At 51.5% G+C, this 71,520-nt stretch overlaps 1 protein-coding gene across 3 annotated transcripts; it reads right to left on the reverse strand.

The window, feature by feature from the left end:
• Positions 1 to 15,708: 15,708 nt before the first annotated feature.
• Positions 15,709 to 56,982, reverse strand: LOC140406207 (cytochrome c oxidase subunit 6B1-like). 3 transcript variants are annotated; one of them, XM_072494348.1, is made up of 4 exons: positions 56,754 to 56,982; positions 38,990 to 39,100; positions 16,083 to 16,183; positions 15,709 to 15,847 (listed from the first exon to the last, which is right to left on the reverse strand). In XM_072494348.1, the coding sequence occupies exons 2-4, from the start codon at positions 39,093 to 39,095 to the stop codon at positions 15,794 to 15,796; spliced, it is 261 nt and encodes an 86-aa protein (XP_072350449.1). In that variant the 5' UTR covers positions 39,096 to 39,100; positions 56,754 to 56,982; the 3' UTR covers positions 15,709 to 15,793. The 3 variants fall into 3 exon arrangements, with proteins under 3 accessions (XP_072350449.1, XP_072350451.1, XP_072350450.1); XM_072494350.1 differs by lacking the exon at positions 56,754 to 56,982 and adding an exon at positions 56,282 to 56,300; XM_072494349.1 differs by lacking the exon at positions 56,754 to 56,982 and adding an exon at positions 56,109 to 56,206.
• Between the last annotated feature and the right edge of the window lie 14,538 nt (positions 56,983 to 71,520).

Below are 71,520 nucleotides of genomic sequence, written 5' to 3' on the forward strand. Positions count from 1 at the left end.
GAACTCCACCGGGAACCCATCCGGTCCCGGTGCCTTCCCTGCCTGCATGCTCCCCAGTCCTGTAACCAGCTCCTCGACCCCAATTGGCACCCCCAAGCCAGCCACCTCCTGCTCCTCCACCCTCGGGAACCTCAGTTGGTCCAAGAATCGTCGCATCCCCTCTTTTCCCCCGGGGGGCTGGGACCAACACAGCTCCTCGTAGAAGGCCTTGAATGCCTCATTCACTTTCACCGCACTCCGCACCGTAGTTCCCCTTCCATCCTTGACTCCACCTATTTCCCTCTCTGCCATCCTCTTACGGAGCTGATGTGCCAGCATCCGGCTCAACTTCTCCCCATATTCGTATATCGCCCCCTGTGCCTTTCTCCACTGTGTCTCTGCCTTCCCTGTGGTCAACAGGTCGAACTCCGTCTGGAGACTTCGCCTCTCCCTGAGTAGTGCCTCATCAGGGGCCTCTGCATATCTCATGTCCACTCTTAAAATCTCCCCCTCTAACCTCTCCCTTTCCCTACCCTCTCTCTTCTCCCTATGAGCCCTGATGGAGATGAACTCTCCCCTGACCACCGCCTTCAGCGCCTCCTATACTACTCCCACCTGCACCTCCCCATTGTCGTTGGCCTCCAGATACCTTTCGATGCACCCCCGCACCCTCCCGCACACTTCCTCGTCTGCCAACAGTCCCACATCCAACCGCCACAGTGGCGTTGGTCCCTCTCCTCCCCCAGCTCTAGCTCCACCCAATGCGGGGCGTGGTCTGAAATGGCTATGGCCGAATACTCCGTTCCCTCTACTTTCGAGAGCAATGCCCTGCCCAGAACAAAAACATCTATCCGGGAGTAGGCCTTGTGTACATGGGAGAAAAAAGAGAATTCTCTGGCCAAAGGCCTGGCAAATCTCCACAGATCTACTCCCCCATCTGGTCCATAAACCCCCTGAGCACCTTGGCCGCAGCCGGCCTCTTTCCGGTCCTGGATCTGGAGCAGTCCAGCGCTGGGTCCAGCACCGTGTGGAAGTCCCCCCCCCCCATTATCAAGCTTCCTACCTCCAAGTCCAGGATGCGCCCCAACATACGTTTCATGAATCCAGCGTCGTCCCAATTCGGGGCGTATACATTCACCAATACCACCCCCGTCCCCTGCAACCTACCACTCACCATCACGTACCGGCCTCCGTTATCCACCACTAAGTTCTTGGCTTCAAACGACACCCGCTTCCCCACCAGTATTGCCACCCCACTATTCTTTGCATCCAGCCCCGAATGGAACACCTGTCCTACCCATCCCTTTCTTAACCTGACCTGATCTGCCACCTTCAGATGTGTCTCCTGAAGCATGACCACGTCTGCCTTCAGTCCCTTTTCATGCGCGAACACTCGGGCCCTCTTAATCGGCCCATTTAGGCCTCTCACATTCCACGTGATCAGCCGGTTTTGGGGGCTACCCCCCCCCCCCCCCCCCCCCCGCCGACTAGCCATCTCCTATTTTAGGCCAGTTCCGTGCCCGCGTCTCCCGCACCAGTCCCTCAGACAGGGAACCCCCGCCCCGACCACCTCTTCCTTTTTCAGTTCCCCCCCGGCCATTGCAGCAGCAACCCAATTGTTTCCCCCCCCCCCCCCCCCCCCGCTAGATCCAAATCTAGCTCTTTTGCTCCCCCCATAATACTTCCGTTAGTCAGCTGACTCCTGCTGACCCCGGCCCCCCCCACCTACCCGTTGACCCCCCCCCCCCCCCGTGTGGAAAACCCTCCTCATCCTTGCGCCCCTCCCTCTCCCCCCCTCCCTAGCGCGGGAAAAAGCCCGCGCTTTCCCAAGCCAGCCCCGCCCCCTGTGGCGCAGCTCCTGTTGCGGCCTTATCCTAATTTCCCCCATCCCCGAGTCTCACCTCCCTCCAGTACCGATGCCCACATTCCCCACTGTCCCCCCCATTCAAAACTCTTCCCCCATCCCCATTCATCGTCCCACCCGTGAAACATTCTTTACCCATATTTACAACTCTGTATACAATCAACATCTCCCCCACTACCACAGCCCCTCAGTTCGAGTCCAATTTTTCCGTTTGGATAAAGGTCCAAGCCTCTCCTAGCGTTTCGAAATAGTGGTGTCGGTCCTGGTACGTGACCCACAGTCGTGCTGGCTGCAGCATTCCGAATCTCACCCTTTTTTTATGCAGCACCGCCTTGGCCCGATTGAAGCCAGCTGTCCTTTTTGCCACCTCCGCGCTCCAGTCCTGATATACTCGGATCACCGCATTCTCCCATCTACTGCTCCGCTCTTTCTTGGCCCATCTCAGGACACTCTCTCTGTCCGCGAAACAATGGAACCTCGCCACTATCGCCCTTGGCGGCTCACCAGCCTTGGGTCTCCTCGCCAGGATCTGGTGAGCCCCTTCTAGCTCCAGGGGTCTAGGAGAGGCCTCCGCACCCATCAGCGAATACACATACGCCCCAGCACCAGCCCCCTCCACTCCTTCGTGGAGACCCAGAATCCGGCGATTCTTCCTCCGCGACCTGTTCTCCAGGACTTCGAATCTCTCGGCCCATCGCTTGTGCAGCGCCTCGTGCGCCTCCATCTTCACTGCCAGGCCCAAGATCTTGTCCTCGTTCTCATTGGTTTTTTCCTTCACCTCTCGGAGCTCTACCGCCTGGGCCTTCTGGGTCGCCTTCAGCCCCTCGATCGCCAACAGCATTGGCGCCAGCACCTCTTTTTTAAGCTCCTCCACGCAGCGCCTGAGAAACTCCTGCTGGTCCGGCCCCCATGCTGCTCGATCTCCCCCCTCCGCCATCTTGTTTTCTCCCCCTCGTTTCTGCCGCTGCTCCAAAGCTTCTTTTTTTGTCCCTCCACTTCTAGTCCTCTCCACACACGATGGAAGGGGGACCTTACTTCACCTTCCCACACGGGATTCGATCAAAAAAGTTCCGTTGGGGCTCCTCCAGAGAGCCCAAAAGTCCGTCCGAGCGGGAGCTGCCAAAATGCACGGCTTAGCTCCGCATCGCCGCAACCGTAAGTCCTCACCAATTGCATTGTTGAGTTAATGCTTCAAATTTGGTCAAGACGATGGTGTAGTGGTATTGTCACTAGATTAGTAATCCAAAGGCCGAGGCTAATGCTGTGGGGAGATGAGTTTAAATTCCACTATGGCAGCTAGTGGAATTTAAATTCAATCAATAAATCTGGAATATAAAGCTAGTCTCAGTAATGTGTAACCATGAAACTATCATTGCTATTAATTGAATTGTTATAAAAACCCATCTTGTTCACTAATGTCCTTTAGGGAGGGAAATTTGCCGTCTTTACCTGGTCTGGCCTACATGTGACTCCAGACCCACAGCAATCTGGTTGACTCTTAACTGCCCCCTGAAATGGCCTAGCAGGTGTAAGGGTAATTACAGATGGGCAACAAATGCTGGCTTGTCAGTGAAGCCCACATCCCATGAATGAATGAAGAAAAATAGTGTTTGTACCATTTTGTGTTCGTTCACCTGTTTGTATTATTCAGCTAAATCTTATCCAGATTTGTTTTGAAAAATCAACTGACAATTAACTTGTTTCCAGGATGCTCGATCACTGTGGTATATAATCTATCACTGGATTTTCTCAGTTCAGCTGAGAGGAAAGACAGGGCCTCCCTGTAACGTCTCAGCCAAAAAACAGTACCTCCAAGAAAGATACACTCCCTCATAACGGCACTGAAGTGTCAGCATGGATTGTGTGTTAACGATTTTTACTCAGGTTTGAATTCCTGACCTTCTTTGTCTCACAGACAAAAGTCAAAACAAGATTGGGAAGGGGATTAAAAGAGTCTGCACTGCGAGGTTGTGTCCTCTGGCTGGAAAATCTAAAGCAATGGGGCAGAGCCTCAGGATAAGGACTGTGATGGGAAGCAATCTCTTCTCTCAAAGGCTTCTCTGTTTATTTCACATTCGAGGAGTTGTGGACCCTCTCTCGTTGAATATATTTAACACTTGGACCGACACACCTTTGGTCTCTCGGAATCAAATAATATAGGGAGTGAGCGGGAAAGTAAAGTTCAGGTCAATGATCAACCATAGTCGTATTTGGGCCAGCACGGTGATGTAGTGGTTAGCACTGCTGCCTCTCGGTGCCGAGGACTCGGGTTCGATCCCGGCCCCGGGTCACTGTCCATGTGGAGTTTGCACATTCTCCCTGTGTCTGCATGGGTCTCATCCCCACAACCCAAAGGTGTGCAGGGTAGGTGGATAGGGCACGCTAAATTGTGCCTTAATTGGAAAACAATAATTGGGTACTCTTAATTTTTTTTTTTTAAACATAGTTGTATTGAACAGCAAAACAGACAGGAGGAGCAGTATGATCTGATGTGTTAGGCAGGTCGGTTCGGTGTGGACTGCACTTTATGCAGCGATTCGAGTAACAGACCTCTAACACCGTAGAAGATCCAACACGGTTTTATTTTTTTATTTTAAAAAAAATCTTTTTATTGGCATTTCTCATTTATAAACACATCACATTTTTCTCGCCTGCGCTCCCCCGGGTTGCGCAGTCTTTTGGTAACTCATCTATCTTGGTGTTTTATAAAAATAAAAAATAAATTCTTATTAGCTTGCTCCTCGTTGCTGGCCTCGAACACGTTTTGGAACAGCCCGACTAACTGCCCCCAAGTATCCAGGAAGCCTTCCTCTGACCCTCGGATGGTGTACTTAATCTTCTCCAGGTGGAGAAATTCCGAGAGGTCAGCGAGCCAGTCTGCAGCTGTGGGTGGTGCTGCCGATCGCCAGCCGAGCAGGATTCTCTGGCGTGCGATTAGGGAAGCGAAAGCGAGGGCATTGGCCCCCTTCCCCATGTGTAACTCTGGCTGATCTGATACCCCAAAGATTGCCACTGTTGGGCATGGCTTCACCCTCACCCCCACAACCTTGGACATTGCCTCGGAGAAGGCTGTCCAGAACCCAGCAAGATTGGGACAAGTCCAGAACATGTGGGTGTGGTTGGCCGGGCCCCTCTGCCACCGCTCACATTTGTCCTCCCCCTCCGGGAAGAACCTGCTCATTCGGGTTCTGGTCAGGTGTGCCATATGCACCACTTTGAGCTGCATTAGGCTTAGCCTTGCGCAGGAGGAGGTGGAGTTCACCCTGCTCAGTGCTTCGCTCCAGAGTCCCCATCCTACCTCTGTCCCCAGTTCGTCCTCCCATTTTTGTCTGATCTCGTCCAGTGGAGTCCGGGCTCTGTCCAGTAGCTGTCTGTATATTTTCCCACATAGCCCCCCCTTCTCATTGCTTGTGCCTATCAGGCCCTCTAGTAGTGTGCTTTCTGGGGCCCCAAGGTACCCCACTGTCTCTTTGCGGAGGAAGTGTTTTATTTGGAGGTGTCTCATTTCCTGTCCTTTTGCTAGCCTCCACTTCATCGTAAATTCGTCTAGTGTTGCCAGTCTGTGCCCTATGTAGAAGTCCCCGACCGTCAATGTGCCCCCGTCCCGCCTCCATCTTTTCAAGATGGTATCTAGCATGGCTGGGGGGAATCTGTGATTGCCGCAGATGGGGGCCATGGGGGACATTTTAGTTATCCCAAAGTGTTGTCTGAGCTGGGTCCATGTTCTCAGAGTGGCCGCTACCACTGGGCTTATTGTGTATCTTGTTGAGGGGGATGGGAGTGCTGCTGTAGCCAGGGCCCAGTGGGTCGTTCCTTTACAGGATGCCTCCTCCATTTGTACCCAATCTGTGTCAGGTTCTTGTACCCATCCCCTCACTCTTTCTGCCGTTGCTGCCCAGTGGTAGTATTGTAGGTTTGGTAAGGCCAAGCCCACAGTGATTTTCCTTCTTTGCAGTGTCAGTTTTGGGATTCTCAGGTTCTTACCCCCCCCCCCCCCCCCCCCCCCCCCCCCACACACACACAATCGCTATGATTAGACTGTCTACGTTTTGGAAAAAGGCCTTGGGGATGAAGATCGGAATGGATCTAAACAGGAAGAGGAACCTCGGCAGTACATTCATCTTGATCGTCTGTACTCTCCCCACCAGGGAGAGTGGGAGTGAGCCCCACCTTTGAAGGTCTCTTCTTACTTCCTCCACCAGGCTGGTCAGGTTCCACCTGTGGATCTGTGTCCAGTTTCTGGCTATCTGGATCCCCAGGTAGCGAAATCTGTTCTGGGCTGTTTTGAACAGGAGCCCCTCCAGCTCTCTCCCTCCCCCGTTTGGGCTCACTGGGAATGCCTCGCTTTTGCCCAGGTTACGTTTGTAGCCCGAGAAGGTTCCAAACTCTTTCAGCATTTGCAGTATTGCCTTCAGTCCCTCCTATGGCTTTGAGACATAGAGGAGCAAGTCATCTGCATAGAGTGAGACTCTGTGCTCTCTGTCTCCTCTCCGGATTCCCTTCCAGCTTTTCGCGGCCCACAGGGCTATCGCCAGGGTTTCGATGGCGAGCACGAACAAGAGTGGGGACAGGGGGCAGGTGTTCCTCTCTGCAGTTGGAAGTATTTAGAGATGGTGGTGTTAGTTCGGGAGCGTTGTACAGGAGCCTCACCCAGGCAGTGAACCCCGCTCCTAGCCCAAACCGTTCCAGTACCTCGAGGAGGTATTTCCATTCGACTCTGTCGAATGCCTTTTCTGCGTCCAGGGAGACGATCACCTCTGATGTTCCCTCCCGGGGGGGGCGGGGGGGGGGGGGCTCCTTATCACGTTCAGCGGCCGCCTGATGTTCACTGTGAGCTGCCTACCCTTGACAAAGCCCGTTTGGTCCTCTGCGACCACCTCTGGTACGCAGCCCTCCAGCCTTTTGGCCAGGACCTTTGCGAGTATTTTCGCATCCACGTTCAGCAGTGAAATGGGTCTGTATGATCCGCATTCCGTCAGGTCTTTTATCTTTTTTAGGTATCAGTGAAATTGTGGCCTGCGCTCGCGTTGGAGGCAGGATGCCCCTTGCCAGTGAGTCCGCGCGAGCATGTCCCTTAGGTGTGGGGCCAGGACTGGTGCAAATTTTTTGTAGACGTCCGCTGGAAACCCATCGGGTCCCGGTGCCTTCCCCGCCTGCATGGAGCTGATGCTGTCCATTATTTCTCCCAGGTCTATTGGTGCTTCCAGCTCCTCCCGTCTGTCTTCCCCCACAACTGGTAGTTCCAGTCCATCTAGGAACAGTTTCATCCCCGCGCCCCCGTTGTGGGGCTCGGAGGCGTACAGTCCCCGGTAGAAGGTCTCAAATGCCCGATTGACCTCCTTTAGTTCTGTTACCAGTCTGCCTCTGCTATCCTTTACCTGCGCTATTTCCCTCGTGGCTGCCTGCTTTCTCAGCTGGTGAGCCAATAGGCGGCCAGCCTTGTCTCCGTGTTCGTAGATGGTCCCCTGTGTCTGGCGGAGTTGGTACAGTGCTTTCCTGGTGGATAGCAAGTTAAAGTCCATTTTCAGCTTTTTCCTCTCCGCCAGCAGCCCTACGGTCGGGGCCTCAGAGTATTTTCTGTCGCCTTCCAGGATGGAGTCCATCAGTTGTTGCCTGGCCACCCTCTCTCCCCTATCTCTGCTTGCCTTGTAGGCTATGATCTCTCCTCTAATCATGGCCTTCAGTGCCTCCCAGACCGTGGAGGTTGAGACCTCCCCGTTTTGGTTGTTACTCACGTAGTCGTCTATGGCCCGCGATGTTTTCTGACAGAAGGCCTTGTCGGCCAGAAGGTCCATGTCCAGCCCCCATGTGGGGCGCTGGGCACGGCCTGTCTCCAACCTCACATCCATATAGTGTGGAGCGTGGTCAGAGATAATGATCGCGGAGTACTCCGTTCCCGTGATCCCTGGAAGCACCGATTTCCCCACTGCAAAGAAGTCGATATGGGTGTATAGCTTGTGTACTTGTGAGAAATATGAAAATTCCTTCTCTCCCGGGTGCAGGAACCTCCATGGGTCCACCTGGAACATCTGCTCCATAAATGATCCTAGTTCCCTAGCCATGCCAGTCTTTTTCCCTGCTCTGGGGTTTGATCGGTCGGTCAGTGGGTCCTGTATACAGTTGAAGTCGCCCCCCATGATCAGTCGGTGTGTGACAAGGTCAGGGATTTCTGCCATGGTCTTCTTTATGAATTCTGTGTCGTCCCAGTTGGGAGCGTACACATTTACTAGTACGGCTGGTGCCCCTTCCAGGACACCGCTGACCATGACGTACTGTCCCCCTGGGTCCGTAACTGTCTTGGTTTCCGTAAACATCGTCCTCTTAATAATTAATATTGCTACTCCCCTAGCCCTCGTCCCGTAGCATGAGTGGTATGTCTGTCCCACCCAGCCCTTCCTTACCCGCCGTTGGTCCTTCTCCCTCAGGTGCGCCTCTTGCAGGTAGATTATGTCTGCTTTCAGGCTTCTTCGGTGGGTGAAGACTCTGGATCTTTTGACCGGGCCGTTGAGTCCCCTTACGTTCCAGGTAACAATCCTGGTGAGGGTTTTTTGACCCCCCGGTCCTGCGGGGTCACCCATACTTACCTGGTGGATGCGCCCCTGCCCTCCAGGGTTTCTCTTCGTTAGGGGGCCGTACAAAATGGCCGCGGTCACCGCTCTCACCATGAGGTCGGGCCCCAGGGCTCCGGGGTTTCCTTTTGTCCAGGGGGCACCCACCATGGCCACCAGCTGTGTGTACGCCACGTGGCTGCGCCCCTGCACTCCAGGATCTCCCGTCGTCCTGAAGCCCTCCCGAGTGGCATTTGTGGCTGTGGTGGTATGTATTAGGGGTAATACGGTACACCATGATGCCGAGGAGCTATTGGAGGACAGATGCTGGGTCCTGATTGGATCTGCCGCCTACTGGGCTCCACACAGATAGGCGGGGTATAAGAACCCGGTTTCTCCCAGCAGCTGCATTCTGTAACTGAGCTGCTGGGGAACAAGTCTGCTCAATAAAGCCTCGATTGAAGTTCTCTACGTCTCACCTCGTGTGTGATCGATGGTGCTACAGTGGCACCATCTTGGTTCCTCGCCCTGTTCCATGCCTGCTGAGGCCTGTGTTCGTACTGCTTATCTACCTCACCCTTCCCTTTGCTTTTCTTTTGTTCTGCGCTCTCCCCCCCCGACTCCTCTCCCCCCCCCTTAGTTCCTGTTCCTCTGTCTCCCCCCCCTGTGTTCTTCCCTCCCTTCTGCCCTGCCCCCCCCCCTTTCTCTTTGTGCCAGGCGCTCCCTCTCCCCTGAGAAGCGCGCTGCGGCCCTCCTTTCTTCCTGCCCTCCATGTTAGCCCTCCTCGCTAGCATGGTGGCCCCCCTCCCACCACTTGCCCTGCTCTGGTCCGGTTTTACCTTCCTTTTGCTAGCCCTTGTCTCGCCCTCCTGTCCGCCTTTTTCACCCTCATTCACCTTGCTTCGCTCCCCCCATTGCATTGAGAGGTGGAACGAGCCCAGGAATCAGTCAGCACCGTCCCGCACAGTGCACCAAACACGTGTGTACAGTCCGTGATGGTATTGTCTCTGTTTGCGGTCTGCCCGCTGCTCTTTGTCCCGATTCTTCCTTTCTTTTCCATCCCCGTCGCTTTCATGATGGCCGTTGTGGCTGTCCCTCCCCCAGTTTGCTCACTCTAACGAACTCCTCCGCTGCCGCTGGGGTGTTTAAAAAACAGCTCCTTCCTCTCAAATGTTACCCAGAGTTTGGCCGGGAATAACATCCCAAATTTCACATTACTTTTGTAGAGTGCTGATTAGGCCCTGTTGAATCCAGCCCTTCTTTTGGGCAGGTCCGCCCCAATGTCCTGGTACACCCGTATGGTCTTCCCTTCCCACATGCTCGCTTTCGTCTGCCAGGCCCACTTTAGGATTTTTTCCCTGTCTTGGAACCCGTGCAGCTTCACGATAATCGCTCTGGGCTGCTCCCCGGCTTTGGGCCTGGGTCGGAGTGAACTGTGCGCCCTGTCGATTTCTGGGGGGTTTGGAAACTTCTCCCTTCCCACTGGCTTGCCCAGCATTTGGGTGACGTAGCCTGTTGGATCTCTGCCCTCCATCCCCTCTGGCAGACCCGTGGGGTTGTCTGCCTGCGCGGCCGCAGCTCCTGCTTTTTTCCTTCGCCTTCGCTGCTGTTCCTTCTTACCTCTCGCCGTCCCCCCAATTTATTATTTGGAGGCATATTTCTGTCTGTGCCTTTCTCTTTTTTTTCCTGGGTTTTGGTGCTAAAAAGAAATTCTTTTTTTTTTGTTCGGCCCAAAAATTTTTTAAAAATCTTTAATAAAAAGGGATTTACTTTTTTTTGAAAGTTTTTTTCCCTTTTAAAATGTTTTCCTTTTTTAAAAAAAATTTGCAGGAGAGGAACAAGGAAGTTTGAATTTTAAAATTCTTATTTTGTCCTTGTGATCCTCTCCGTGCTCCGACTTTCAGGCCGTTTCTGAGCGATCCCCACTCCCCCTCCACGTGCAGCTCACCGGGAGCAGTCTCTCCATTTTTTTTCTCTCCCTCTCCAGCTCCGTGGATCGGAGCTCTGGCGCCTGGGCAGGGCTGAATTCGGGGGGCCTAAAGAATTTTTTTTTTTTATTCCCCGGGAAAACCCCCCCCAAAAAGCCGTGATTTTGTTGCTGTGCGGGAGCATCTTTGCTGCGGCCGCTCCGTTCGCGATCGCCACCGGAAGTCCCAACACGGTTTTATTGAACAATAGAACTACCATACATATTTAACTGTGGGTCGACACTATACTGAACTGACTGGAGACCTTGTACTAGCCTGACCAGACTTACTAGCTACCGCATGGTGTTTGCACTGTGCTAGCTCATGGACTCTGACTGTCTCAGTGGCTGGGTCCCGAGAGAGCGGGAAACCTAGTGTCCACTGGCTTTATAGTGCTGGTGTCCTGTCTGGTGATTGGCTGCACTGTGCTGTGTGCTTACTGGTCATCCTGTGTGTCTCAATGCCTGTCTGCACTTGTCGGCGTCTGGCCGTACACCCTACTGCGAGATGTGGTCACCTAGGAATTTGATCTCCGATTGACCAAATGAGCACTTGGCCCTGTTGAGCAGAAGACCATGTTTATGGATTCTTTGGAATACCTGCTTGAGGCAAGCGATGTGTTCCTGGGGCGTTGTGGACAAGATAATGACATCGTCAACGTACACTTGCACCCCCTCGATGCCCTCCATCATCTGTTCCATGATGCGATGAAATACTTCGGAGGCAGATATGATGCCAAAAGGCATCCGGTTGTAGCAGTAACGACCAAACGGGGTGTTGAACGTGCACAGCTTGCGACTGGACACGTCCAGTTGTATTTGCCAAAAACGCTTGGAGGCGTCGAGCTTAGTAAAGAATTTGGCATGAGCCATCTCACTGGTCAACTCTTCTCGTTTTGGTATCGGGTAATGTTCCCTCATGATGTTTCGGTTTAGATCCTTAGGGTCAATGCAAATGCGAAGCTCCCATGACGGCTTCTTGACGCAGACCATGGAGCTGACCCAGTCTGTGGGCTCTATGACCTTTGATATGATGCCCTGGTCTTGGGGGTCCTGTAATTGCTTCCTCAGACGATTCTTGAGGGGCGCTGGCACCCGGCGAGGTGCATGACTTACGGGGGGGGGTGTTCGGCTTGAGCAGGATTTTGTATCGGTATGGGAGCATGCCCATTCCGTTGAACACGCTGTGATACTGCGTGATGATGTCATCTATGTCAGCTTGCAAGTTTCCATCGGGCGAGGCCGTCGCCGGTGATGATGACGTGGTGTGGACGCATTGAACAAGGTTCAGGGGTTTGCAGACACGAGCACCGAGCAGAGATGCTCTGTCAGGCCCGACGATTTCAAACCGCAGCGTCGCCTTGATCGCCTTATTGGATACCCCTAGTTGACACGAGCCACTGGCAGCTATGGCGTTGCCATTGTAGTCAAGGAGCTGGCAGGCCAGTGGAAGAATGCTTGGTCTGGCGTGGATGATGTCGAGGTCGGATATCGAGATGAGGTTCGCCGATGCGCCGGTGTCCAGTTTGAACCGGATGCGGGCCTTGTTCACTGTGAGGACAGCAGACCACTCGTCGTCAGGATCCACGCTGAGGATCGAGAGGCGTTGCGCAGATGTGGTGGAAGGCAGCGCATGTGTAGTTATGATGCCCACCTGGTATGGGGATTTGAGGCTCTCAGCATCAGGGTCCGTTGGGCTGTCGGGATCGTAATCTGGCATGCCTTGTTGTATTGAGCGGACACTTCTGCGCCGCAGCTGGGATCGCTGGCTGCTGAGCGGTGGAGCAGATCTGCAAAGGGCTGCGTAGTTGCCAAGCTTGCCACACTGTAGACACCGGCATCCTTTTGCCGGACACATTGCCGATTTAAGTGGGCGGAGCCACAATTCGGACACCTCATGACGCCGACGTCAGCGTGTTCCGTGCGCCATCGCGCATGCGCAATGCGGTCGGTCGACGTACGCACCTGAGCAGTCGGGTTGTCGGGCTCGTCGTCCACTCGGTCGTGGCGCGCATGCGCAGGGACCCGGGAAAAGCGCGCAAAATGGTCACTCTCCTCGATGCTCAGGCCCTGCATTTGTGCAATGGCCTGCACCCGTTCCACCTCGTGGGAGGCCACCTTCGCAGTTTCTGCCGCCCTGATGTGGGAGTAACGATTCTTAGCATGCTCATGGACAACGCACGTCTCGATAGCGACAGAGTGGGTCAACTGTTTGACTTTCAGGAGCTGCTGCCGAAGGGAGTCGGCGTGGACTCCGAAAACGATCTGATCCCGGATCATGGAATCATAGTTACATGACTGCGCTAGGATGCGGAGATGGGTGACGAAGAACTGAAAAGGTTCATCTTTGCCCTGAAGCCTCTGCTGGAAAACGTACCGTTCAAAGCTCTCATTCACCTCAATGTCGCAGTGGCTGTCAAACTTCAGGACTGTTTTGAATTTTGTTTTGTCTTCGCCGTCAGCGAACGTTGTAGATGTGGATGGCGTGGTCCCCCGCGGTGGAGAGAAATAGCGTGATCTTCCTGGCATCCGATGCTGCTTCGAGGTCGGAGGCCTCGATGTACCAGAGGAACTTTTGCTTGAAGAGCTTCCAATTTGTGCCGAGGTTGCCGGAGCTGTGGAGGAGGTTGGATGTTTTCCATGTCACCGGATGGCTGCTTGCTGGTCAATGCTGATTCACTCGAGGTAGGTCCGTCAATTTTCAGTATCACTCCATGGTACCATGATGTGTTAGGCAGGTCGGTTCGGTGTGGACTGCACTTGATGCAGCGATGCGAGAAACAGACCTCGAACATTGTAGAAGATCCAACACGGTTTTATTGAACAATAGAACTACCATACATATTTAACTGTGGGTCAACACTATACTGAACTGACTGGAGACCTTGTACTAGCCTGACCAGACTTACTAGCTACCGCATGGTGTTTGCACTGTGCTAGCTCATGGACTCTGACTGTCTCAGTGGCTGGGTCCCGAGAGAGCGGGAAACCTAGTGCCCTCTGGCTTTATAGTGGTAGTGTCCTGTCTGGTGATTGGCTGCACTGTGTTGTGTGCTTACTGGTCATCCTGTGTGTCAATCACTGCCTGTCTGCACTTCATTATATACATGCGTGGATATTATGACATAATCTACTCCTCCTGTTTCTTGTGTTCTTATGAATCAAGGTGTAAGGTTAAACTAACTTTGTGTTCATGAAAGTGATGGTTAGTATATAATCATACATTGCTTACAAATAGTTTTATCATAGTTTGTTAACCATGGAGAACTATATTATTTCATTCTTGTTTCCATGATCCATATAAAACTCTTATCCTGGTGCAATGAGTGACATAAGGCAGCACGGTAGCAATTGTGCTATCCACAATGCTTCACAGCTCCAGGGTCCCAGGTTCGATTCTGGCTTGGGTCACTGTCTGTGCGGAGTCTGCACATCCTCCCAGTGTGTGCGTGGGTTTCCTCTGGGTGCTCCAGTTTCCTCCCACAGTCCAAAGATGTGCAGGTTAGGTGGATTGGCCATGATAAATTGCCCTTAGTGTCCAAAATTGCCCTTAGTGTTGGGTGGGGTTACTGGGTTATGGGGATAGGGTGAAGGTGTGGACCCCAGTAGGGTGCTCCTTCCAAGAGCCGGTGCAGACTCAATGGGCCGAATGGCCTCTTTCTGCACTGTAAATTCTATGATAATCATAATAGGTCCGCCCGTCCATCGACCTTATCGTTCCAATCACTGCAACATAAAATCATGGAATAGAATTTACATTCCTGTGGAAGACTTTCAGATTTTTTGTTAGCTACCAGTTCCTTCTCAGTCTCCCATTTTGTCTCTTGTGTTGCCTTTTTCATTTCACAGAATCTTTGCAGTGCAGACGGAGGCCATTCGGCCCATCAAGTCTGCTCTGGCTCTGTTGAAAACGTATTTTATCTAATCTCATTCTCCTGCCTTATCTCCATAACTTTGCTCGTTCTTTCTTTCTTTTCAGATAGCAGTCCAATTCCCTTCTGAATACCTCGATCGAACCTGCCTCCACCACCATCTCAGGAAGCTTGTTCCAGACTCCAACACCCTCTGAGTGAAAAAAAAATTCTTCACATCACTTTTACTGCTTTTATTTCATTTCCACTTTTATTTCCCCTCTGAGTTTTCTGTATTCCATCTGCTCTCACTGACATCTGTCATCCACATCTTTTTTTTTTCCATTTTCATCTTACTCTCTTTATCGGTTTCATTATTCAGGGAGTTTGCCTGGTTTGGTCCTTGTCCTTTTTCATAACTAACCTGAACCTGACGATAGATGATCACCTGTTTCCCAAACATTCCCTTACTGACACCTCATTCCCCAGAAACAGATCAAGCAATGCCTACTTCCTCATTAGGCTGGGAATATACTAATCAAAAAACTCTCCTGGAACACTATTACTAACCTAGTCTACATTGTGATTATTAAAGATCCCATCTGTAATTTTCTCGCAAATATGCTGCAATTTCCTCACTTGTTTGTAGCCTATAGAATAGGCCCAGTAGTAATGATACTGCTCTTGTTTTTTAGCTTTATCTAAATGTATTCTGCCACACAAGGGCCTTATCCCACCTTCATGGATATCCTTCCAGTGGGGGGGGCCATACATCACATGGGGAGGCTGTCCAGTAAAAGCTGGTGGCCTTTGGGTGGGGGCCTCCTGATCAGGTGGCCCATGGAGGGAATCCCCCCCCCCAAGTGGCAATGTCCACCCTCACTTTAAGAGATCTTCTGCCCTCCACAACAGCACCCGCTCCCTATCCTAGACCAGCCTGACTAGCTTCGGCAAGCCTGACTAACTCACCTGTACTCTGGGTCTTCCCCAATCTTTGCTGCTGTGGGATTTGCTGCGGTAACAGTCATGGCTTCCACCTCCCAATGCCGCTGCTGGGACTGAAGAAGTGCCAGATTTCTGATTGGCCAGCAGCTCCTTGGGGCGCGACCTCCACCCTCAAAGGCACAGAAGTCCCGATGGCAGGTGGGCAGTTACTTGCCTGATTGACGTTTAACCTTATCTGGACTTCCAAAAATGGTCAGAGCTGGGTTGCCCCTGGCCGTCTGGCCAGTGAACGAACCACAAAAGTGGCAATTAAACGTAGCCCTTTATCTTCAACAAGACCATGAAATGCTTCCTCCCAATGTCCAGCAGCCCTGGTTTACAAACTAATGTAGAATTCATAACAATTCCTTTGTTTTCATTTGCCGAGAAATTCATCTAATTCAACATACAGCTCCCAAGGAGTGGAATTATTTAATTCTGCTTGATATGTGACTGGAATTGTACAATAACAAGTGTTTTTACACAAATAAAAAAGCACTAGATACGAACTGAACATGTGTTTAATATTTAGGATTTATTTTGGTAAAAGCTGTAAATTTTGGAAACATTGTAAGGGTTTCAACCTGACTGCGCGAACGAGTTAGATTTTTCCAGGGAATGTGCCCGCTTCCAGCTGATCATTCCATTTGCTTATCTAAAATGTAAGATATAAATAATTATGTCACAGAAAACAACTTATTTATAAATCAGCAGAACTTCAGGTTTTAAGCTGCCTAAATGATTTTGTCGCTAATTACCTTTTCTAAAATTATTTTTAAAAGCTATACAAGATTTTTACTCAATGAGTTCATGTAAAACAATATTAAAAACTGCCGACTTACATATATCAGATGTTATTATTTTATTAAATATGGATTGTTTTTTCATACCCATGAAGTTGGGCAGAGTGACTTGAACACTCTGCGATACCATTCGCAAGGAGCGATATCAGCACCTTTTGCAATTAGTGCTTTATTACAACGATGGAAGTCTGTAAGACAATCACAATGGGACAGTTTAATTATAAATACCATCCACAGGAATATTCAACTGGTGTTAACCAATTTCAACCCCAAAGAGACATTCATGGAACACATGTACACAATTGGCAGAGGGGTGAACAGATTAAATGGTTAAATGCACGGTTGAAATGAATGGTGAGAGTGTGTGGTTTTGATTCATGAGCCATTGTTCTGTGGGCAGCACAGTGGCACAATGGTTAGCACAGGGACCACGTATTAAATACTGGTCGTATGTGAGCCTATGTAAAAACATAGAAAATAGGCACAGGAGGGGGCCGTTCGGCTCTTCGGGCCTGCTCCACCGTTCATGATCATGGCTGATCATCCAAATCAATAAATAGCCTAATCCTGCTTTTTCCCCCCCCCCATATCCTTTTATTCTCTTCGACCTAAGTGCTATATCTAACTGCTTCTTGAAAGCATACAATGTTTTTGCCTCAACTACTTCCTGTTGTAATCAGTTCCACAGGCTCATCGCAGTCTGGGTGAAGAAGTTTCTACTCATCACTGTCCTAAATGGTCCACCCGGTATCCTCAGGAGGTGACTGTTCTGGACACACCCACCATTGGGAACATCTTCCCTGCATCTACCCTGTCCTGCTGTCTAGTCCTCTTAGAATTTTATAGGTTTCTATGAGATCCCCCCACCCCCCCAACATTCTTCTGAACTCCAGCAAATACAATCCTAACCGATTCAATTTCTCCTCGTATGTCAGTCCCGCCATCCCAGGCATCAGCCTGGTAAACCTTTGCTGCACTCCCTCTATAGCTCGAACATCCTGCCTCAGATCTGGACACCAAAACTGCACACAATATTCCAGGTGTGGCCTCACCAAGGCCCTGTATAATTGCAGCAAGACATCCCTGCTCCTGTGTGGTATTATCAGGTATTACAGTACCCAAGAGGCCGAAGAGTTTACCATTGGCTGTTGGTATGTAGCTCCGCCTTGACAGGCAGGGTATAAGAACCGGTGCCATCCCAGCAGCCCTCACTTTCTGTATCGAAGCTGCTGGGGAACAGTTCTAGTCGATTAAAGTCTGCAATTATGATACACTCACCTCATCTTTGAGTGTAATTGATCGTGCATCAATTTAATAGACTACTCTTAAGCTGAAAGAATGGATCTCCGAATCAAGCCGGAGTGTCTACATCTCAGCCCCCACGCAGAGAACTCAGCGGCGATATTTAAGCACTGGCTGGTGTGCTTTAAAGGCTACCTCGAGACGGCCGGAGGCACCCCCTCAGGAGAACAGAAACTGCATCTCCTGCACTTTAGGGTAAGCCTTGGAATCTTCACCCTCATCGAGGAGGTGGAGGACTACGATGCTGCGATCGAACTGTTAAAAGGACATATCCGCCCTGTAAACCAGGTCTACGCACGTCACCTTGCAACCAGACGGCAAAGCCCCGGGGAAATCGCTGGAGGACTTCTACCGTGTGCTACTGGTGCTGGGCAGAAACTGTGGCTGCCTGCAAGCAAACGGAACTTCTAATCCGGGTTGCCTTCGTAGCAGGTATGAGCTCCTTAGAGATCCGCCAAAGACTCTTAGAAAAGGACACCCTGGGACTGAGAGAGGCACGGGCCCTGACAGGGTCCATGGATGTTGCCTCCAGAAACGCGCAGTCCTATGCGCCCGACCATGCGGTGGCCCCATGCGGTGGCCCCCTGGGCTGCGTGGCATCCCGCAGCGGCAGCCCCACTGACCTTCCCAGTGTCTCCGCAGGCCTGCGCTGTAAGACGGCCCGCTAACTCCGTCGGGCCCCGCTGTTTCTTCTGCGGGCAGGCGAAGCATCCCCGCACGCGCTGCCCGGCCCGCACCTCCACCTGCAAAGGGTGCGGCAAGAAGGACCATTTTGTGGGGGTCTGCCAGGCACGAGCCATGGGCGCAGTCTCCAGCGACTCCGGACCGCCGCGGCAATCTTTCCCTCGGGCCCCAGGCGGCCAGCACTCACCGCCACCTCCCTATCCTAGGGCCACGTCCGACCCACGGGCGTGGCCCTCTTGCCCCTCGGACACCACGCTGGACGGATGGGCGCCGTCATTTTGCCCATCTCTACCGCCATTTTTTCCATCCCCGACCACCATGTGCGATCCATGGGAGATGCCATCTTGGATGGAGCCCCCAGCACGGCCGACTACACGCTGCCCGATCACAACCCACAACTGCTCCATCTGGCCTCGGTGACGCTGGACCAAAATCGACCTCGGACACTCGCAACTGCAACGACGACGGTGTTCATCAACGGCCACGAGACGTTTTGCCTGATCGACTCTGGGAGCTCGGAGAGCTTTAAACACCCCGACACGGTAAGGCGCTGTTCACTTGTTACCCACCCTGTAAACCAAAGAATCTCCCTGGCCTTCGGGTCACACTCGGTGGAGTTAAAGGGGTTCTGCCCAGCAGACCTCACCGTCCAAGGCAGGAAATTCAACAATTTCTGCCTTTATGTCCTGCCGCACCTCTGCACAGCTACACTCCTGGGGTTGGACTTCCAATGTAACTTGCAAAACCTGACCGTCAAAAATTCGGTGGCCCTATACCTCCCTTACTGTCTGCGGTCTCGCGACCCTTAAGGTCGACCCGCATTCCCGGTTTGCGAACCCGTCGCCACCAGGAGCAGACGGTACAGTGCCCAGGACCGGACCTTCATCAGGTCAGAGGTCCAAAGGCTACTGAGTGAAGGGGTCATTGAAGCTAGCAACAGTCCCTGGAGAGCTCAAGTAGTGGTGGTGAAGACCGGGGAGAAGCATAGGATGGTCATCGACTACAGTCAGACAATCAACAGGTTTACGCAGCTGGATGCGTATCCTCTCCCCCGCATATCCGACCTGGTGAACAGGATCGCGCAATACAAGGTCTTCTCCACGGTGGATCTGAAGTACGCTTACCATCAGCTACCCCTCCGCACTAGTGACCGCAAGTACACTGCCTTTGAAGCAGATGGGCGGCTCTACCAATTTTTAAGGGTTCCCTTTGGTGTCACTAATGGGGTCTCAGTCTTCCAAAGCGAGATGGACTGAGTGGTTGACCGATACGGCTTACGCGCAACGTTCCTGTATCTGGATAATGTCACCATCTGCGGCCATGACCAGCAGGACCACGACAGCAACCTCTGGAAATTTCTCCAGACCGCGAAAATCCTTAACGTATAATAAGGATATATGCGTATTTAGCACCAACCGCCTAGTCATCCTCGGCTACGTGGTGTGAAATGGAGTTATAGGCTCCGACCCTGAACGCATGCGCCCCCTTATGGAATTCCCACCTCCCTCACTGCCCCAAAGCACTGCCTCGGGTTTTTCAGTTATTACGCACAGTGGGTCCCCAACTACGCAGACAAAGCCCGACCCCTAATCCAGTTCACAACCCCTGTTGACGGAGGCCCGCCAGGCCTTCTGCCGCATCAAAGCAGACATTGCAAAGGCCATGATGCACGCCATCGACGAGTCCCTCCCCTTCCAGGTCGAGAGCGATGCGTCCGACGTAGCTCTGGCGGCCACCCTCAACCAAGCGGGCAGACCCGTGGCCTTCTTCTCCCGTACCCTCCATGCTTCAGAAATTCGCCATTCCTCGGTCGAAAAAGAGGCGCAAGCCATAGTAGAAGCTGTGCCACATTGGAGGCATTACCTGGCTGGCAGGAGATTCACTCTCCTCCCTGACCAACGGTCGGTGGCGTTCATGTTTGATAATGCACAGCGGGGCAAGATAAAGAACGACAAGATCTTACGGTGGAGGATAGAACTCTCCACCTACAACTACGAGATCTTGTACCGTCCTGGGAAGCTAAACAAGCCTTCCGATGCCCAGACCCGCGGCATGTGTGCCACCGCACAAGTGGACCGCCTCCGAGCCCTCCATGAGGACCTCTGCCACTCGAGGGTCACTCGTTTTTTCCACTTCATTAAGACCCGCAACCTGCCTACTCCAACGAGGAGGTCAGGACAGTCACCAGGGACTGCCAAATCTGCGCGGAGTGCAAACCGCACTTCTACCGGCCAGAGAGGGCGCACCTGATAAAGGCTTCCCGTCCCTTTGAACGCCTCAGCATGGACATCAAAGGCCCCCTCCCGTCCACCGACCGCAACACGTATTTCCTGAACGTGATTGACGAGTACTCCCGGTTCCCATTTGCCAACCCCTGCCCCGACATGACTGCAAACACCGTCATCAAGGCCCTCCAGGGTATCTTTACACTGTTCGGGTTCCCCGCATACATAGTGATAGGGGGTCCTCCTTTACGAGCGACGAACTGCGTCAATTCCTGCTCAGCAAGGGCATCACCTCAAGCAGGATGACCAGTTACAACCCCCGGGGAAACGGGCAGGTAGAGAGGGAGAACGGAACGATCCGGAATACCGTTCTACTGGCCCTACGGTCCAGGAATCTCCCAGTCTTCCGCTGGCAAGAAGTCCTCCCGATGGCCCTCTACGCCATCCGGTCGCTACTCTGTGAAACTACCAATCAGACACCTCATGAACGTCTCCTTGTCTTCCCCAGGAAGTCCTCCGGGACCTCGCTCCCAACCTGGTTAGAGACACCCGGACCCATCCTGCTTTGGAAGCACGTGCGGGTGCACATGTCGGACCCGTTGGTCAAGAGGGTCCACCTGCTGCACGCTAACCCCCAGTATGCCTATGTGGCGTTCCCTGACGGCCGGCAAGATACAATCTCTCTCCGGGACCTGGCGCCCGCCGGAACTCCACGCGCACCCGTATCATCTCATCCCCCCCCCCCCGCCCTCACAGCACCTCACTGGAGGGTCAGTCCTCCCGCCACTCCTACCTAGGCCATCCCACCCATCGACGCCCCCTACAGGCGCTGCCCTCTCAGCCCAACCATTGGCCCCACCATCTAGGGGTGCCGAAGCTGCCATGGAGACCAACGCCACGCTCCCAGAGTCGCAGATGTCCGGAACCCCACCAGAATCACCACCGAAGCCCAGACGATCCAGGAGGATGACCAGGCCACCGGACCGACTGATTGTTTCAATGTAACTGTAACCGTAAACGTACACTGAATGTATATATCTTCCACGCTTGTAAAATACTCGACAACTCTGTAAAGAGGTATCACGGTACCTCCATATCTGATCATACCATGTAGATGCAATCGTAACCACTGGCCACCACCCCTGCTGGACTCTTTTTTTTTTTTTAAAAACAGGGGGTGAATGTTGTATTATCAGGTATTACAGTACCCAAGAGGCCGAAGACCATTGGTTAAACCTAGGAGTTTACCATTGGCTGTTGGTGTGTAGTTCCGCCTTGACAGGCGGGGTATAAGAACCGGTGCCGTCCCAGCAGCCCTCACTTTCTGTACCGAAGCTGCTGGGGAACAGTTCTAGTCGATTAAAGCCTTCAGTTATGATACAACCTCGTCTTTGAGTGTAATTGATCGTGCATCATCCTGTACTCACAACCTCTCGCTATGAAGGCCAACATACTATTTGCCTTCTTTACTGCCTGCTTTATATACCTGCATGCTTACGTTCAGTAAGTTTGCATGTTCTCCCCATGTTTCCTCTGGGTGCTCTGGTTTCCTCCCAAAGTCGAAAGATGTGCAGGTTAGGTAGATTGGTCATGCTAAATTACTCCATAGTGTCCAAAGCTGTACAGGTTAGGTGGGGTTATGGGGATAGGATGGGGGAGTGGGCCTAGGTAGGGTGTACTTTCAGATGGTCCGTGCAGACCCGATGGACTGAATGACTTCCTTCAGCACTGTAGAAATTCTATGGATTAAAATGCCATCATGTACTGAAGTCCTGCCTGACTTAACATAGTCAGGTGACCTCTGCCATGAGACACTGACTGGAAGCAGCCATGTTACATTCATTCCTTTAAAGGAGTGAGTACAACAAGCACTGAATTCATTGATCTTGTAACATGGTGTCAGAAGGAGAGCGAAGGTTGAATTTGAAGAGCTGTAAAGAAATGCAGCTTCTTTAAAGAAGAGCTGTAAGGAAATACAGCTACTGAAAGAGGAACACAGAAACGCCACTGAAAGTCACAGAAAAGGAAGAGCAAATAAAAGCACACTTCAGTTAGAACACTGGGTGATCAGATTGAAAGGCGATATGAGGCAGAACTGACAGTTTTTCCACTTGGCAAAAATACGAGATTGCAACAGATTTAATTAACAACCTGGAACAAATACGAGTGGCAACACTTTTATCACTACTAGGGAGAAACTGCTACATATTGTATTCCACCTTAAATCTCCCCAAAGAACAGAAAACCGGCTTTGAAGGCACACTTTGAACCTGAACATAACTTATGTATGTATTCAACATTAGTGTTCAAGTGGGGAACAAAATGTATTTTGATTGTATGCGACTGCAGTATCACATCTTGCACAATCATGTCAATTTGGGCAACTGAAAGATGACCTCATTAAAGATAGGATTATCTTAGGACTGGTATCCTGCAATGAGAGCACATACACTCCGGGCAGATCAACCTACTCTCAAGAAAGCGATCGACATGTGCAGAAGCGCAGAGTTTGTAAATCATCAGGTAGACCATCTTCATGGCAGAACATATTAGGCTTTGCATTATGCTGATAGACATTCCAAGTGAAAAGAGCGGAACAATCCAGGACAAAGGCCAAGATGCAATACTGCCGAGGACATCACCCAAAGGAAAAGAATAATTACCCAATGTGGGGTCGGCAATGTTTTAATTGCAAAAAGCTGAATCATCTTACACACACGTTTGGTTCGAAAGAACCAAAAGCAGCTGATACTGGTCAGCGGAGAGATATCAGCAGGAGAGTCTGAGGAAGCTCTATACACCATACAACAGGTTGGCTCTATCAGGTCTATAGATGATAAATGGTTTAGAAACAGAGAAAATAGAAGCAGGAGGAGGCCATTCGGCCCTTCGAGCTTACTCTGCCATTCATTATGATCATGGCTGATCATCAAGTTCAATACCCTGATCCTGCCTTCCCCCCCATATTCCTTGATCCCTTTCGCCCCAAGAGCGATATCTAATTCCTTTTTGAAATTACACATTTTGGCCTCAGCTACTTGCTGTGGTAGCGAATTCCACAGATTCACCATTCTCTGGGTGAAGAAATTTCTCCTCACCTCAGTCCTAAAAGGTTTATCCCTTATCCTCAAACTATGACCCCTAGTTCTGGACTCCCCACCATCAGGAACATTATTTCTGAACCTACTCTGCCTAATCCTGTTAGAATTTTGTAAGTGTCTATGAGATCCCCTCACTCTTCTAAACTTCAATGAATATGATCTTAACCAATTGAGTGTGTCCTTATTTGACAGTCCCGCTATCCCAGGTATCAGCCTGGCAAACTTTGGCAGCACTCACTCCTTAGCAAGAACATCCTTCCTGAGATAAGGATACTAAAATTGCACACAATGCCTTCTGTACCTGCACGCTTATCTTCAGCAACTGATGCACAATGATACCAAGGTCTCACTCAGTAATAATAATCGTTATTAATGTCACAAGTAGGCTTACATTAACATTGCAATGAAGTTACTGTGAAAATATCCTAGTTGCCACACACCGGCGCCTGTTCGGGTACACTGAGGGAGAATTCAGAATGTCCAATTCACCTACCAAGCATGTCTTTAGGGACTTTGTGGGAGGAAACCGGAGCCCCTGAAGGAAATCCACGCAGACACAGAGAGAATGTGCAGACTCCGCACAGACAATGACCGAAGCTGGGAATCGAACGTGGACCTCTGGCGCTGTGAAGCAACAATGGGGGGAGCAGCACGGTAGCATTGTGGATAGCACAATTGCTTCACAGCTCCAGGGTCCCAGGTTCGATTCCGGCTTGGGTCACGGTCTGTGCGGAGTCTGCACATAGAACATAGAAAATACAGCACAGAACAGGCCCTTCGGCCCACGATGTTGTGCCGAATCTTTGTCGTAGATTAATCATAGATTATCATTGAATTTACAGTGCAGAAGGAGGCCATTCGGCCCTTTGAGTCTGCACCGGCTCTTGTAAAGAGCACCCTACCCAAACTCAACACCTCCACCCAACACCAAGGGCAATTTGGACATTAAGGGCAATTTATCATTGGCCAATTCACCTAACCCGCACATCTTTGGATTGTGGGAGGAAACCGGAGCACCCGGAGGAAACCCACGCAGACACGGGGAGGACGTGCAGACTCCGCACAGTCAGTGACCCAAGCCGGAATCGAACCTGGGACCCTGGAGCTGTGAAGCAATTGTGCTATCCACAATGCTACCGTGCTGCCCTTGAGAACAAATAAATCTACACTATATCATTTAACCGTAATCCATGTACCTATCCAATAGCTGCTTGAAGGTCCCTAATGTTTCCGACTCAACTACTTCCACAGGCAGTGCATTCCATGCCCCCACTACTCTCTGGGTAAAGAACACATTCTCCCAGTGTGTGCGTGGGTTTCCTCCGGGTGCTCCGGTTTCCTCACACAGTCCAAAGATGTGCAGGTTAGGTGGATTGGCCATGATAAATTGCCCTTAGTGTTGGGTGGAGTTACTGGGTTATGGGGATAGGGTGGAGGTGTTGACCTTGGGTAGGGTGCTCTTTCCAAGAGCCGGTGCAGACTCGATGGGCCGAATGGCCTCCTTCTGCACTGTAAATTCTATGATAATCTATGAAACTGTGCTACCATGCTTTCCAGTTCACCACTCTCAATTTACACCTGTGATAAAGCCAGGGGAGTCCAACAAGCTTCTTAAAACTCCTTTATTTCAGCAACAGCATCATACATGCACAGGGCCCAGTTCACTTTCACCTGGTCCTCATTACTTTTTAGCTGGCTCTACAGCTGCCCTCCTTTTATGCTAGTGCTGGGTTAACTCAGTCCAATTGAACACGGGGAACAATCATCCCCAGGTGGATGAGTCCTGTGCAGGTTATTACACCCCTCCCCCCAAAGCCCGAAACCCCTCACAAGGACGGCCATTTAGGAGGAGTGGATAGGAAAGGACCAAACGGGTGCAAAGCCCACAGTGACCAGACAACAAACCTAAAAAAAAATTGATTCAGAGAACGGAGAAGCAGGACGGGCAGGCATGTACTCCACCAAGCCTTACATCCGGCCCAACACCCTCACCAGTCACACAGGGGGCGAAGCTGCCAACAGCCGAACCGGGGGATGGCGCGCACCACAGCATCGGACCCATCAGCCCAAGGCCCAATCGGCGTGGCATGCCTTCCAGCCACAGAGGGAACCGGGGTGGGGGGAAAACGACATCAGACAACGTCCACCTCAACGTCCCGCAACTGCCAAACTCCCCTTAATTTTTAATATTGGGCACTCTAAATTCTACCCAAAAAATAAAACACCTACCAAAATGCCCAGGGAGCTGTCACCCCGACATTCTTACAGTACACAGGCAAATAAGCACACAGCGCAAATTTAAAAAAACAGCAGGGTTCCGTGCAAGCTTCCACAGGACCAGAAGTCACATATGGAATGTCCAGTCAACTCCACACCAGAGTCTCCAGGCACAAAACCTGCAGTCGTACAATAACTGTCAGCTCGCAGGCAAAACATCACTGTTGCAAATCCCACAGTCCAAGCTGCCGCAGAACAGTCTTCCAAACACAACGCTGCTCTCACGACCAGAATGACGTTCCAAAGCGGCGGCGGCAACTCGAGAACGGACTCCCCGGTGGACCACTGCCAGCATCAGGAAACAACAGCAGACAGAGACGGACGAAACGCTACGCGACCCACACCAGAATAATACCGCATCTGGTACTGCCGGACACATCAGACTCCAGATCACTCCCAGCGGACACACTTCACAAGCCGGCAACCCCCAAAAAAAACTCGACCCAGCTCTCGCCTTCCATGACATTAGAGGCTATAAAAAAAAACACAGAAACAAACTCGATACCGTAGTCCACTCTTTTTTTTTTTTTTTAATTCCCGGGGGGTAGCTCAGCCAAACAAGCAGCACGCCGATAGCTCCAATTCATCAATCGTCGCCAATGTGATAAAGCCAGGGGAGTCCAACAAGCTTCTTAAAAGTCCTTTCTTTCAGCAACAGCATCATACATGCACAGGGCCCAGTTCACTTTCACCGGGTCCTCATTACGTTTTAGCTGGCTCTACAGCTGCCTGCCTTTTATGCTAGTGCTGGGTTAACTCAGTCCAATTGAACACGGGGAACAATCATCCCCAGGTGGATGAGTCCTGTGCAGGTTATTACAACACCCATTCAAATAATAATCTGCCTTCTTATTTTTGGTACTGAAGCAGATAACCTCACATTTATCCACATAATACTGCAATCTCCCATGCATGTGCCACTCATTCAACCTGTCCAAATGCTGCTGAAGTATTTCTGCATCCTCCTCACAGCTCACCCTCCCACCCAACTTTGTATCATCTGCTAATCTAGAAATAATACATTTAGTTCCCTCGTCCAATCATTAATATATAATGTGAACAGTTGGAGTCCTAGCACAGATCCCTGCGATACCCCACTAGTCACTGTCTGCCAATCAGAAAAAGACCCATTAATTCCAATTTTTTGCTTCCTGTCTGCTAACCAGCTTTCTATCCATCTCAAGATACTACCCATAATCCCATGCGCTTTAACTTTACATATTAATCCGCTTTGTGAGATCTTGTCGAAAGCCTTCTGAAAGTCTAAATAATCCGCAGCCACCTGTTCTCCCTGGTCAACTCTACTGGTTACATCTTCAAAGAATTCTAGTAGAATTGTCAAGCATGATTTCCCTTTTGTAAATCCATTCTGACTTTGTCTGATTACACCACTGCTTTCCAAATGCTGTGCTATGAAATCCTTGAAGCAAATTCCCTACTAATGACATTAGGCTCACTGATCTATAATTCTCTGTTTTCTCTCTACCTCCCTTTTTGAATAGCGGGGTTACATTTGCTACCCTTCCAATATGTAGGAACCAATCTAGAGTCCAAAGAATTTTGGAAAATGACCACCAATAACAAAGAACAAAGAAAGGTCCAGCACAGGAATGGGCCCTTTGGCACTCCAATGCTGCCCGTCTAACCTAAAATCGTTTACACTATTCCCATCCTATTCATGTATTTGTCAAGACGCCCCTTAAACGTCACTATCATATGTGCTGATACCACCTCCTCCGGCAGCGAATTCCAGTCACCCACTACCCTCTGTGTAAAAAAGCTTTCCTTGCACATCTGCTCTAAACTTTGCCCCTCGCACCTTGAATCTCTGTCCCCTAGTAATTGACTCTTCCACCTGGGAAAGAGCATCTGACTATCCACTCTGTCCATGCACCTCATAATTTTGTAGACTTCTATCAGGTTGCCCCTCAACTTCCGTTGTTCCAGTGAGAATAAACTGAGTTTATCCAACCTCTCCTCATAACTAATGCCCTCCATACCAGGCAACATCCTGGTAAGCCTCTTCTTACCCTCTCCAAAGTCTCCACATCCTTCTGGTAGTGTGGCGAACAGAATTGAACACTGTACTCCAAGTGTGGTCTAAGTAATGTTCATACAGCTGCAGCATGACTTGCAAAATGTTATCCTCAATGCCCCAATGAAGGCAAGCATGCGGTATGCCTTCTTGACAACCTTCTCCACCTGTGTTGCCACCCTCTGCCTGTCAATATTTTTATTTATTTATATAAATTATATAAATATAAATTAAGGGGCAATTTAGTGTGGCCAATCCACCTGCCCTGCACATCTTTGGCGAAACCTACGCAAACACGGGGAGAATGTGCAAACTCTACACGGACAGTGACCCAGAGCCGGGATCGAACCTGGGACCATGGTGCCATGAGGCAGCTGTGATATCCACTGAGCCACCGTGCTGCCCTCTGTCAATACTCTTGAAGGTTTCTGCCATTTACTGTATATTTCCCACCTGTATTAGACCTTCCAAATGCCATCTACTATTTCTAGGGCCACTTTCATAAGTACTCTGGGATGAAGATTATCAGGCCCTGGAGATTTGTCTGCCTTCAATCCCATTAATTTCCCCAAAACCATTTTTCTAATACTAATTTCCTTCATCTCCTTACTAAAACCTATGCTTCTCAGAACGTCCGGTACGCTATTCATGACTTCCTTTGTGAAGGCAGATGTAAAGTATGAAATTAGTTCCTCACCCATTTATTTGTTCCCTGTTATGAATGTGATTGTCAGAATGATAACCACAGGAGGAGTGCTTCAGGTGAATATGACCTTCACAAACCAGTGCTAAGTGACTCAACATGATGATCCAAAAATCACGCCCTCAAAAGTAAGGTTGAGGCCAAATGATGGCAGGTAATCCATACTGAGATGAGAGGACAGGTTAATCTGAGAGCCCAATGCAATGGCAAGAATGAAAATCCAGATTATAGACTGTAAGCAACAGCCACTCATCTCGGAAGGAGCAAGTCTAAAGCTTGGACTGGTAACCCTAAACCATAAATGTACAACGTGTCGCAGCATACAAAACCATTGACCGGCAAACAGATCCGAGAGGTGTATAACAACGTGTTTACAGGGTCTGGATGTTTTCCTGGAGAATATCATGTAGAAGTAGATGACTGAGTGAGATCAATTTAGCATCTGCTACGTAGAGTTCAAGTCCAGCCTGAAAAACAAGATAGGAGAGCTGGAAAAGAAGGGAGTAATCAAGAAAGCAACAATTCCCAATAGATTGGATTAGCAGTGAGACAACCGGGAAAGCTTGGAGTGTACAAAAAAACCTGCCAACCATTGAAGGAAATTAGCCACAACCTGCCAAGGCAAAGATCTTTACAACCCTAGATGTGAAGGATGGTCACTGGCAAGCAAAATTGGATGAAGTAGACTACATTCCGGAGTCCATTCGGGAGATACAGATGGCTGCACATGCCCTTTGGCATTTTCACAGCTCCAGAAGAGTATCTATGAGCATGAGGTAATCGGTAATCTTCATGAAATGGAAGCCACAGTGGATGAACTACTAGTCTATGGATGTGGAGACGCAATAGAAGAAGTCATAGCTGACCATGATCGGAATTTAATGCGACTGCTAGAGAGAGCTTGCCAGAGAGGAGGGGGAGTTGCGGTTTTGATTAGGGAGAATATCACAGCAGTACTGAGAGGGGATATATCCGAGGGTTTGCCCGCTAATGCTATATGGGTAGAACTGAAAATAAGAAGGGAGAAATCACTTTGAAGGGATTGTACTACAGGCCCCCAAATAGTCAGCTGGAAATTGAGGAGCAAATATGTAAGGAGATTACAGATAGTTGCAAGAAACATAGATTGGTAATAGTTGGGGACTTTAACTTTCCCAAAATTGACTGGGACTGTCATAGCATTAGGGGCTTGGCTGGCGAGAAATTTGTTGAGTATAGTCAGGAGGAATTTCTCATTCAGTATGTGGATGGCCTGACTAGAGAGGGGGCAAAACTTGACCTCCTCTTGGGAAATAAAGAAGGGCAGGTGACAGAAGTGTTGGTGATCATAATTCCATTAGTTTTAACCTGCATTTGAGAGGGAGAAGCTGCAATCAGATGTAACGGTATTACAATTAAAAAACGTAATTACAAAGACATGAGGGAGGAGCTGGCCAGAGTTGATTGGAAAAGGAGACTCGCAGGGAAGACAGTGGAACAGCAACGGCAGGAGTTTTTGGGGGTTATTAGGGAGGCACAACAGAAATTCATCCCAAGGAGGAGGAAACATGCTAAGGGGAGGACAAGGCATCCATGGCTGACGAGGGATGTCAAGGACAGCATAAAGGCTAAAGAAAGCATACAAAGTGGCGACGATTAGTGGGACACCAGAGGACTGGAAAGCCTTTAAAAGTGAGCAGAGGACAACTAAAAAAGCAATAAGGGGGGCGAAGATGAAGTATGAGTGCAAGCTAGCTAGTAATATAAAGGAAGATGGGAAGAGATTTCAATATATAAAAGGTAAGAGAGAGGCAAAAATAGACATTGGACCACTGGAAAATGTGGCTGGAGAAGTAATAATAGGAAACGAAGAAATGGCAGATGAACTGAATAGTTACTTTGCATTAGTCTTCATGGTGGAAGACACCAGTGGGATGCCAGAGCTCCAGGAGAACCAGGGGGCAGAGGTGAGTGCAGTGAACATTACAAAGGAGAAGATTCTGGGGAAACTGAAAGGTCTGAAGGTGGATAAGTCACCTGGACCGGATGGACTACACCCCAGGGTCATAAAAGAGATAGATGAGGAAATTGTGGAGGCATTAGTGATGATCTTTCAGGAATCACTGGAGGCTGGAAGGGTCCCAGAGGACTGGAAGGTAGCTAATGTAACACCACTGTTTAAGAAGGGAGGAAGGCAGAAGACAGGAAATTATAGGCCGGTTAGCCTGACTTCAGTCATTGGTAAGATTTTAAAGTCTGTTATTAAAGATGAGATCGCGAAGCACTTGGAAGTGCATGGTAAAATAGGACTGAGTCAGCACGGCTTTGTCAAAGGGAGGTCGTGTCTGACAAATCTGTTCGAGTTTTTTGAGGAGGTAACAAGGAAGTTGGACAAAGGAGAAACAGTGGACGTGATTTATTTAGATTTCCAGAAGGCCTTTGACAAGGTGCCGCATAGAACACAAGAACTAGGAGTAGGAGTAGGTCACCTGGCCCCTCGAGCCTGCTCCGCCATTCAATGAGATCATGGCTGATCTTTTGTGGACTCAGCTCCACTTTCTGGCCCGAACACCATAACCCTTAATCCCTTTATTCTTCAAAAAACTATCTATCTTTATCTTAAAAACATTTAATGAAGGAGCCTCAACTGCTTCACTGGGCAAGGAATTCCATAGATTCACAACCCTTTGGGTGAAGAAGTTCCTCCTAAACTCAGTCCTAAATCTACTTCCCCTTATTTTGAGGCTATGCCCCCTAGTTCTGTTTTCACCCAGCAGTGGAAACAACCTGCCCGCATCTATTCTATCTATTCCCTTCATAATTTTATATGTTTCTATAAGATACCCCCTCATCCTTCTAAATTCCAACGAGTACAGTCCCAGTCTACTCAACCTCTCCTCGTAATCCAACCCCTTCAGCTCTGGGATTAACCTAGTGAATCTCCTCTGCACACCCTCCAGCGCCAGTACGTCCTTTCTCAGGTAAGGAGACCAAAACTAAACACAATATTCCAGGTATGGCCTCACTAACACATAGAACATTACAGTGCAGTACAGGCCCTTCGGCCCTCGATGTTGCACCGACCTGTGAAACCACTCTAAAGCCCATCTACACTATTTCCTTATCGTCCATATGTCTATCTAATGACCATTTGAATGCCCTTAGTGTTGACGAATCCACTACTGTTGCAGGCAGGGCATTCTACGCCCTTACTACTCTCTGAATAAAGAACCTACCTCTGACATCTGTCCTATATCTATCTCCCCTCAATTTAAAGCTATGTCCCCTCGTGCTAGACATCACCATCCGAGGAAAAAGGCTCTCACTGTCCACCCTATCCAATCCTCTGATCATAGAATTTACAGTGCAGAAAGAGGCCATTCGGCCCATCGAGTCTGCACCGGCTCTTGGATAGAGCACCCTACCCAAGGTCCACACCTCCACCCAATCCCCATAACCCAGTAACCCCACCCAACACTAAGGGCAATTTTGGACACTAAGGGCAATTTATCATGGCCAATCCACCTAACCTGCACATCTTTGGACTGTGGGAGGAAACCGGAGCACCCGGAGGAAACCCACGCACACACGGGGAGGATGTGCAGACTCCGCACAGACAGTGACCCAAGCCGGAATCGAACCTAGGACCCTGGAGCTGTGAAGCAATTGTGCTATCCACAATGCTACCGTGCTGCCCTGAATCATCTTGTATGTCTCAATTAAGACACCGATTAACCTTCTTCTCTCTAACGAAAACAGCCTCAGGTCCCTCAGCCTTTCCTCATAAGATCTTCCCTCCATACCAGGCACCTGATACAATTGCAGCATAACCTCCCTACTCTTAAACTCCATCACTCTAGCAATGAAGGACAAAATTCCATTTGCCTTCTTAATCATCTGTTGCACCTGTAAACCAACGTTTTGCGACTCATGCACTAGCACACCCAGGTCTCTCTGCACAGCAGCATGTTTTAATATTTTATCATTTAAATAATAATCCCTTTTGCTGTTATTCTTACCAAAATGGATTACCTCACATTTGTCAACATTGCATTCCATCTGCCAGACACTAGCCTATTCACTTAACCTATCCAAATCCCTCTGTAGACTTCCAGTATCCTCTGCACTTTTTGCTTTACCACTCATCTTAGTGTCATCTGCAAACTTGGTCACATTGCCCTTAGTCCCCAACTCCAAATCATCTATGTAAATTGTGAACAATTGTGGGCCCAAAATTGATCCCTGAGGGACACCACTAGCTACTGATTGCCAACCAGAGAAACACCCATTAATCCCCACTCTTTGCTTTCTATTAATTAACCAATCCTCTATCCATGCTACTACTTTACCCTTAATGCCATGTATCTTTATCTTATGCAGACTGTTAAATAAGTTAAGAGCTCATGGTGTTCAGGGTAAGATCCTGGCATGAATAGAGGATTGGCTGACTGGCAGAAGGCAGAGAGTGGCGATAAAGGGGTCTTTTTCAGGATGGCAGCCGATGACTAGTGGTGTGCCTCATGGGCCTGTGCGGGGACCACAACTTTTTACAATATACATTAATGATCTGGAAGAAGGTACTAAAGGCACTGTGTGTAAAATAAGACACAGACCATTAAAGATCTGTAGAGGGACAGGTAGTATTGAGGAAGCAAGGGGGCTGCAGAAGGACTTGGACAAGCTAGGAGAGTGGGCAATGAAGTGGCAAATGAAATAAAATGTGGAAATGTGTGAGGTTATGCACTTTGGAAGGTGGAATTTAGGCACAGACTATTTTCTAAATGGGGAAATGCTTCGGAAATCAGAAGCACAAACGGACTTGGGAGTCCTTGTTCATGATTCCCTTCAGGTTAATGTGCAGGTTCAGTCGGGTAGTTAAGAAGGCAAATGCAATGTTAGCATTCATGTCAAGAGGGCTAGAATACCAGACCAGGGATGTACTTCTGAGGCTGTATAAGGCTCTGGTCAGACCCCATTTGGAATATTGTGAGCAGTTTTGGGCCCCGTATCTAAGGAAGGATGGGCTGGCCTTGGGAAGGGTCCAGAGGAGGTTCACAAGAATGATCCCTGGAATGAAGAACTTGTCGTATGAGGAACGTTTGAGGACGCTGGGTCTGCTCTCGTTGGAGTTGAGAAGCATAAGAGGGGATCTTATTGAAACTTACAAGATACTGCGAGGCCTGGCTAAAGTGGACGTGGAGAGGATGTTTCCACTTGTAGGAAAAACTAGAACCAGAGGGCACAATCTCAGACTAAAGGGACAATCCTTTAGAACAGAGATGAGGAGTAATTTCTTCAGCCAGAGGGTGGTGAATCTGTGGAACTCTTAGCTGCAGAAGGCTGTGGAGGCCAATTCACTGAGTGTCTTTAAGACAGAGATAGATAGGTTCTTGATTAATAAGGGGATCAGGGGTTATGGGGAGAAGGCAAGAGAAAGGGAATGAGAAAATATCAGCCATGGTTGAATGGCGGAGCAGACTCGATGGGCCAAGTGGCCTAATTCTGCTCCTATGTCTTATGGCCTTATGGCTTTGGAGAATGATAGGTCCGGCCCAAAACTTAAAATTCGAAATTGGTCAGGGCCAATTTTGATAGTATTAGACAGGAACTTTCAAAAGTTGATTGGGGGAGTCTGTCAGCAGGCAAAGGGACAGCTGGTAAGTGGGATTGTTTCAAAAGTGTGTTAAGCAGTGTTCAGGTAAACACATTTGTTTTAGAGTGAAGGGCAAGGCTGGTAGAAGTCGGGATCCCTGGATGACTCAGGATATTGAGGCCCTGGTCAAAAAGAAGAAGGAGGCATATGACATAAAAAGGCAGCTGGGATCAAGAGAATCCTTGAAGACTTTAAAGGTGGTCGGAGTACAGTTAAGAGAGAAATCGGGAGGGCAAAAATGGGACATGAGATTGCTTTGGCAGATAAGGCAAAGGAGAATACAAAGAGCTTCTACAAATCGTAAAGGGCAAATGAGTAACTAGGGAGAGAATAGGGCCTTTTAAGGATCTACAAGGTAATCTATGTGTGGATCCACAAGAGATGGGTGAGATCCTAAATGAATATTTCTCATCGGTATTTACTGTTGAGAAAGGCATGGATGTCAGGGAACTTGGAGAAATAAATAGTGATGCCTTGAGGAGTGTGCATATTACAGAGAAGGAAGTGCTGGAAGTCTTAATGCGCATCAAGGTAGATAAATACCCAGGAACTGATGAAATGTATCCTCAGGCATTGTGGGAGGCTAGGGAGGAAATTGTGTGTCCCCTAACAGATATTTGAACCGTCGATAGCCGCAGGTGAGGTGCCTGAAGAATGGAGGGTAGCAAATGTTGTGCCTTTGTTTAAGAAGAGCCACAGGGAAAAGCCTGGGAACTACAGACCGGTGAGCCTAACGTCTGTGGTGGGTAGGTTGTTAGAAGGTATTCTGAGGAATAGGATCTACAGTCATTTAGAGAGGCAAGGACTGATTCGGGGCAGTCAGCATGGCTTTGTGAGTGGAAAATCATGTCTCACAAATTTGATTGAGTTTTTTGAAGGGGTAATCAAGAGAGTTACAAGGACTTCAGCAAGGCCTTTGACAAGGTACCGCATGGTAGGTTGTTAAATCTCACAGGATCAAGGGTGAGGTAGCCAATTGGATACAAAATTGGCTTGACGACAGAAAACAAAGGGTGGTTGTAGAGGGTTGTTTTTCAAACTGGACGCATGTGACCAGCGGTGTGCCTCAGGGATCAGTGCTGGGTCCACTGTTATTTGTTAATTATATTAATGATTTGGATGAGAATTTAGGAGGCGTGGTTAGTAAGTTTGCAGATGACACCAAGATTGGTGGCATAGTGGACAGTGAAGAATGTTATCTAGGATTGCAACGGGATCTTGATCAATTAGGCCAGTGGGCCGATGAATGGCAGATGGAGTTTAATTTAGATAAATGTGAGGTGATGCATTTTGGTAGATTGAATCGGTCAGGACCTACTCAGTTAATGGTAGGGAGTTGGGGAGAGTTATAGAACAAAAGAGATCTAGGAGTACAGATTCATAGCTCCTTGAATGTGGAGTCACAGGTGGACAGGGTGGTGAAGAAGGCATTCGGCATGCTTGGTTTCATTGGTCAGAACATTAAATATTGGAGTTGGGACATCTTGCTGAAGTTGTGCAAGACATTAGTAAGGCCACACTTGGAATACTGTGTACAGCTCTGGTCACCCTATTATAGAAAGGATATTATTAAACTAGAAAGAGTAGGACTTCCAGTGGCGGCTGTCAAGTGAGTGGTCGCTTTTTTGGTAGCTCCCGCTCGTGGTGGACTTTTGAGACTTTTTTCCCCGACTTATGGGGGATTTGATCGGCAAAATAGGAGATTGGTGAGGTAGAGGAGAAGGATTCCCCACCAGTGTACAGATTCGTGGACCAGAAGTGGTCTGAAAAGGAGAGATTGTTGGGCAAAGTAGGGAGTGGAGTCTGTAGTTAAGAAAAACATAGCAGAGGCTCAGGGACTGGGATTGCCGGCCCAGTGGTCAACGGAGCAGCTGGTGGAATTCCTTTAGTAGAGCTCTGCTAAGCAAAGACAAGAGTACCTGGACTCGATAAAGACGGGGATTGACCGGGTGGAGCAGAGATTGGAAGCCCAGGGGCCATGTGATCCAGAAGGTGGAAGAGGCGGTGGCTGAGCACGAGGACCAGCAGCAGAGATGGGGCTGATGAGGGACCACCAGAAAAGGCTGCAAGAGAAGGTGGAGGATCTGGAGAAAAGATCGCGTAGGCAGAACCTGAGGATCGTTGGCATCCCGGAGGTCAGCAAGGGATCGGACGCAGGGGCATATGTTCGAGAAGCTGCTGGGGGAAGGTGCGTTTACTTGGCCCTTAGAGGTAGACAGGGCGCACAGAGTGCTTATGAGGAAGCCGCAGATGAATGAGCCGCCATGGGCGTTGGTGGTACGAATGCACCGGTTCCTGGACAAGGAACAGATCTTGAGGTGGGCCAGGCAGACGAGGAGCTGCAAATGGGAAGATAACGAGCTGCGCATTTACCAGGACTTGGGTGCGGAACTGGCCAAAAGGGTGAGCTTCAATAAAGTTAAATCAGCCCTCTTCAAGAAGGAGGTGAAGTTTGGCATGTTGCATCCAGCTCGCCTGTGGGTCACTTACGAGGGTCAAGAACTTTGGTGGAACCTGTGTCCAGCATTGTTTTTTCCAAGTGTTTAAAAATTCAGTGGGATATGCCAGCAGGCTGCTTTTCCTGCCTGAGACAACACTGCAAAAGAACCCCAGAAAATTCTGCCCACTGAATCTGACGTTTGAATCAAGTGAACTACCAAAAAGGTGCAACTCTCCAAGTGCTGAAAGAATTGCCAGGGAGCATGAAGGACACACCTGTGGGCACAAGAGCCTATTGGGCAGCCGAGAAGAATTAACAGCCTGCCATGGCATACTGTACAAAGGAAACAGAGTGGTTATCCCCAAAGATGTGAGAGCAGAGATGCTGAAGTCCATCCATGCAAGCCATCAATGAATTGAGTCAAGCCTGAGGAAAGCTCCACTGGCCAAACATAAGCAATGATATTAAAGACTGCATTGGCCAGTGTGGTGCTTGTAATGAGTACCAAGCTAAGAAAGCTCTAGAGCCGTTGATGTTGCATGGCATCCCAGACAGACCATGGAGGAAATTGGGAGTTCACTCTAGCAGAAACTGATTACCTTGACATGGTAGACTACTATTCTGACTACTGGGAGCTAAACTTCATCAACGACTGGGAAGATTGTAAAATGCCTGAAAGCACACTTCAGTCGTTACGGCATTCTAGATATTGTGATGAGTGACAACAGCCCTCAGTTCACGAGTGAAGTCTTCAGCCACTTCATATAGAATTGAGAAATTCAACACGACACATCATCTCCTCAATATACCCAAACAAATGAAAACGCTGAGGAGGCACCATCAGGAAATCGCACACATCTGTGCTAAATTTGTGAAGGATTGGAAAGCAGTCCAGTCGAAAGTCTAATATCACGCCACAAGCAAATTACTTTTCCAATAGCAAAGAAGCTACTGAAGCCAAGGCATGACAGAAAAAAAATCAAGGTGAAGTGGCAGAAAGTTAAATTTCATTTTGACAAAACTGCCGATTCATTACCAGAGCTGAGCATTGGAGAGCCAGTCAGGGTGCAAACCATCAACACTCTCAACAGGGATTGGTCTGCACACATGGCAACTTAGCACGTGAATAGAGCAGTTGTCACCTCGATCGTACGTGGTTGACGGGAATGACCAAAGATACAGTCAAAACCACAGGCATATATGAACAACTATCAAAGCTGTTCCTTCACTGCAGGCAGCAGATCAGGAAGATGGGATCTCACCAGCTGTAGAGTACAGATTGACCAACAGTCCCAGAGGCCCTCTGCTCCCCAACAACAGAAATAGAACAGGCAGCACAGTAGCACAGTGGTTAGCACTGTTGCCTCACAGCACCAATGTCCCAGGTTCAATTCCCTGGGTCACTGCCTGTGGGACGTTTGCACGTTCTCCCAGTGTCTGCGTGGGTTTCGTCTGGGTGCTCCGATTTCCTCCCACCCGAAAGACGTGCTGTTAGGTAATTTGGACATTCTGAATTCTCCCTCAGTGAACCCGAACAGGCTCCGGAGTGTGTCGACTAGGGGATTTTCACAGTAACTTCATTGCAGTGTTAACGTAAGCCTACTTGTGACAATATAGATTATTATTATTATAGTTACTGGGCAGTAAATTGGGCAACTCTCAATTACACATGATTCTGTCATTGGCAGCTGTGCTCTGGAATGTCCTCCCTAAACCTCTCCCCTCTCACTTTCCTCCTTAAAACTGATCTCTTTGACCTCTTTCTCACCTGCCCAAAAATCTTATTGCTGATGCTCCTGATACAGGAGGGTTCTATTCTCCAGCCACCCACATCAATCTTGTAATGCAGATAATTAAACAGAAAACAATGCTATTAATCAGTAGCTGGAACATAAATAGCAAGAAATGCTGGTGGAATGGGTGGTGCAAAAGCTACCAAGTCTTTATTCTGGATAACATGTTTAACTAATCGTTTTAAATGCTTTTTTCAAATTTAGATGACCAAATTCTTTTTTTTTCAAATTAAAGGACAATGTAGCATGGCCAATCCACCTACCCTGCACATCTTTTGTGAGACCCACGCAGACGGGCGAGAATGTGCAAACTCCGCACAGACAGTGAATGATCCAGGGCCGGGATGAAACCCGGATCCTCGGTGCCGTGACGCAGCAGTGCTAACCACTGAATTGTTTTAAACGCTAGGGAGAAATTTCAATTTCAACCTCACTATGATATTGCTCTGTAAATTTTAATGTATTGTTAGCATATTTATGAATATTAATTCATATCTAAACCTTGTACATTGAGAACAAGTTAAATCTCATGATTATTTACTTCCAACAAAAAGTGGGGAATTTAAGAAAATTAATAAATAATTGCACAATAGGCAAAAAAAATGAGCACAGCAATGGAAGCTTGTTAGTACCTTGAAAGAAAAATACCAATTTTAAGCATAAATTTGCATGGGTTTATTTTTTCACAAGTCAGTTAAAGACTGATAAATTGATTAAGACCGATGTCATTTGCTTCTTCACAATACGCCAACCATTAACTGTAATTAACCATACACCGATTCTCTGCACAGTGATGTCTCACCCAGGTAGTTTTGGAAGCAGTTTCTGGTTTGGTTTTGGTTGGGAAACCTGGCATCGAAAGGCGCCGTCTTGTAATTCTGCAACTTGGTCTGGATATCTTCCGCCATCGTGACTGACAAAAGAAACGTGAAATATTTGTATATTTGTTTTAATTAAATGAAGAACAAGCACAACATGTCTTTTGGGAAATGTGCCACTAATTTAACTACAGAGCTTTTTTCTGATGGTGTGACGGCCTTCATAGTGGGCACATCTGGAGTCATTGTGAATCTTGTCTCACCCAGCTCTTCACTCACTTGCTCTTCCTTCCCAATGAAAGGTTTTTGTTGGAGGTTGGTTTCTGTGGCTTTAGACTACTCGCAATTATCACAGCAACAGCCTCCTGCAACATGTAGTGCAGGTGCCCAGCTATGAGCAAGACAGAGATTAAAGTGATCCTTGCAGGCACTGGGATGTATTGGGCTGCGCTTTATCTTTTAGTTTGAACTGAGTACGCCGTTTTATAATTTATTAATAATTCACTAATATCAGAAAACCATCTCGCACCAGCACAGCTTATGGTTTACCCAGATTATTATTTTACTGTTAGTTTGAAAATTCGCAATTCGTTCAAAAACAGAAAAAGTGAATCGATTGCAAAAAAAGAAAATGAAGTAGACCAAGTTCTTCCTTAATTACTTAAATATATGTAATGGACTCAAAGTGTTGTAATTCAAAACTAAAGTTTCTCATCTCTATATGGAGCTGTTTGAGAAAAAAAAGTTGAAATGCAATGTCTCAGGACTAAATATGTCAACTGGAAATTGCCAAAGCATCACCGTATCTATGCTCACACATCATCTACTGAAGTTTAAAATCCTTCTCATCACATAGCAAGAAGATACTACATGATAGAACCTTAAGGAACTACAGGATTGCTAAAATGGTGTAAAAAGTAATCTGATTGTGCTTCTAATGGATTCCCAAAAGGGTACAGATTCTATTTTCTAATTTTAAAACTTAATTTCATTGATAATGGAGAAAAGAACAGTTAGTATAAAATACCTGACAACATTTCAGAGCAAAAACAGCCCAGGGCTATTAATTATGCCTCAAAACCCCCACTGTAAACCCAATCCACTGCAGTAACATCAACACTTAGAACGTCTAAACCCATTTTCAATTTTGATATTGCTGCATCCTACTTAAATTTTTTTCCTGCTTTTTATAAATGTAGAAGCATATTTGTTTTATGTATTTAGTTAAATGTTGACTCGGTGCAGTAACAGCCTGAAGGCTGGGACATAAACAACACACACCAAAGACAGGCCCACATCTGCCTCTCACTCAATCATAATTTTTCCTCTCGATATGCTAAATATATATCCAGTCAGTTTTCACTTCACCATCACTCTTCGATGTGAGGTGATTGCACAGTGGTGATGTTACTGGGATATTAATGCAGACAGCCAGGCTAATGGTTTCCGGATATGGGTCCAAATCCACCATGGCAGCTTGTGGAATTTAAAATCAGTTAACAAACAACAGATTTTTACAGTAACTTCATTGTCGTGTTAATGTAAGCCTACTTGTGACACTAATAAAGATTATTAATGTTATTGTGATGAACGGTTACTGCCTTATCATCATGTAAGGTGATGTCCCCTTTAAGACCAGGCTTGGAACCCTGGGGACTCCGCCTCTGGCTCCGCCCATCTGGGAGCCATACATAAAGGCCTGCCTCATGGTCTGTATAGCAGTCAGCTCTCGTCCAAATCTGTAGCATAGTTATTAGCCTAATAAAGCCTTCTTTACAGTTTAATCTCTAAGCATCATTATTGAGGGTACCTCAATTTATTAGGCTAAACTAGATTCAGGATGGACGCAGGCCTAAAACCAGAGCTCAATCTGGAAGCACGAACGCCGGAGGCAAAGGAAATTTTTAAATACTGGCTGCGGTGCTTCGAGGCCTACCTGGACTCCGCAGAGACTCCCATCCTGGGGCCACGCAAGCTGCGTCTACTCCACGCCCGGGTGAGTCACAGAATCTCCGCCACGCTCGAAAAGGCAACGATTTATGAGGAAGCGATTGAGTTGCTCCGCAAGCGGTTTGTCAAACCCGTCAATGAGGTGCACGCCCGGCATCTGCTCTCTACCTGCCGGCAGCGCTCGGGGGAATCGCTCGACGGGTTTGTTGAGAAACTCACCGCGCTGGCCAGGGACTGTGACCATCAGGATGTGACAGGGGAAGTCCATATGAACCTGCACATCAGAGATTCTTTCGTGTCCGGCATCCGCTCGACCTACATCCGGCAGCGACTGCTCGTAAACGGGGCAAAAGACCTCCAGGAGACGCTAACGCTCGCCTCCTCGCTGAAGGTGGCCCGACATAACTTGGGTACGTACCACGCGGACTCTGCCAGCCCCCCCCGGACTTCCTCAGACTCGCCCGTATTACAGGCCTGTGCCACGCGGCGACCCGCTCACCATGGGGGCACACCTTGCTACTTCTGCGGGCAGGGCCAGCACCCACGCCCACGCTGCCCAGCCCGCTCCGCGATCTGCAGCGACTGCGGGAAGAAAGGGCACTTTGCGAGGGTCTGCCTGGTCAGACCCAGGGGCCAGAAAAACAAAGAACAGCCGGCCCGAAAATCAGGCCCGCAGGCCTCGCAATGCTGCTGCGCACCAACCCGACACGTCCTCTTCTGACGCGTCATCAGCCTCGTGCGAATCATGGGAGCGGCCATCTGGTCGGCGGCCATCTTCTCGACCCGACACGTGCGACCAACGGCAGCGGCCATTTTATGACTCCGACTACCCGCGACTGGGTGCGATCACCCTCTATCAAACTCGGCCAAAACACCTGCAGAACTCCATGATGCAGGTCCAGGTCAACGGGCACGACACTGCATGCCTCTTCGACTCCTGGGGAGCACGGAGATCTTTATCCACCCTGAAACGGTAAGGCGCTGCTCCCTACGCACCCATCCCACATCCCAAACCATAGCCCTCGCATCTGGGTCCCACTCGGTACAAATCACGGGGTACTGTATTGCGGATCTCTCGATCCAGGGTGCCAAATACACCCGTTTCAAATTTTATATCCTCCCTCACCTCTGTGCCCCCCTGCTGCTCGGACTGGATTTCCAGTGCAGCCACAGAAGCCTGACACTGAAGTTCGGGGACCCCTGCCCCCCCCTCACGGTGTGCTGCCTTGCGACACTGAAAGTCGCACCCCCCTCGCTATTCGCTAACCTCACTCCCGACTGTAAGCCCGTCGCCACCAGGAGCCGGCGCTACAGTGCCCAAGATATGGCTTTTATCAAGTCAGAGGTCCAGCGTTTACTGGGAGAGGGGGTCATCGAGGCTAGCAACAGCCCTTGGAGAGCGCAAGTGGTGGTAGTCCGGTCCGGGGAGAAGAAACGGATGGTCGTGGATTATAGCCAGACCATAAACCGATTCACGCAGCTTGATGCGTACCCCCTTCCTCGCATCGTGGAAATGGTAAATCGGATCGCCCAATATCGAGTCTTTTCCACGGTCGACCTCAAATCTGCCTACCACCAGCTCCCCATCCGACCAAAAGACCGCCTCTATACTGCCTTCGAAGCAGCCGGCCGGCTCTTCCACTTCCTCAGGGTCCCCTTTGGTGTCACAAATGGGGTCTCCGTCTTTCAAAGGGCGATGGACCAAATGGTGGACCAGTACGGTTTGCGGGCTACATACCCGTACTTGGACAATGTCACTATCTGCGGCCATGATCAGCAGGACCATGACGCTAACCTCAAAAAGTTCCTCCAGACCGTCCGAGCCCTTAACCTGACCTATAACGAGGGCAAATGCGTTTTCCACACCACCCGGCTGGCCATCTTCGGCTATGTCGTGGAAGACGGGGTCCTAGGTCCCGACCCCGACCGCATGCGCCCCCTTAAGGAACTCCCTCTCCCCCGCAGCCTCAAGGCCCTCAAACGGTGCTTGGGGCTTTTCTCCTATTATGCCCAGTGGGTCCCCAAGTATGCGGACAAAGCCCGCCCACTCCTAAAGACCACCACTTTTCCCCTCTCGGCTGAGGCTCAATTGGCCTTCAACCGCATCAAGGCCGACATCATCAAGGCCGCCATGCACGCGGTGGACGAAACCATCCCTTTCCAGGTAGAGAGCGATGCATTAGACATCGCCCTGGCTGCTACCCTCAATCAAGGAGGCAGACCAGTAGCGTTCTTCTCCCGAACCCTCACCGCCTCCGAGATTCGACACTCTGCAGTCGAAAAGGAGGCACAAGCCATTGTGGAGGCTGTGCGGTGCTGGAGACACTACCTCGCCGGTAGGAGGTTTACCCTCGTCACCGACCAATGGTCGGTCGCCTATATGTTCGATAACACGCAAAGGGGCAAAATAAAAAACGATAAAATTTTGAGGTGGAGGATCGAACTCTCCATCTACTCGTACGATATCAAGTATCGTCCAGGGGAGCTCAACGAGCCCCCAGATGCCCTGTCCCGCGGCACATGCGCCAACGCGCAGGAGGACCGCCTGCAAGCCATCCACAATGACCTCTGCCACCCGGGGGTTACCCGGCTCGTCCATTTCATCAAGTCCCGCAACCTACCTTACTCAACCAAGGAGGTCAAGGCCATGGTCAGGGCCTGCCAGGTCTGTGCGGAGTGCAAACCGCACTTCTATCGGCCAGACAAGGTTCGGCTCGTGAAGGCCTCGGGCCCCTTTGAGCGACTGAGCGTGGACTTCAAGGGGCCCCTCCCGTCCACCAACCGTTATGCCTATTTCCTCACCGTGATCGATGAGTTCTCCCGTTTCCCATTCGCCATTCCCTGCACCGACATGACCTCAGCCACGGTGATTAAGGCACTGCACAGCATCTTCACCCTGTTCGGTTTCCCTGCTTAAATCCACAGCGACCGGGGTACATCGTTCATGAGCGATGAACTGCGTCAGTATCTGCTCAGCAAAGGCATCGCCTCGAGCAGAACGACCAGCTATAACCCACGGGGAAACGGGCAGGTGGAGAGAGAGAACGCGACCGTGTGGAAAGCTGTCCTTCTGGCCCTGCGGTCGAGAAATCTCCCAACCACCCGCTGGCAGGAGGTCCTACCCGATGCCCTACACTCCATTAGGTCACTCCTCTGCACGGCCACAAAGGAGACCCCTCATGAGCGATTGTTTCTCTTCCCCAGGAAGTCTACCTCCGGGGTCTCGCTTCCACCTTGGCTGACGGCTCCGGGACCTGTTCTTCTCCGGAGGCACGCGAGGAGCCATAAAACAGACCCCCTAGTTGAAAAGGTCCGACTGCTCCACGCCAACCCCAGTTACTCCTATGTGGAGTACTCCGTCGGCAGGCAAGATACGGTTTCCCTCCGGGATCTGGCGGCCGCTGGATCCTCCACCACAGACGCCCCTTCCCGCGCCGCTCCCCTGCAGGACCCGTCGCCCCCTACAACACACCCCCTTCCGGCCCTACCACCCGTTGGTGAGCTCCCCCTTTACACACCCCGCCGGCGCCGGCTCCGCTACCCCCGGCCCTGCCTAGTTCCTCTGCCCCGACCCGGACCGAAGCTCCGACCGCTGTGCTCCCGGATGTGCCCTCAACCGGGACGTCCGTGCCCGCCGCACCACCGCCCGAACTGAGAAGATCGAGGAGGACGATCCGGCCGCCGAGACGGATGGACCTATGATGGCACTTCACCCCCGCCGGACTCCTTTTTAAACAGGGGGTGAATGTGATGAACGGTTACTGCCTTATCATCATGTAAGGCGATGTCCCCTTTAAGACCAGGCTTGGAACCCTGGGGACTCCGCCTCTGGCTCCGCCCATCTGGGAGCCATACATAAAGGCCTGCCTCATGGTCTGTATAGCAGTCAGCTCTCGTCCAAATCTGTAGCATAGTTATTTGCCTAATAAAGCCTTCTTTACAGTTTAATCTCTAAGCATCATTATTGAGGGTACCTCAGTTATAAAAGTCTGGAATTAAAAGCTAGTATCAGTATAGATGGTGGCTGTAGGGAAAAATTGTGATAACATGAAAGAATATAAAGGAAATCCCATAAATTGGAATGTGTTCAATTGGTTTTATGTTTTTTAAAACTATTTAAAAATGGAAACTGTTTAATGACAGGGACAGACTTGCCAGGTTTTTTAAAATAAATTTAGTGTACCCAATTCATTTTTTTCCATACAAGGGGCTAAATTGTGTGTTCAATCCACCTACCCTGCACATCTTTTGGGTTGTGGGGACGAAACCCACGCAAACACAGGGAGAATGTGCAAACTCCACATGAACAGTGACCGAGAGCCGGAGTCGAACCTGGGACCTCGGCGCCGTGAGGCAGCAGGGCTAACCCACTGCGCCACCGTGCTGCCTGACTTGCCAGGTTAATGGAACTAGAGCTTTTGATAACTCATTGGAACTTGATGAGCCTAGCAACACTGCAAACAGTTTACAGAAAGCAAGTTGGTCACATTGGAGAACAGGACATCAACGCTTTGAGCAAGATATCTTAGATTCAAAAGAGGAGACAAGGTGTGAACCTTGCAATTACATTCTAAAAGATGGACTATTCCTCTTAATTGATGGGTCAGTTACGAGGGGACACAAGTTCATGGTGAGGGGCAGGAGGTTTGGCGGGGTTTTGAGGAAAAACGTTTTTACCCAGAGGGTTGTGACAGTCTAACAAACACTGCCTGGGAGGGTGGTAGAGGCAGTTGCCTCACAACCTTTAAAAGGTAACATTCAAGGCTATGGGCCAAGTGCTGGCAAATGGGATTAAATAGGCAGGTCAGGTATTTTTCATGCGTTGGTGCAGACTCAATGAGCCAAAGGCCCTCTTCTGCCTGTATTATTCAGTGACTCACAAAATGAAGGTAATTAAGTTTGACTTCTGAAGAGGTTAGTTCAGATAAAGGAAGATCAAAAGGAGAAAATGGTATGTCAGAGGCAATTCAATCAATTTAAAGGAGCCATTTTAAGATGTCAGCCCACGGCAGGAGTAGCTGTTTGAACTCCCAATGATCAGTTCCACGGAAGAAAGCCTGGTTGAAAAAACAGTTGTTTTGTGCTACGTCAGAGGCAATCCCATATAACTACCTGGCGTGGTCACTGTCACTGGATTTTGCTTATAGTTTTACAATCCTAAATGTTATTTGGGGAGAATTGGCTCTGAAGTTAAGGTAATACAGGTGTTGGAACTGGGGATACTGTGTATATAGTGGACTTTATTGTTTATTATATTGTTTAGTAAATATTTTATCTAAAATCATGGCAAAACCATCTAGGACATCATTCTCTGGTTTTCAAATTGTTCCTCACATTATATCAAATTGCAAAACATGGTTGTGGACAGATGTTTCAAGTTTCCCTTCTGGGATTTGGAATACTCTGGTGCTTATCATCAGCCATGCTCTTAGCAGGGACCATGAAACCATTGTCAACTGTCATTAAAAAAAGACCCATCAGCTTCACTTATGGAAGGAAATCTGAGATCCTTACTCGGTCTGACCTCAGGCACACAGCAATGTGATTGACTCTATCATGGTCTCACAAGACATTCAGTTCTATCAAACCACTACGAAGCCTACAGAAAGGAATGAAACCAAATGGATCACCCAGCATTGGCACAGGCATTGGAAGGGACAACAGTAAACCCAGCCCTGCTGTCCCTGCAAATTCCTTTTTACTAACATCTGAGGGTTGTGCCAAAATTGGGAGAGCTGTCTCTCAGCCTGGTCAAGCAACAGTGAGTCTGATTATGTCAGACTGAATCATAACTTAAAAGCAATATCCCAGACACCACCATAAGACAGATATAAGGAGACATTTCTTCACCCAAAGAGTGGTGAGCCTGTGGAATTCATTAGCACAGGAAGTAGTTGCTGCTAAAACATTGAATATATTCAAGCAGCGGCTAGACATAGCACTTGGGGAGAATGGGATCAAAGGCTTTGGGGAGAAATCAGGATTAGGCTATTGAGTTGGATGATCAGCCATGATCGCGCTAAATGGTGGAGCAGGTTCCAAGGGCCAAAAGGCCTCCTCCTATCTTCTATGTATCTATGTATCACCATCCCTAAGTATGTCCTGTCCCACTGGGACAATGATATATACAGTCAGGAGAGAGTTTACCTGGGAGTCTTTAACATCAACCCCGATCCCATGAAGTCTCATGACACTGGGTCAAAACATGGAGAAGGAACCCTCCTACTAAATACCTTCCCCCCTGAGCTGATAATCAATTCTCCTCCATGTTGAACACCACTTGGAGGAAGCACAGAGGGTGTCCAGTGCACAGAATGTACTCTTGAGTGGGGAACCTGAATGTCCATCACCAAGAGTGGCTTGGAAGCAGCAATACTGACTGGGTTCAAAAGGACATAACTGCTGGACTGGGTCTGTAGCAGGTGGTGAGGGGAAACATATTTGACCTAATCCTCGCCAATCTACTTCTTGCAGATGCATTTGTCTATGACTTTCTGGGTAGCAGTGACCATCACACAGAGACACAAATCCCATCTTCACATTGAGGATCCCCTCCAGCATACTATGTGGTACTAACACCCTGCTAAATGGAATAGATTTCGAACAGATCTAGCAGCTCAAGACTGAGCATCCATGAAACGCTGTGGACCATCAGCAGCAACAGAATTCATAGAATCATGGAATTTACAGTGCAGAAGCAGGCCACTCAGCCCATCGAGCACATCTATAACCTCATGGTTCAGCATATCCCCCCATCCCCCATCCCCCCCCCCCCCCCCCCTCACTGTACCATTACCACCAAGCCAGGGATCAACCCTGGTTCAATGAAGAGTGCAGGGCAACATGCCAGGAGCAGCATCAAGCATAGCAAAAAATGAGGTGTCAACCTGGTGAAACTACAACACAGGATTACTTGCACACCAAGCAACATAGGCAGCAAGTTATAGAGCTAAGCAATCACACAACGAACAGATCAGATCTAAACTCTGCAGTCCTGCCACATTCACTTGTGAATGGTGGTGAACAATCAGACTCACTGAAGGAGAATGCTCCACAAATATCCCCATCCTCAATGATGGAGGAGCCCAGCACATCAGTGAGAAAGAGAAGGCTGAAGCATTCACAACAAATTTCAGCCAGACATGCCAGTGAATGATCTATTCTGGGCTCCTCCAGCGGTCCCAGAACCACAGATGCCAGTCTTCAACCAACTCAATTCATTCCACATGATATCAAGAAATGGCTGAAGGCACTGGATACTGCAAAGGATATGGACCCTGACAATATTCCAGCAATAGTTCTGAAGATTTGTGCTCCAGAACCTGCCGCACCCCGAACCAAACTGTCCCAGTACATCTAAGACACTGGCATTTACCCGGCAATGTGGAAAATTGCCCAAGTATGTCATGTACACAATTTAATCTCCATTACCAGAAAAGGGGTCATCAACAGTGTTGTCACGTGGCACCTGCTTAGCAATAGCCTGCTCACTGATGCTCAGTTTGGGTTCCATCAGGGTCACGCAGCTTCTGGCATAATTGCAGCCTTGGTTCAAACATGAATAAAAGAGCTGAACTCCAGAGGTTAGGAGGTGAGGTGAGAGTGACTGCTCTAGACATCAAGGCAGCATTTGACCGAGTGTAATATCAAGGAGCCCAAGGAAAACTGGAGTCAATGGGAATTGGGGAGAATTCTCCACTAGTTGGAGTCACACCCAGCACAAAGGAAGATAGTTGTTCCTGGACATCACTGCAGGAGTCCCTCAGGGTAGTGACCTAGACCCAACCATCTTCAGCTGCTTCATCAATGTACTTCCTTCCATCAAATAGTCAGAAGTGGGGATGTTCGCTGATGACTGAAAAATGTTCAGCACCATTCGGAACTCCTCAGATACTGAAGCAGGGGCGAAATTCTCCCCCAACGGCGCGATGTCCGCCGACTGGCGCCAAAAACGGCGCCAATCAGACGGGCATCGTGCCGGCCCAAAGGTGCGGAATGCTCCACATCTTTGGGGGCCGAGCCCCAACATTGAGGGGCTAGGCCGGCGCCGGAGGGATTTCCGCCCCGCCAGCTGGCGGAAATGGCGTTTGGTGCCCCGCCAGCTGGCGCGGAAATGCGGCGCATGCGCGGGAGCGTCAGCGGCCGCCGACAGTTTCCCGCGCATGCGCAGTGGGGAGAGTCTCTTCCGCCTCCGCCATGGTGGAAACCGTGGCGGAGGCGGAAGGCAAAGAGTGCCCCCACGGCACAGGCCTGCCCGCGGATCGATGGGCCCCGATCGCGGGCCAGGCCACCGTGGGGGCACCCCCCGGGGTCAGATCGACCCGCGCCCCCCCCAGGACCCCGGAGCCCGCCCACGCCGCCTGGTCCCGCCGGTAAATACCAGCTTTGATTTACGCCGGCGGGACAGGCAATTTCTGGGGGGGACTTCGGCCCATCCGGGCCGGAGAATTGAGCGGGGGGTCCCGCCAACAGGCGCGGCCCGATTCCCGCCCCCGCCCAAACTCCGGTACCGGAGACTTCAGCGGGGGCAGGGGCGGGATTCACAGCGGCCAACGGCCATTCTCCGACCCGGCGGGGGGTCGGAGAATGACGCCCACTGAAGCAGTCCATGTTCATATGCAGCAAGACCTGGACAATACCCACGCTGGATCCCCCCAATCAACATCCTTGGGGTTACTAGTGACCAGACGCTGAACTGGGCTAGCCATATAAATACTGTGGCTACAAGAGCAGGTCAGAGGCTTGTAGCGCACAATGACTTACGAGAGAGACGAGTAGAGATGAAGTCGATGAGGCTTTATTGAGCGAGACTTGTCCCCAGCAGTTCAGCAACAGAATGGAGCGGCGGGGAGAAGCCCGGGTTCTTATACTCCGCCTTCAGGGCGGAGCCAGGAGTCAACAGCCAACCAGGACCCGGGATCTGTCAGCCAATAGCATCACGGCTTCACAGTCCCACATGACCCCTAATACATACTACCTTATTCACCCCTTGTTAAAAAGGAACCCGGCTGGGTGGTGGTTCGCATGGTGGTAGGGGTTTACAAGGCTGGTCCTGGGAGGAAAATTTTGGGCATGTCATTACAGTTTTCGTCCTACACTGGGCTATGTACAAGATTTGTGAAACTATTTACAATATTAGTAAGAGGAAAAAAAATGTTTGTTACAGTCCAACAACATTCTTGGTGTCACGCCGATGCCACGAGTCGAGCGGGCGGTCTGGTCTTCCTCGTCGATCGCCTCAGCCCCGGTGGTGGTGCAGGTGCTTGTTCCGGCGTTGTCGTCTCCGGGAGCATTTCGGTGTTTGTTCCTGTTTCACTCCTGGGCGGACACGGGAGGAGGACCGATCCTCCCGGGAAGGGGGTGGTCGCGGGGTGCGCCGGTGGCAGGGAAGGGATGATCGGTGTCGGGGGGTTCGTGTGTTGCCGGAGGGGGCCAGGTCTCGCAGGGAGACTGTGTCCTGTCGGCCGTCGGGGTACGCCACGTAGGCGTACTGCGGGTTCGCATGGAGGAGGTGAACCCTCTCGACCAACGGGTCCGACTTGTGCGCCCGCACATGTTTCCAGAGCAAGATGGGTCCTGGGGCCGCCAGCCAGGTCGGCAGCGACGTTCCGGAGGAGGACTTCCTGGGGAAGACAAGGAGGCGCCAATGAGGCGTTTGGTTAGTGCTAGTACACAGCAGCGACCGGATGGAGTGGAGAGTGTCCGGGAGGACCTCCTGCCACCGGGAAACTGGGAGATCCCTGGACCATAGGGCCAGTAGGACGGTCTTCCAGACCGTGCCGTTCTCCCTCTCTACTTGCCCGTTCCCCCAGGGGTTGTAGCTGGTCATCCTGCTCGAGGCTATGCCCTTGCTGAGCAGGAACTGGCGCAGCTCGTCACTCATGAAGGAGGACCCCCTGTCGCTATGGATATATGCGGGGCAACCGAACAGTGTGAATATGGTGCCAAGGGCTTTAATGACTGTGGCCGCTGTCATGTCGGGGCAGGGGATGGCGAAGGGGAAACGGGAGTACTCGTCCACCACGTTCAGGAAGTATGTGTTGCGGTCGGTGGAGGGGAGGGGCCCTTTGAAATCCAGACTGAGGCGTTCAAAGGGGCGGGAAGCCTTGATCAGGTGCGCTCTATCCGGCCTGAAAAAGTGCGGTTTGCACTCTGCGCAGATGTGGCAGTTCCTTGGGACTGTACGGACCTCCTCCACAGAGTAGGGGAGGTTGCGGGACTTTATAAAATGGTAGAACCGAGTGACCCCCGGGTGGCAGAGGTCCTCGTGGAGGGTTTGGAGACGGTCTATTTGTGCGTTGGCACATGTGCCGCGGGATAGGGCATCGGACGGCTCGTTCAGCTTTCCGGGACGGTACAAGATCTCGTAGTTGAAGGTGGAGAGGTCGATCCTCCACCTTAAGATCTTGTCATTTTTAATTTTGCCCCGCTGTGCATTATCGAACATGAAGGTTGGTCGGTGAGGAGAGTGAATCTCCTGCCGGCCAGGTAATGCCTCCAATGTCACACAGCTTCCACTATGGCTTGGGCTTCCTTTTCCACTGAGGAGTGGTGGATTTCTGAGGCGTGGAGGGTTCGGGAGAAGAAGGCCACGGGTCTGCCCGCTTGGTTAAGGGTGGCCGCCAGAGCTACGTCGGATGCGTCGCTCTCGACCTGGAAGGGGAGGGACTCGTCGATGGCTTGCATCGTGGCCTTTGCGATATCCGCTTTGATGCGGCTGAAGGCCTGGCGAGCCTCTGTCGACAGCGGGAAGGTAGTGGTCTGTATTAGCGGGCGGGCCTTGTCTGCATACTGGGGGACCCACTGGGCGTAATATGAAAAGAACCCCAGGCAACGTTTCAGGGCTTTGGAGCAGTGGAGAAGGGGAAATTCCACGAGGGGGCGCATGCGTTCGGGGTCGGGGCCTATTATCCCATTGCGCACTACGTATCCCAGGATGGCCAACCGGTTTGTGCTAAAGACGCACTTTTCCTCGTTGTATGTGAGGTTCAAGGCGTTAGCGGTCTGGAGGAATTTTTGGAGGTTGGCGTCGTGGTCATGCTGATCGTGGCCGCAGATGGTTACATTATCGAGATCCGGGAACGTGGCCTGCAACCCGTGCTGGTCAACCATGCGGCCCATCTCCCGTTGGAAGACCAAGACCCCGTTCGTGACACCAAATGGGACCCTTAGGAAGTGGTATAGACGCCCGTCTGCCTCGAAGGCTGTGTACTTGCGGTCACCTGGGCGGATGGGGAGCTGGTGGTAGGCGGACTTGAGGTCCACGGTGGAGAAAACCTTATACTGGGCAATCCGATTTACCATGTCGGATATGCGGGGGAGAGAGTACGCATCTAGCTGTGTGTACCTGTTGATGGTCTGGCTATAGTCTATGACCATCCTTTGCTTCTCCCCGGTCTATACTACTACCACCTGGGCTCTCCAGGGACTATTGCTGGCCTGGATTATGCCTTCCTTCAGCAGCCGCTGGACTTCAGACCGAATAAATATCCGGTCCTGGGCGCTGTACCGTCTGCTCCTAGTGGCGACGGGTTTGCAATCCGGGGTGAGGTTTGCAAACAAGGACGGCGGTTCAACCTTGAGGGTTGCCAGGCTGCAGATAGTGAGTGGGAGTATTGGGCCGCCGAATTGAAATGTTAGGCTCTGCAGGTTACACTGGAAATCTAATCCCAGTAATGTGGGCGCGTAGAGTTGGGGAAGGACGTAGAGCCTGTAGTTTTTAAACTCCCTTCTTTGCACCGTTAGGTTCGCGATGCAGAACCCTTTGATCTCTACGGAGTGGGATCCTGCAGATAGGGAAATCTTTTGCGTACTTGGATGGATGGTCAGAAAACAGCGTCTTACCGTGTCGGGGTGAATGAAACTTTCGGTGCTCCCGGAGTCGATCAGGCATGATGTCTCATGTCCGTTGATCAGCGCCGTTGTTGTCGTTGTCTGGAGCGTCCGGGGCCGTGATTGATCCAGCGTCACCGAAGCCAGTCGTGGTCGTAGTGTCTCGGCGTCTTCTTTGGACCCCGTGGAGCCGTCGATGCTGGGGTCCTTTGTTGTCATCCAAGATGGCGGCGTCCATGAATCGCACGCGGCTGGGGGTGGACAAAATGGCCACCCCCATGGATCGCACGTGGTCGGGGGTGGACAAAATGGCCGCCCCATGAATCGCACGTGGCTGGGGAGTCACAAGATGGCGGCGCCCATCCCCCCCTCGTGGTGGCCGGGACCCAAAATGGGGGTTTGGGGGGCACATGGGGCACTGGGGGGGGTTGGGGAGCGTTTGTGATGCGCTGGGCTCGTTCTTCTCCGGGGATTGCGGCGACCCCCCGGGACCGGCACACAGCCGCGTAATGGCCCTTCTTGCCGCAGCTTTTGCAGATAGCTGCGCGGGCCGGGCAGCGCTGCCGGGGGTGTTTCGCTTGCCCGCAGAAATAGCAGCGGGCCCCCCCGGGATGATCTGGCGCTTTAACCGTGCAAGCCTGTGAGGGAGGCGGGTGGGGGGGGGTTGTCGCGACGGGGGTCCATGGAGCCCAAGGGGCTGCCGCGCGGTCGGGGCCGTAGGCGTTTTGCGAGGCCACATCTAGGGCAGCTGCAATGGCCCGTGCCTCTGAGAGTCCTAGCGACTCTTTTTCTAAAAGTCTTTGGCGGATTTGGGGAGAGTTCATACCTGCCACAAATGCATTGCGAATTAGCATGTCCGTGTGTTCAATCACGTTCACCGGCGGGCAGCTGCAGCCCCGTCACAAAATTAGCAGCGCGGCGTAGAATTCCTCTAACGATTCTCCGGGACTTTGCCGTCTCGTTGCGAGTTGGTAACGTGCGTAGACCTGGTTCACGGGGCAAACGTAAATGCTCTTCAGTGCTGCGAGCGCCGTCGGGAAATCCTCTGCGTCTTCTATGAGAGGGTAAATTTCCGGGCTTACCCTCGAATGCAGGACCTGCATTTTCTGGTCTTCTGTGATCCGGCCGGGGGCCGTTCGGAGGTAGCCTTCGAAAGAAGCTTGCCAGTGTTTAAAAACTGCTGCCGAGTTCGCTGCGTGGGGGCTGATCCGCAGGCATTCCGGGGCGATCCGGAGCTCCATAGTCCTTTAAGCTCGCTCAATAAATTGTAGCGCACAATGACTTACGAGAGAGACGAGTACAGATGAAGTCGATGAGGCGAGACTTGTCCCCAGCAGTTCAGCAACAGAATGGAGCAGCGGGGAGAAGCCCGGGTTCTTATACTCCGCCTTCAGGGCGGAGCCAGGAGTCAACAGCCAACCAGGACCCGGGATCTGTCAGCCAATAGCATCACGGCTTCACAGTCCCACATGACCCCTAATACATACTACCACAAGGCTGAGAATCCTGTGGGAAGTAATTCACCTCCTGATCCTCCAAAGCCTGTCCATCATCTACAAGGCACAAGTCAGGGGCCTGATGGAATACTCCTCGTTTGCCTGGATGTGTGCAGCTCCAACAACACAAGAAGCTCAACACCAACCAGGACTAAGCAGCCCGCTTGATTAACACCTCATTCACAAACATTCACTCCCTCCACCACTGATGTACAGAGGCAGCCAGTTTTGTGTACCATCTGCAAGATGCACTGCAGTAACTCACCAAGGCTCCTTAAGACAGCGCCCTCCAAACCCATGATCACTACCAAGGACAAGGGCAGCAGATACATAGGAGCATCCCCACCTGGAAGTTCTCCTCCAAACCATTCATCATTCTGACTTGGAAATATATCCCGTTCCTTCACTGTCACTGGGTCAAATCCTGGAACTCCCTCCCTAATAGCACAGTGGGTATACCTACACCACATGGACTGCGGCGGTTCAAGAAGGCACCTCACCACCACCTTCTCAAGGGCAACTAGGGATGAGGAATAAATGCTGGCCTAGCCAGTGACACTCATGTCCCATGGATGATTATAAAAAATATTCTACCTCTTAGGAATATAGAGAGTCAGAGAGATCTGGGCGTGCAGGTCCACAGATCTTTGAAGGTGACCACACAAGTGGACAAGGTGGTCAAGAAAGCATACGGAATGCTTGCCTTCATTGGACGGGGCATCGCGTATAAAAACTGGCAAGTCATGCTACAGTTGTATAGAACCTTCGTAAGGCTGCACTTGGAATATTATGCACAATTCTGGTCACCGCACTACCAGAAGGATGTGGAGGCTTTGGAGAGGGTGCAGAGGAGGTTTACCAGGATGTTGCCTGGTCTGGAGGGTGTTAGCTATGTGGAGAGGGTGAATAGACTCGCTCTGTTTTCATTAGGAAGACAGAGGTTGAGGGGTGACCTGATAACAGAATCATAGAATTTACAGTGCAGAAGGAGGCCATTCGGCCCATCGAGTTTGTACTGGCCCTTGGAAATAGCACCCTACCTAAGCCCACACCTCCACCCTATCCCTGTAACCAAGTAGCCCCACCCAACCTTTTGTTTGGACATTAAGGGCAATTTAGCATGGCCAATCCACCTAACCACATCTTTGGACTGTGTGAGGAAACCGGAGCACCCGGAGGAAACCCACGCAGACACGGGGAGAACGTGCAGACTCTGCACAGACAGTGACCCAAGCAGGGAATCGTACCTGGGACCCTGGAGCTGTGAAGCAACTGTGCTAACCACTGTGCTACCATGCTGCCTGATAGAGGTCTACAAGATAATGAGGGGCCTGGATAGAGTGGATAGGCAGGCACTCTTTCCCAGGGTGGAGGGGTCAGTCACCAGGGGCATAGGTTTAGGGTCTATGGGGCAATGTTTAGAGGAGATGTGCGAGGCAGGTTTTTTACGCAGAGGGTGGTGATGCCTGGGACGATTTGCCAGGGGAGGTTGTGGAAGCAGATACATTAACGGCGTTCAAAAGGCATCTTGACAAACACATGGATAGGATGGATATAGGGGGAAACGGCACAAGGAAGTGCTGAGGGTTTTGGCAAAGGTTGGTATCATGACTGGTACAGGCTTGGAGGGTCGAAGGGCCTGTTCCTGTGCTGTATTGGTCCTTGTTCTTTTAATCAATTTTCCCAGCCATAGATTAGAATGTCCGTGATTCCCTCTTCACCAACTGTATCATAACTCAACTAACCCAACACACAACCGGAATCATGGCCTCTATCCTCATTGTTTCTGTATTGAACAGAGGTGCCAAATGCAGCCGGGTCCTACCTTATGACACGATTAACAACACAGATATCAAAAGTTGGGCGATTCTGCTGTGTCTGCACTTTGCTTTATAAATTAACAGAAATACTGAATGCTGCTGTGAAAAAAAATAAAAGCTTGGAAATTAACCAGCCAATGTCGATGATTAGGTTGTATATTTAACGTTTTCTATTTACCGTTTTACACAGCTATTTTCACACACAATCTCTCAACATCCATTGTTTATCAACTCATTCCTGAGCTGTTGACATCGCTGTCGTGGTCAAAACTGATACTGAGAAGGGCCAACGAGGAGGAACTAAAATACGGAAATATCCACTTTAATTTTGTAACTGGGTAGAAATGGGACGGTAAAGTGTTCTGACTTATTAGGCGAGTTATATGAAATGGTAACATGTAAGATATAGTTTCACTGTCGGATCAAAGGTCTCCGGTAGACCTTTCATAGTCTAAACCGGTCTGTTTAGTTGAATAATTGTCGAGTCATATTGCCTGAATACAATAAGGCGCTGATCACAATAAAGTGGCAGATCTGAACCGAAAGTAGCCGGAGTTCATAATCCTCGAACACATTGAAAGAAGCTTAAAAAACACTGCCAAAGTGTTTGACTTGAAACTACTTAATGCACCGAATAAGTCATTACTTACTTTCAGTTCAAAGCGACGAGAAATGTACAATAGAAGAAACAGGTTGACTTCCCTGTTTGTGAAATGTGGCAGGTCCGTGCCTGATCAATATCACTGCATGGCGGACAGGAAACTAATCCTCACAGCCACACCTTAACTACTTCTAAATAATTCAAAATCCAATGACCGATTTGTGATTGACTTAACTACTGATGTGGTCCGAACGTGAAACAAATTTGCAAATGCATTTTAAATATTGTTATAATGTAAAGGAAGTGCAAGATCCCGGAACAGGAATTTAAGAATCAGCAGCTTGTATTCAGATTTCGCAATTATGAATGCAACATGCCCCTACAAAATATGTGATGGTAATGTTAAAGAAATGTGTGAAAGCCTGTGTCCTGGAGGTGAACTATTCCATATAGGATATTAACTATTCCCTACAGGATATTAACAAGGATATGAACTATAGCTGTCGGATTACTACAACTCAGAGCAATTTAAGTCCCTTAAAAAACAATTAAGATAGAACCAAAATAGAAAATACTGAACAATTTCGGCAGGTCTGACAGCATCTGTGGAGAGTAAAGAGAGAAGAGAGCTAACGTTTTGAGTCTGGATGATTCTTTGTCAAAGCTGACAAAGCTAAATTAAGATAGAATCTTGGAAATTGTAAACCCATGTTTACTTGTGTGGCATTCTGATAAAACCTGTCACCAGGTCCTGTTTGCAGACGATCTTATGTGAATAGATTCAGTCTGATGCCATATTAGTGCTGATGCATGATCAATTGCATAAAGTTGGGTACAACTGTGGCTTTATTACAGTCAGATGCATGGCCTCCTGCTGCAGCTGGCGAAATGGCAGGGCACTGGAGGTCATGCATATTTATACAGTTCTCCATGGGCGGAGCCAGCAGGCAGGAGCTACCGGCGAACCTGTAGTCCAGGCTACATCCCCGAATACAGTGGTTCACCACATTCACCCCCTGTTAAAAATGAGTCCGGCGGGGTTGATGTGAAACTATATACAAATAGTGCAATTATGTACAGTGGTAGGAAAAGAAAAGTCCATGTTGACGGTCCGGAGTCCATCAAAGGTTCAGCCGGACCGGTGCTTTGGTGCTTCGTTGGGAGAATAACGGTGGCAGCGAAGTCGGTGGTGGAGGTGGCATCGATGGCGGTGGTGGTGGTGCTGATGCTGGCCAGTCATCGGGGAACTCCGGGAGCGTGCCGAAGTCCTCATCGTCCTCTTGTGCGGAAAAGGGGAGTGGGGGTGGAGGTCTGGTGGGGTCAATATTGGTGGCGCAGTGGGAGGGGGAAGGTAAAAACACGCATGGGTGGGGGGAGGGTGTCGGGGTGGAACCTGATGGTGCCAGGTCCCTGAGTGAGACAGGATCTTGGCGGCCGTCCGGGAACTCAATGTAGGCATATTGAGGGTTGGCGTGGAGCAGGTGAACCTTGTCCACCAAGGGATCCGCTTTGTGGAGTCGGACGTGCCTACGGAGAAGGACCGGTCCTGGAGCTGCGAGCCAAGTCGGGAGCGACATCCCGGATGTGGACTTCCTGGGGAAGGTAAAAACACGTTCATGGGGTGTGTTATTAGTGGCGGTGCACAATAGTGACCAGATGGAGTGTAGAGCGTCAAGGAGGACGTCCTGCCAGCGAGAGGCTGGGAGGTTCCTGGACCGTAGGGCCAGCTGGACGGCCCTCCAAACTATTCCATTCTCCTGTTCTACTTGCCTGTTTCCGCGGGAGTTGTAGCTGGTCGTCCTGCTGGAGGCTATACCCCTGCTGAGCAGGAACTGATGCAGCTCATCGTTCATGAATGAGGATCCCCTGTCACTGTGGATGTAGGTGGAGAAACCAAACAGAGCAAAGATGGTGCTGAGGGGCCTTGATGACGGTGGCAGACGTCTGGCATGGGATGGCGAAGGGGAATCTGGAGTACTCGTCGACCACACTGAGAATGTACGTGTTCCGGTCGGTGGAGGGGAGGGGCCCTTTGAAATCCACTCTGAGGCGTTCAAAGGGGCAAGAAGCTTTCACCAGGCTCGCACGGTCTGGCCGGTAGAAGTGCGGCTTGCACTCCACACAGACATGGCAGTCCCTGGTGACTGTCCTTACGTCCTCGACGGAGTAGGGCAGATTGCGAGCTTTGACTAGACGATACAATCGAGTGACCCCCAGGTGACAAAGGCTGTTCTGTAGGGCCCGGAGTTGGTCCACTTGTGCGCTGGCACATGTACCTCGGGATAGAGCGTCTGGGAGCTCATTGAGTTTACCAGGGCGATACAAAATCTCGTAATTATAGGTGGAGAGCTCGATCCTCCACCGCAAGATTTTATCAATTTTGATCTTGCCACGCTGTATGTTATTGAACATGAAGGCTACCGACAGTTAGTCCATAAGGAGAGTGAATCTCTTACCGGCCAGGTAATGCCTCCAATGCCTCACAGCTTCAACGATAGTGAGTGCAGTGACGTCTGTCATGGGATGGCGAAGCAGTGAAAACAGCGCAAGCGGAGAGAAAGCCAGGACAGTGAAAACAGTGGAGAGACAGCCGGGACATTGAAAACAGCGCGGGAGGAGTGACAGCCGGGACAGTGAAAACAGCGCGGGAGGAGAGTGAGCCGGGACAGTGAAAACAACGCGGGAGGAGAGACAGCCGGGACATTGAAAACAGCGTGGGAAGAGAGACAGCCGGGACAGTGAAAACAACGCGGGAGGAGAGACAGCCGGGACAGTGAAAACAGCGCGGGAGGAGAGACAGCCGGGACAGTGAAAACAGCGCGAGTGGAGAGAAAGCCAGGACAGTGAAAACAGTGGAGAGACAGCCGGGACATTGAAAACAGCGCGGGAGGAGAGACAGCCGGGACAGTGAAAACAGCGCGGGAGGAGAGACAGCCGGGACAGTGAAAACAGCGCGAGAGGAGAGTGAGCCGGGACATTGAAAACAGCGCGAGTGGAGAGAGAGCCGGGACATTGAAAACAGCGCGGGAGGTGAGAGAGCCGGGACATTGAAAACAGCGGGAGGAGAGACAGCCGGGACATTGAAAACAGCGCGAGAGGAGAGAGAGCCGGGACATTAAAAACAGCGCGAGAGGAGAGACAGCCGGGACATTGAAAACAGCGCGAGAGGAGAGTGAGCCGGGACATTGAAAACAGCGCGGGAGGAGAGACAGCCGGGACATTGAAAACAGCGCGAGAGGAGAGTGAGCCGGGACATGGAAAACAGCGCGGGAGGTGAGAAAGCCGGGACAGTGAAAACAGAGCGAGAGGAGAGACAGCCGGGACATTAAAAACAGCGCGAGAGGAGAGACAGCCGGGACATTGAAAACAGCGCGAGAGGAGAGTGAGCCGGGACATTGAAAACAGCGCGGGAGGAGAGACAGCCGGGACATTAAAAACAGCGCGAGAGGAGAGACAGCCGGGACATTGAAAACAGCGCGGGAGGAGAGAGAGCCGGGACAGTGAAAACAGCGCGGGAGGAGAGACAGCCGGGACAGTGAAAACAGCGCGAGAGGAGAGTGAGCCGGGACATTGAAAACAGCGCGGGAGGAGAGACAGCCGGGACATTAAAAACAGCGCGAGAGGAGAGTGAGCCGGGACATTGAAAACAGCGCGGGAGGAGAGACAGCCGGGACATTAAAAACAGCGCGAGAGGAGAGTGAGCCGGGACATTGAAAACAGCGCGGGAGGAGAGTGAGCCGGGACATTGAAAACAGCGCGAGAGGAGAGACAGCCGGGACATTGAAAACAGTGCGGGAGGAGAGACAGCCGGGACATTGAAAACAGCGCGGGAGGAGAGACAGCCGGCACAGTGAAAACAGCGCGAGCGGAGAGAAAGCCAGGACAGTGAAAACAGTGGAGAGACAGCCGGGACATTGAAAACAGCGCGGGAGGAGTGACAGCCGGGACAGTGAAAACAGCGCGGGAGGAGAGACAGCCGGGACAGTGAAAACAGCGCGAGAGGAGAGACAGCCGGGACAGTGAAAACAGAGCGAGAGGAGAGACAGCCGGGAGAGTGAAAACAGCTTGAGAGGAGAGACAGCCGGGACATTGAAAACAGCGCGAGAGGAGAGACAGCCGGGACAGTGAAAACAGCGCGGGAGGAGAGACAGCCGGGACATTGAAAACAGCGTGGGAAGAGAGACAGCCGGGACAGTGAAAACAGCGCGGGAGGAGAGACAGCCGGGACAGTGAAAACAGCGCGGGAGGAGAGACAGCCGGGACAGTGAAAACAGCGCGAGTGGAGAGAAAGCCAGGACAGTGAAAACAGTGGAGAGACAGCCGGGACATTGAAAACAGCGCGGGAGGAGAGACAGCCGGGACATTGAAAACAGCGCGGGAGGAGAGTGAGCCGGGACAGTGAAAACAGCGCGGGAGGTGAGAAAGCCGGGACAGTGAAAACAGAGCGAGAGGAGAGAAAGCCGGGAGAGTGAAAATAGCGCGAGAGGAGAGACAGCCGGGAGAGTGAAAACAGCGCGAGAGGAGAGTGAGCCGGGACATTGAAAACAGCGCGGGAGGAGAGTGAGCCGGGACATTGAAAACAGCGCGAGAGGAGAGTGAGCCGGGACAGTGAAAACAACGCGGGAGGAGAGACAGCCGGGACATTGAAAACAGCGCGGGAGGAGAGACAGCCGGGACAGTGAAAACAGCGCGGGAGGAGAGACAGCCGGGACAGTGAAAACAGCGCGGGAAGAGAGTGAGCCGGGACATTGAAAACAGCGCGAGTGGAGAGAGAGCCGGGACATTGAAAACACCGCGAGTGGAGAGAGAGCCGGGACATTGAAAACAGCGCGAGTGGAGAGAGAGCCGGGACATTGAAAACAGCGCGAGTGGAGAGAGAGCCGGGACATTGAAAACAGCGCGAGTGGAGAGAGAGCCGGGACATTGAAAACAGCGCGAGTGGAGAGAGAGCCGGGACATTGAAAACAGCGCGAGTGGAGAGAGAGCCGGGACATTGAAAACAGCTCGAGAGGAGAGAGAGCCGGGACATTGAAAACAGCGCGGGAGGAGAGAGAGCCGGGACATTGAAAACAGCGCGAGAGGAGAGACAGCCGGGACATTGAAAAGAGCGCGGGAGGAGAGTGAGCCGGGACAGTGAAAACAGAGCGAGAGGAGAGACAGCCGGGGCAGTGAAAACAGCGCGAGAGGAGAGACAGCTGGGACATTGAAAACAGCGCGAGTGGAGAGAGAGCCGGGACAGTGAAAACAGAGCGAGAGGAGAGACAGCCGGGACATTGAAAACAGTGCGGGAGGAGAGTGAGCCGGGACAGTGAAAACAGCGCAAGTGGAGAGAGAGCCGGGACAGTGAAAACAGAGCGAGAGGAGAGACAGCCGGGACATTGAAAACAGTGCGGGAGGAGAGTGAGCCGGGACAATGAAAACAGCGCGGGAGGAGAGACAGCCGGGACATTGAAAACAGCGTGGGAGGAGAGTGAGCCGGGACAGTGAAAACAGCGCGAGGAGAGTAAGCCGGGACAGTGAATACAGCGCGGGAGCTGAGTGAGCCGGGACATTGAAAACAGCGCGGGAGGTGAGTGAGCCGGGACAGTGAAAACAGCGCGGGAGGAGAGACAGCCGGGACATTGAAAACAGCGTGGGAGGAGAGTGAGCCGGGACATGAAAACAGCGCGAGAGGAGAGAAAGCCGGGACATTGAAAACAGCGCGGGAGGTGAGTGAGCCGGGACAGTGAAAACAGCGCGAGTGGATAGAGAGCCGGGACATTGAAAACAGCGCGGGAGGAGAGAAAGCCGGGACATTGAAAACAGCGCGGGAGGAAAGAGAGCCGGGTCATTGAAAACAGCGCGGGAGGAGAGACAGCCGGGACAGTGAAAACAGCGCGGGAGGAGAGACAGCCGGGACAGTGAAAACAGCGCGGGAAGAGAGTGAGCCGGGACATTGAAAACAGCGCGAGTGGAGAGAGAGCCGGGACATTGAAAACAGCGCGAGTGGAGAGAGAGCCGGGACATTGAAAACAGCGCGAGAGGAGAGAGAGCCGGGACATTAAAAACAGCGCGAGAGGAGAGACAGCCGGGACATTGAAAACAGCGCGGGAGGAGAGACAGCCGGGACATTGAAACCAGCGCGAGAGGAGAGTGAGCCGGGACATTGAAAACAGCGCGAGAGGAGAGACAGCCGGGACATTGAAAACAGAGCGAGAGGTGAGTGAGCCGGGACAGTGAAAACAGCGCGGGAGGTGAGAAAGCCGGGACAGTGAAAACAGAGCGAGAGGAGAGACAGCCGGGACATTAAAAACAGCGCGAGAGGAGAGACAGCCGGGACATTGAAAACAGCGCGGGAGGAGAGTGAGTCGGGACATTGAAAACAGCGCGGGAGGAGAGACAGCCGGGACAGTGAAAACAGCGCGAGAGGAGAGTGAGCCGGGACATTGAAAACAGCGCGGGAGGAGAGACAGCCGGGACATTAAAAACAGCGCGAGAGGAGAGTGAGCCGGGACATTGAAAACAGCGCGGGAGGAGAGACAGCCGGGACATTAAAAACAGCGCGAGAGGAGAGTGAGCCGGGACATTGAAAACAGCGCGGGAGGAGAGTGAGCCGGGACATTGAAAACAGCGCGAGAGGAGAGACAGCCGGGACATTGAAAACAGTGCGGGAGGAGAGACAGCCGGGACATTGAAAACAGCGCGGGAGGAGAGACAGCCGGCACAGTGAAAACAGCGCGAGCGGAGAGAAAGCCAGGACAGTGAAAACAGTGGAGAGACAGCCGGGACATTGAAAACAGCGCGGGAGGAGTGACAGCCGGGACAGTGAAAACAGCGCGGGAGGAGAGACAGCCGGGACAGTGAAAACAGCGCGAGAGGAGAGACAGCCGGGACAGTGAAAACAGAGCGAGAGGAGAGACAGCCGGGAGAGTGAAAACAGCTTGAGAGGAGAGACAGCCGGGACATTGAAAACAGCGCGAGAGGAGAGACAGCCGGGACAGTGAAAACAGCGCGGGAGGAGAGACAGCCGGGACATTGAAAACAGCGTGGGAAGAGAGACAGCCGGGACAGTGAAAACAGCGCGGGAGGAGAGACAGCCGGGACAGTGAAAACAGCGCGGGAGGAGAGACAGCCGGGACAGTGAAAACAGCGCGAGTGGAGAGAAAGCCAGGACAGTGAAAACAGTGGAGAGACAGCCGGGACATTGAAAACAGCGCGGGAGGAGAGACAGCCGGGACATTGAAAACAGCGCGGGAGGAGAGTGAGCCGGGACAGTGAAAACAGCGCGGGAGGTGAGAAAGCCGGGACAGTGAAAACAGAGCGAGAGGAGAGAAAGCCGGGAGAGTGAAAATAGCGCGAGAGGAGAGACAGCCGGGAGAGTGAAAACAGCGCGAGAGGAGAGTGAGCCGGGACATTGAAAACAGCGCGGGAGGAGAGTGAGCCGGGACATTGAAAACAGCGCGAGAGGAGAGTGAGCCGGGACAGTGAAAACAACGCGGGAGGAGAGACAGCCGGGACATTGAAAACAGCGCGGGAGGAGAGACAGCCGGGACAGTGAAAACAGCGCGGGAGGAGAGACAGCCGGGACAGTGAAAACAGCGCGGGAAGAGAGTGAGCCGGGACATTGAAAACAGCGCGAGTGGAGAGAGAGCCGGGACATTGAAAACACCGCGAGTGGAGAGAGAGCCGGGACATTGAAAACAGCGCGAGTGGAGAGAGAGCCGGGACATTGAAAACAGCGCGAGTGGAGAGAGAGCCGGGACATTGAAAACAGCGCGAGTGGAGAGAGAGCCGGGACATTGAAAACAGCGCGAGTGGAGAGAGAGCCGGGACATTGAAAACAGCGCGAGTGGAGAGAGAGCCGGGACATTGAAAACAGCTCGAGAGGAGAGAGAGCCGGGACATTGAAAACAGCGCGGGAGGAGAGAGAGCCGGGACATTGAAAACAGCGCGAGAGGAGAGACAGCCGGGACATTGAAAAGAGCGCGGGAGGAGAGTGAGCCGGGACAGTGAAAACAGAGCGAGAGGAGAGACAGCCGGGGCAGTGAAAACAGCGCGAGAGGAGAGACAGCTGGGACATTGAAAACAGCGCGAGTGGAGAGAGAGCCGGGACAGTGAAAACAGAGCGAGAGGAGAGACAGCCGGGACATTGAAAACAGTGCGGGAGGAGAGTGAGCCGGGACAGTGAAAACAGCGCAAGTGGAGAGAGAGCCGGGACAGTGAAAACAGAGCGAGAGGAGAGACAGCCGGGACATTGAAAACAGTGCGGGAGGAGAGTGAGCCGGGACAATGAAAACAGCGCGGGAGGAGAGACAGCCGGGACATTGAAAACAGCGTGGGAGGAGAGTGAGCCGGGACAGTGAAAACAGCGCGAGGAGAGTAAGCCGGGACAGTGAATACAGCGCGGGAGCTGAGTGAGCCGGGACATTGAAAACAGCGCGGGAGGTGAGTGAGCCGGGACAGTGAAAACAGCGCGGGAGGAGAGACAGCCGGGACATTGAAAACAGCGTGGGAGGAGAGTGAGCCGGGACATGAAAACAGCGCGAGAGGAGAGAAAGCCGGGACATTGAAAACAGCGCGGGAGGTGAGTGAGCCGGGACAGTGAAAACAGCGCGAGTGGATAGAGAGCCGGGACATTGAAAACAGCGCGGGAGGAGAGAAAGCCGGGACATTGAAAACAGCGCGGGAGGAAAGAGAGCCGGGTCATTGAAAACAGCGCGGGAGGAGAGACAGCCGGGACAGTGAAAACAGCGCGGGAGGAGAGACAGCCGGGACAGTGAAAACAGCGCGGGAAGAGAGTGAGCCGGGACATTGAAAACAGCGCGAGTGGAGAGAGAGCCGGGACATTGAAAACAGCGCGAGTGGAGAGAGAGCCGGGACATTGAAAACAGCGCGAGAGGAGAGAGAGCCGGGACATTAAAAACAGCGCGAGAGGAGAGACAGCCGGGACATTGAAAACAGCGCGGGAGGAGAGACAGCCGGGACATTGAAACCAGCGCGAGAGGAGAGTGAGCCGGGACATTGAAAACAGCGCGAGAGGAGAGACAGCCGGGACATTGAAAACAGAGCGAGAGGTGAGTGAGCCGGGACAGTGAAAACAGCGCGGGAGGTGAGAAAGCCGGGACAGTGAAAACAGAGCGAGAGGAGAGACAGCCGGGACATTAAAAACAGCGCGAGAGGAGAGACAGCCGGGACATTGAAAACAGCGCGGGAGGAGAGTGAGTCGGGACATTGAAAACAGCGCGGGAGGAGAGACAGCCGGGACATTGAAAACAGCGCGAGAGGTGAGAAAGCCGGGACAGTGAAAACAGAGCGAGAGGAGAGACAGCCGGGACATTAAAAACAGCGCGAGAGGAGAGACAGCCGGGACATTGAAAACAGCGCGAGAGGAGAGTGAGCCGGGACATTGAAAACAGCGCGGGAGGAGAGACAGCCGGGACATTAAAAACAGCGCGAGAGGAGAGACAGCCGGGACATTGAAAACAGCGCGGGAGGAGAGAGAGCCGGGACAGTGAAAACAGCGCGAGAGGAGAGTGAGCCGGGACATTGAAAACAGCGCGGGAGGAGAGACAGCCGGGACATTAAAAACAGCGCGAGAGGAGAGTGAGCCGGGACATTGAAAACAGCGCGGGAGGAGAGTGAGCCGGGACATTGAAAACAGCGCGAGAGGAGAGACAGCCGGGACATTGAAAACAGTGCGGGAGGAGAGACAGCCGGGACATTGAAAACAGCGCGGGAGGAGAGACAGCCGGCACAGTGAAAACAGCGCGAGAGGAGAGTGAGCCGGGACATGGAAAACAGCGCGGGAGGTGAGAAAGCCGGGACAGTGAAAACAGAGCGAGAGGAGAGACAGCCGGGACATTAAAAACAGCGCGAGAGGAGAGACAGCCGGGACATTGAAAACAGCGCGAGAGGAGAGTGAGCCGGGACATTGAAAACAGCGCGGGAGGAGAGACAGCCGGGACATTAAAAACAGCGCGAGAGGAGAGACAGCCGGGACATTGAAAACAGCGCGGGAGGAGAGAGAGCCGGGACAGTGAAAACAGCGCGAGAGGAGAGTGAGCCGGGACATTGAAAACAGCGCGGGAGGAGAGACAGCCGGGACATTAAAAACAGCGCGAGAGGAGAGTGAGCCGGGACATTGAAAACAGCGCGGGAGGAGAGTGAGCCGGGACATTGAAAACAGCGCGAGAGGAGAGACAGCCGGGACATTGAAAACAGTGCGGGAGGAGAGACAGCCGGGACATTGAAAACAGCGCGGGAGGAGAGACAGCCGGCACAGTGAAAACAGCGCGAGCGGAGAGAAAGCCAGGACAGTGAAAACAGTGGAGAGACAGCCGGGACATTGAAAACAGCGCGGGAGGAGTGACAGCCGGGACAGTGAAAACAGCGCGGGAGGAGAGACAGCCGGGACAGTGAAAACAGCGCGAGAGGAGAGACAGCCGGGACAGTGAAAACAGAGCGAGAGGAGAGACAGCCGGGAGAGTGAAAACAGCTTGAGAGGAGAGACAGCCGGGACATTGAAAACAGCGCGAGAGGAGAGACAGCCGGGACAGTGAAAACAGCGCGGGAGGAGAGACAGCCGGGACATTGAAAACAGCGTGGGAAGAGAGACAGCCGGGACAGTGAAAACAGCGCGGGAGGAGAGACAGCCGGGACAGTGAAAACAGCGCGGGAGGAGAGACAGCCGGGACAGTGAAAACAGCGCGAGTGGAGAGAAAGCCAGGACAGTGAAAACAGTGGAGAGACAGCCGGGACATTGAAAACAGCGCGGGAGGAGAGACAGCCGGGACATTGAAAACAGCGCGGGAGGAGAGTGAGCCGGGACAGTGAAAACAGCGCGGGAGGTGAGAAAGCCGGGACAGTGAAAACAGAGCGAGAGGAGAGAAAGCCGGGAGAGTGAAAATAGCGCGAGAGGAGAGACAGCCGGGAGAGTGAAAACAGCGCGAGAGGAGAGTGAGCCGGGACATTGAAAACAGCGCGGGAGGAGAGTGAGCCGGGACATTGAAAACAGCGCGAGAGGAGAGTGAGCCGGGACAGTGAAAACAACGCGGGAGGAGAGACAGCCGGGACATTGAAAACAGCGCGGGAGGAGAGACAGCCGGGACAGTGAAAACAGCGCGGGAGGAGAGACAGCCGGGACAGTGAAAACAGCGCGGGAAGAGAGTGAGCCGGGACATTGAAAACAGCGCGAGTGGAGAGAGAGCCGGGACATTGAAAACACCGCGAGTGGAGAGAGAGCCGGGACATTGAAAACAGCGCGAGTGGAGAGAGAGCCGGGACATTGAAAACAGCGCGAGTGGAGAGAGAGCCGGGACATTGAAAACAGCGCGAGTGGAGAGAGAGCCGGGACATTGAAAACAGCGCGAGTGGAGAGAGAGCCGGGACATTGAAAACAGCGCGAGTGGAGAGAGAGCCGGGACATTGAAAACAGCGCGAGAGGAGAGAGAGCCGGGACATTGAAAACAGCGCGGGAGGAGAGAGAGCCGGGACATTGAAAACAGCGCGAGAGGAGAGACAGCCGGGACATTGAAAAGAGCGCGGGAGGAGAGTGAGCCGGGACAGTGAAAACAGAGCGAGAGGAGAGACAGCCGGGGCAGTGAAAACAGCGCGAGAGGAGAGACAGCTGGGACATTGAAAACAGCGCGAGTGGAGAGAGAGCCGGGACATTGAAAACAGCGCGAGAGGAGAGACAGCCGGGACATTGAAAAGAGCGCGGGAGGAGAGTGAGCCGGGACTGTGAAAACAGAGCGAGAGGAGAGACAGCCGGGACATTGAAAACAGCGCGGGAGGAGAGACAGCCGGGACAGTGAAAACAGCGCGGGAGGAGAGACAGCCGGGACAGTGAAAACAGCGCGAGTGGAGAGAAAGCCAGGACAGTGAAAACAGTGGAGAGACAGCCGGGACATTGAAAACAGCGCGGGAGGAGAGACAGCCGGGACATTGAAAACAGCGCGGGAGGAGAGTGAGCCGGGACAGTGAAAACAGCGCGGGAGGTGAGAAAGCCGGGACAGTGAAAACAGAGCGAGAGGAGAGAAAGCCGGGAGAGTGAAAATAGCGCGAGAGGAGAGACAGCCGGGAGAGTGAAAACAGCGCGAGAGGAGAGTGAGCCGGGACATTGAAAACAGCGCGGGAGGAGAGTGAGCCGGGACATTGAAAACAGCGCGAGAGGAGAGTGAGCCGGGACAGTGAAAACAACGCGGGAGGAGAGACAGCCGGGACATTGAAAACAGCGCGGGAGGAGAGACAGCCGGGACAGTGAAAACAGCGCGGGAGGAGAGACAGCCGGGACAGTGAAAACAGCGCGGGAAGAGAGTGAGCCGGGACATTGAAAACAGCGCGAGTGGAGAGAGAGCCGGGACATTGAAAACACCGCGAGTGGAGAGAGAGCCGGGACATTGAAAACAGCGCGAGTGGAGAGAGAGCCGGGACATTGAAAACAGCGCGAGTGGAGAGAGAGCCGGGACATTGAAAACAGCGCGAGTGGAGAGAGAGCCGGGACATTGAAAACAGCGCGAGTGGAGAGAGAGCCGGGACATTGAAAACAGCGCGAGTGGAGAGAGAGCCGGGACATTGAAAACAGCTCGAGAGGAGAGAGAGCCGGGACATTGAAAACAGCGCGGGAGGAGAGAGAGCCGGGACATTGAAAACAGCGCGAGAGGAGAGACAGCCGGGACATTGAAAAGAGCGCGGGAGGAGAGTGAGCCGGGACAGTGAAAACAGAGCGAGAGGAGAGACAGCCGGGGCAGTGAAAACAGCGCGAGAGGAGAGACAGCTGGGACATTGAAAACAGCGCGAGTGGAGAGAGAGCCGGGACAGTGAAAACAGAGCGAGAGGAGAGACAGCCGGGACATTGAAAACAGTGCGGGAGGAGAGTGAGCCGGGACAGTGAAAACAGCGCAAGTGGAGAGAGAGCCGGGACAGTGAAAACAGAGCGAGAGGAGAGACAGCCGGGACATTGAAAACAGTGCGGGAGGAGAGTGAGCCGGGACAATGAAAACAGCGCGGGAGGAGAGACAGCCGGGACATTGAAAACAGCGTGGGAGGAGAGTGAGCCGGGACAGTGAAAACAGCGCGAGGAGAGTAAGCCGGGACAGTGAATACAGCGCGGGAGCTGAGTGAGCCGGGACATTGAAAACAGCGCGGGAGGTGAGTGAGCCGGGACAGTGAAAACAGCGCGGGAGGAGAGACAGCCGGGACATTGAAAACAGCGTGGGAGGAGAGTGAGCCGGGACATGAAAACAGCGCGAGAGGAGAGAAAGCCGGGACATTGAAAACAGCGCGGGAGGTGAGTGAGCCGGGACAGTGAAAACAGCGCGAGTGGATAGAGAGCCGGGACATTGAAAACAGCGCGGGAGGAGAGAAAGCCGGGACATTGAAAACAGCGCGGGAGGAAAGAGAGCCGGGTCATTGAAAACAGCGCGGGAGGAGAGACAGCCGGGACAGTGAAAACAGCGCGGGAGGAGAGACAGCCGGGACAGTGAAAACAGCGCGGGAAGAGAGTGAGCCGGGACATTGAAAACAGCGCGAGTGGAGAGAGAGCCGGGACATTGAAAACAGCGCGAGTGGAGAGAGAGCCGGGACATTGAAAACAGCGCGAGAGGAGAGAGAGCCGGGACATTAAAAACAGCGCGAGAGGAGAGACAGCCGGGACATTGAAAACAGCGCGGGAGGAGAGACAGCCGGGACATTGAAACCAGCGCGAGAGGAGAGTGAGCCGGGACATTGAAAACAGCGCGAGAGGAGAGACAGCCGGGACATTGAAAACAGAGCGAGAGGTGAGTGAGCCGGGACAGTGAAAACAGCGCGGGAGGTGAGAAAGCCGGGACAGTGAAAACAGAGCGAGAGGAGAGACAGCCGGGACATTAAAAACAGCGCGAGAGGAGAGACAGCCGGGACATTGAAAACAGCGCGGGAGGAGAGTGAGTCGGGACATTGAAAACAGCGCGGGAGGAGAGACAGCCGGGACAGTGAAAACAGCGCGAGAGGAGAGTGAGCCGGGACATTGAAAACAGCGCGGGAGGAGAGACAGCCGGGACATTAAAAACAGCGCGAGAGGAGAGTGAGCCGGGACATTGAAAACAGCGCGGGAGGAGAGACAGCCGGGACATTAAAAACAGCGCGAGAGGAGAGTGAGCCGGGACATTGAAAACAGCGCGGGAGGAGAGTGAGCCGGGACATTGAAAACAGCGCGAGAGGAGAGACAGCCGGGACATTGAAAACAGTGCGGGAGGAGAGACAGCCGGGACATTGAAAACAGCGCGGGAGGAGAGACAGCCGGCACAGTGAAAACAGCGCGAGCGGAGAGAAAGCCAGGACAGTGAAAACAGTGGAGAGACAGCCGGGACATTGAAAACAGCGCGGGAGGAGTGACAGCCGGGACAGTGAAAACAGCGCGGGAGGAGAGACAGCCGGGACAGTGAAAACAGCGCGAGAGGAGAGACAGCCGGGACAGTGAAAACAGAGCGAGAGGAGAGACAGCCGGGAGAGTGAAAACAGCTTGAGAGGAGAGACAGCCGGGACATTGAAAACAGCGCGAGAGGAGAGACAGCCGGGACAGTGAAAACAGCGCGGGAGGAGAGACAGCCGGGACATTGAAAACAGCGTGGGAAGAGAGACAGCCGGGACAGTGAAAACAGCGCGGGAGGAGAGACAGCCGGGACAGTGAAAACAGCGCGGGAGGAGAGACAGCCGGGACAGTGAAAACAGCGCGAGTGGAGAGAAAGCCAGGACAGTGAAAACAGTGGAGAGACAGCCGGGACATTGAAAACAGCGCGGGAGGAGAGACAGCCGGGACATTGAAAACAGCGCGGGAGGAGAGTGAGCCGGGACAGTGA

The sequence above is a fragment of the Scyliorhinus torazame genome, unplaced genomic scaffold (genome assembly GCF_047496885.1).
Source record: "Scyliorhinus torazame isolate Kashiwa2021f unplaced genomic scaffold, sScyTor2.1 scaffold_360, whole genome shotgun sequence".
In the NCBI taxonomy this organism is placed as follows: domain Eukaryota; kingdom Metazoa; phylum Chordata; class Chondrichthyes; order Carcharhiniformes; family Scyliorhinidae; genus Scyliorhinus; species Scyliorhinus torazame.

Coding starts and splice junctions, on each gene's coding strand:
- LOC140406207 (XM_072494348.1), bottom strand. CDS start 39,095: ATGGCGGAAGATATCCAGACCAAGTTGCAGAATTACAAGACGGCGCCT. Junction 16,184..38,989: donor CTGCTTCCAAAACTACCTGG/GTGAGACATCAC, acceptor ATTGTCTTACAG/ACTTCCATCGTTGTAATAAA. Junction 15,848..16,082: donor CACTCTGCCCAACTTCATGG/GTATGAAAAAAC, acceptor CTTACATTTTAG/ATAAGCAAATGGAATGATCA.